Here is a 53231-nt window from a genome sequence, read left to right as displayed (position 1 = left end):
GGTCCCGGCAGCTGGCGACATGGAAGGGTGGCTGGAAGAGGGCAGGTCGGGTGGGAGGTTTATTTTAAGATGAGAGCTATTACAGCTTGTTTGTAGGCTGGGGTGGGGGGTGCTCCCTAGCGGGGAAGAGAGTTAAGATGCAGAAGAGAGGAGACGGTTGCAAGAGCCCACCCTTGGGTGGGTGGCAGGGTTAGAAAGTGGAGTTCTGGGATCCCTGGGTGGCGCAGCGGTTTGGCGCCTGCCTTTGGCCCAGGGTGCGATCCTGGAGACCCGGGATCGAATCCCACGTCGGGCTCCCGGTGCATGGAGCCTGCTTCTCCCTCTGCCTATGTCTCTGCCTCTCTCTCTTTCTCTCTCTGTGACTATCATAAATAAATAAATAAATAAATAAATAAAAATTAAAAAAAAAAAGAAAAAAAAAGAAAGTGGAGTTCTCTTCTGTCGGGTTCTCTTTTCTCAGTGACAAAAGAAACAAGGTCAGGGCTGAGAGGCAGCGGGCAGGAGGGCGCCTTGGTGTTTCCAGGAAGGGGCAGAGATGGGAAGGTCACAAGAGCGGGAGAGCGGATGGGCCAGCGAAACGGGGTCAGGTCGCCAGCACAGGGGCCCACCCAAGGTTTGTGAGGGTCAATCTCGAGCGAGGCTGGCCATCTGGTGTGCTTCGTCTTCAGCCGTGTTCAGCCGAACAGGTGCACACGCAGAGATCGGTGGCCGCAGAGATCGGTGGGCTGGAGTGCGAGGTGCTCGCAGGAGTCTCTGCGGGTCCAGGCTCCAGCGACAGCTGGCCACCCCGAAGCCCCTGCGGTCCTCGAAGCCCTCTCGTGACCCCACATACTGTCCTTCCACAGCCATATCTGCTGGGGACTCAGAACGATCCCCAGGAGCTCACAATGATGTCCACTTTAGAGAAGCCAGCCAACCAGGGGCACCCAGGGGTAAGAGGCAGAGCTGGGATTCTTTTTTAAAGATTTATTTATTTATTTATTTATTTATTTATTTATTTATTTATTTGAGAGAGAGAGAGAGAGAGAGAGAGAGAGGCAGAGACACAGGCAGAGGGAGAAGCAGGCTTCCTGCGGGGAGCCCGATGCAGGATTCGATCCCCCAGGGTCACGACCTGAGCCAAAGGCAGCCGCTCAACCACTGAGCCACCCAGGCGTCCCAGAGCTGGGATTTGAATTCACACGCCTATCGGTGTTCTCCCTTCAGGACAGCAGGGGCGTGCACGCTGTGTTTGAGAAAGTCTTGCATCCCAGAGGGTGACAATAAGCCAGCTTGGCCGTTGGGGGAATTGAGCCTCACTCAGGTGCTCTCAGGTGCCTTGGGAGGGCCAGACTTTGTCACGTTCAGCTGCAGTGACTTGCTGCCACCCACTGGCCACTGGCGGTATTGCACCCAGACGGACCGTGCAGGATTTGCTTAGCCAACTCTCAGCCTCGTCGAAAGGCTCAGGGAGGAGGGGTGGTGCGCACACGTCCCCCACCCGCCCCCGACTTTGACAAATGTCTCTCTCTCTCTGTGTGTCTCTTATTAATATATAAATAAAATCTTTTTTAAATATAAATTTTTTTAAATAAATTAAATTTAATTTAAAAAGGAAGGTTGTATGAAGCAATGGGTAGGTACCCTAATACCCAACTTGAAGCTATGTTTGGACACACACCAGCATCAATGCAAATTGAAATAAGCATCTCTACTTCTGAAGTAATTATCATAAAAACAAAGCTCGAGGGCAATTAATACTATATGTGTTTTATTTTTTTATTTTTTTACTATATGTGTTTTAAATTTTCATTTTAAGAAGCACCTTTAAAAAGTAAACATTCATGATATTATCATTCCATTTTTATTTATTTATTTTTTTTAAATGTTTATTTATTTATGATAGTCACAGAGAGAGAAAGAGAGAGAGGCAGAGACACGGGCAGAGGGAGAAGCAGGCTCCATGCAGGGAGGCTGATGTGGGATTCGATCCCAGGACCCCAGGATCATGCCCTGAGCCAAAGGCAGATGCTTAACCACTGAGCCACCCAGGTGTCCCTCATTCCATTTACAAGATAATTTTTATTTGGCATTTGCTTTGAGCTAACGTTCCCCTTTTTATTTTTTTTTAAGATTTAACTATGTTTTTAAACAGTTAATCTCTGAAATGTTTGGTATAACTCTTTTACAGAAAAATGTTCACTGTTATTATGGTCAATCATTAGTTTTCAAAACACATAAAGTATTAGGAAAAATAGAACAACATAGGATTTAAGCAATTTCTGAAATTTTCCTGGGATTATGATATCACATACCCAAATCCCAAAGATTCATGTCTGTTGGGAATTTGGAAATGCTTTTCAAAGTTCTAACATCTCTCATCTCTGCACGCCATCCCATCCCAAAGCCATTGCTCTAACTGCCAGACTCGTGTCATTTCTCTGCCCTTATGTGTCAGTCCCCTAGGCTCCTTTAACTCACCCCCACCCCCCATGATCCTCAGAAGGATCTTTCTAAAGTGAGAAGGCATGTCATTTCTCTGTAAAATCCTTCCCTTGCTCCCTGGCACCTTCACCGGGGTTTCTTAAAATGAATCCAAGGATGACTCTATAAAAACATCTGGGAGTTTTCTTAAATGTGGCGGTCTGGGGAGCCTCATTCAGGGACATTGAATCAGAATTTCTGGGAGTTGAAGTCTAGGATCTCTGCACATTTAACACATCAAGTTCAACTCTCTTTACAGCCTTCTACCTTTTGTGCTATTATTGTATACTTCACTTCTACATGTGTTATTAACCCCATGGGACATTTCTATTATTGTTTTATAGCCGATTATTTTAGATTTGCCCACATATTTGGTTTTCTTTTTCCAGTGCCCTTCGTTACTCCTGAAGATCTGTGCTTTCATGTGAGATCATTGTACCCCAGTCTGAAGAATGTCCCTTAATATTTCTTGTAGTACAGGTCTGCCAGCAATGCATTTCCTCAGCCCCTTCTTTGTACAAAAATGTCTTCGTTTCATCTTAATTCCTAAAGGATTTCCCCCTACCCCTGGTATAGAATTCTTTATTAACAGTGCGGTTTTTTTTTTTTTTCTTCTTCTTCTAAACTTTAAAAATGTCGTGACATGACTTTCTGGATTCATGGTTCCTGTTGAAATGTGGGCCTCAATCATATTGTCATTGCTTGAAAGATAATATGCCTTCTTTTACCTAACTTTTAAGATTTTCTCTTTGCCTCAGTTTTCAGCTGATAACAATGATACGTCTAGGTGTGGTTTTCTTTGTCTTTATCCTGCTTGGGTTTCACTAGGCTTCTTGAATTTGTGGGTTGATGTCTTTCAACATTTTTAGAAATTTTTAAGTTATGTCACTTCAAATATTCCTTCTACTCCAGTTCTCTTTTCTCACCTTCTAAGATTCCAGTTATGCAGATGTTAGACCTTCTGACTGTGTCCTACTATTTCTTATACTATGTTCCTAATTTTTTATTTTTCTGTGTTTCAGGATGGATATTTTCTACTGAATGGTCTTCAAGTTGTTAACCCTGTCTTTTGTCTTGCTATGCTCTGTCTTCTGTTAAGCACACCCAATAAGTTCTTAATTTCAGGTGTTGTATTTCTCAGTTTTAGAGTATTTGATTATTTTAAAAAATATCTTCCAGTTCTTTATTGACAATCTCCATTTTTTATCCACTTTGTCTATCTTTCCTCTTATGCTCTTCAACATATTATCAAAGATGTTTTAAAGTTCTAGTCTAGGGCAGCCTGGGTGGCTCAGCAGTTTAGCGCCACCTTCAGCCCAGGTCGTGATCCTGGAGACCCAGGATCGAGTCCCACGTCGGCTCCCTGCATGGAGCCTGCTTCTCCCTCTGCCTGTGTCTCTGCCTCTCTCTCTCAATCCTCTCTGTGTGTTCTCATGAATAAATAAATAAAATCTTTAAATAAATAAATAAATAAATAAATAAATAAAGTTCTAGTCTACTAACTCCAGTATGTGGATCATTGTGGTTCTCACACTTATTGTCTATTTTTTCTTTTCATTACCAGTCACATTTTCCTGCCTGTTTGCATGTCTAGTAATCTCTGATATGTAACGTTGTTCAAATTGCGGATTATTCCAATATGATGAACGCCTTATTTTGGTCTTAATTTGCATTTCTCTGATTACTAGTGAGAGTGAGGACTTTTTCATGGCTATTTTGTCATTTGATTTTCCTCTTTTGAAAGTGCCTGTTTCAGTATTTTTAAATTTTATGTATTTATTTATTTATTACATTTATTTATATTATGTTTCAGTTTTTTTTAAATTTTTATTTATTTATGATAGTCACAGAGAGAGAGAGAGAGGCAGAGACATAGGCAGAGGGAGAAGCAGGCTCCATGCACCGGGAGCCCGACGTGGGATTCGATCCCGGGTCTCCAGGATCACGCCCTGGGCCAAAGGCAGGCGCCAAACCACTGCGCCACCCAGGGATCCCTGTTTCAGTATTTTTAAAAAATATTTATTTGTTTGAGAGAGAGAGACAGACAGACAGAAATAGCAACAGAGATAGCGAGAGAGCTCGAGTGGGGAGGAAAAGGAGAAGCAGGCTCCTGCTGAGTAGGGAGCCGATATATGAGGCTCAATCCCAGGATTCTAGGATCATGACCTGAGCCAAAGACAGACACTCAACTAACTGAGCCACCCAGGCATCCCGCCTGTTTCAGTATTTTTAGCCATCATTTGATTAGGTTGTATTTTTCTTATTGATTTTAGGTGTATATAAACTGATATATGTTCCTGATGCCTTGATTCATTTATCATCATACAGCTGTCCTCTACTCCTGACAGTTATTGTCTTAAAGTCCACTTTGTCTGACATTAATATATGTGTGTATATTTTTAGTAGGCCTCACCCAAAGGAGACTTCTGCTTTCCTTTCCTAATTTGGAAATTATACTGTTTTTATTCTTTTATTGGTTATCTTAGAGGTTATAAGCTGCACACTTTGCTCATTCAAGTCTAGAGTTAACACATTTACTCCAAGACAAAAAAAAAAACTTAAAATAATTTAATCACACATACTTGCCTCCTGACTTGTCATTTTTGTCATGAATTTTAATTCTATAATGTTATTCTACTTTAAACACCACAAGACATTATCATTGTTTTATCCAGTCATGGTTCATTTAGATTTGCCTACATATTTGCCATTTCATTATTCTTCATTCTTTCTCACCTTTTTTATCTTCCATCTGGATTCCTTTTCATTCTACCTGAAGTCAGCCAGTGGCATAATTCTTCAGTTTCTCTTTGTCTGAAGATGTCTTGATCTCATCTTCATTCATAAAGGATTTTTTCCCGGGTGTGGAATCCTAAGCTGGTTGTTGTTTTCTTTTAAAATATTGAAGATGATCCTTCTGCCGTTTTCCTTCTTCTACTGTTGATCTTGAGAAGTCAGCTCTTAGTCCACCTTGGCCTTTGAAGATAATCTATCTTTTTCTTCCCTGATAGCTTTTTAGATTTTATCTTTATCTTTGGCATTCTACTGTTTCACCATAATATGTTAGGTGTAAAAATTTTTTTGAATTAATAGATTTATTTAAAGAGCAGTTTTAGGTTCATAGCACAATTAAATGAAAGATACTGAGAGTTCCCACATGTCATTTCCTTTTGCCACCAAACACAGCCTCCTCCACCATCAACATTCACGTTGAGTGCAGTGCATTTGTAACAATGAATCAACACTGACATATCATTATCAACCAAAGTCCATAATTTACATTAAGGTTCAGTCTGTATTTTCCATTCTATGGGTTTTGACAAATGTATAGTGACATGTATACGACATTATAGTGTCATACAAAATAATTTTACTGCCCTAAAAATCTCCTGTGCTCCACCTAAACATCCTCCTTCCCCTGAACCCCTTGGAAACCACTGATTGTTTTATTGTGTTTACAGTTGTGCCTTTGCAGAATGTCACAGAGTTGGAATCATACAGTGTATAATCTTTCTATGTGTAAATTTTTTAAAAATCCTACTTGGGATTTGTTGGGCTTTTTGGATCTTACACGAAGTCTGGGGCTCTGTACCCCCTTACTGAGACTTGGTTTCTCCATACATGATGAAGAAGTCAGGCCACTTAGCCTCTGAGGGCCTGTTGGACTCAGACATTCTCAGACTAGGATTCCATGGTTTTTCAAACCTCTGAGATGCCAATCAGGGGCCTCACCACCTTCAGTTCCCAGATTCCCTCCCCTCCACCTGACAGGCTAGTCATGGAGAATTCCCAGATCGGCCACAATATCTGCCACAAGGGGGCAGTGGTGTGCAGAGATTGTGCAGGTTCCGAGATGAGGGCAGAGCCAAGGGCTTCTTTCTCTTTGGAGGTCTTTGCTTATGACTGCCTGAGTAAAGGGAAGATGATTAAGCCTCGGATTCAAAGACCCGTGTCCCTTCTCCTTCATTTCATTTATCAAACTCTGGCTGATGCATGGAGATAAGTCATACCCTGTCCTTAACCTTGAGGACCTCATGGTTCACTAAATCGTTCTCTCCAGCCTACACTTCAGGCTGATTTCCCATCTCCCTGTCTTTGCTCCTGCTGTGCCCCTCCCCTATCACCACCATCCATTTCCCCTCCTTCTTAAGGTTTGGGTCAGAGGCCAACTTTTCCTTGGAGGATCCCAAATACCCCCGTCAGAATTCTCCTCCTCCCCTGTGCCCTTAGCCTTGTTCTATATCTGGATTGTGTTCTGGCCATGTGCTTGTCTCACTCTCCAGATTGGAAGCTCTTCAGGCAGGACAGGGCCCCCCCAACTCTGGGTCCCCAGTGCCAACCCTAGGACACAATGAGTGCTGGAGGAAGGGAAGTGAGAAGCTCTGCAGGCTGGGATTTCTGGCAAAGCTGAAGGAGTCAGAGCCCAACACCTAGAGGGCTCCACCATGCAGCTTCTCTCTCTACCCCAGGCCTCAAGCCCTTTGGGATCCAGCTTTGTACTCACTGTTGAGGAGATGACAAGAAAAGCTGCCAGTTCCAAGGACCAATGGATCAAAAAATGAAATCATAAAAGTGCCAGAAGAAAACATAGGAGGGCTTCTGATTGACTTTATGGTTAGAAAGACCTTTCTATGACTCAAAACCAGGAGCTATACTGAAAAGGAACTATAAATGGCTTTTAAGCTTTTGAAGAAATCCTCAGCCTTATTCATAAGAAGAGACCACAAATTTAAAATACACTTAGGTTCCATTTTTCACCTATCAAATGGACAGAAACCCAGAAGTTGAATAACCTTGTTTAGGTGACACTGGAAAAGAAGGCAAGGTCATCATCACTGGGGATGGGGAGACCTCTCAGCACAACCCCTGTGGGGGACAAAATGGCAATATCTATAAAAATTACAAATACACCTACATTGGGCAGAATTCTAAGGTGACTCTCATTGGCTTTTACCTTTGTGTGATCTATTGGAATATAGGCGGAATCTGTGAATATGAGAAAATGCGAACTCAAGAATTTTGTTTCATTATGTGGCAAAGAGATTTTTGCAGATGTAAGTAAGGTCCTAAATCAGTTGGTTTTAAGGTAGAGATTACATTGAGTGGGCTGGACCAGATCAGGTGAGCCCTTTAAAAGCAGAAAATTTTCCCTGGCTGGTCTCAGAAGGAGAATTCAAAAATTCAGAGATTTTTGAAGCATGAAAAGAATTTGTCATGCCATATGGGGAAAGCCATGTGGCAAAGAAAGTAGATGTCATCTAGGAGCTGAGGGAAGCCCCCAGATGATGGCCCCCAAAACCCAGAGATCTTAGTTCCACAACTCCACAGGAACCAAACTCTGCCAATGACAGAAAGGAGCTTGGATACAGGTTTTCCCCCAGAGCCTCCAAACAATGAGAACTAAGCCTTGCCAGCACCTTGATTTTACCCTGAGCAGAGCACCCCACCTCACCAGGCTGGACTTCTGACCAACAGACTGTGAGCTAACCAATAGGTGATGTTTTAAGCTGCCGAATTTGTGGTAATTTGTTACACAGTCATAGAAAACGAATACAATACCCCCAAGCCAGCAATCCGTTTTAGGAAATTTATTCTGCACTTATACTTGCATGCATATGAAACAAAATATGTACGTGATTATTGCGGCAATTGTTGTTACATCAGAAAAAAAAACCCAAGAAACAAAAAACCCAACCCCCTAGAAACAAGTCTAGGGTCCATCAATAGGGAATTTGTGAAATGAACTGTTTCAGTCTCTACAGTAGCATTACGTGCAATGGTATGAAAGAACGAAGAGGCTCCGTTTGCTGATAGAATTTTCCAAGACGCGTGACAAGCTAAAAAAAGGTACAGCACTGTGTATGTAGTTTGTTGCCTTTTATGTAAAAAGGGCATTATGAACATATACTCATTTTTAGACTCGCATAAAGAAACTCCAAAAAGTACATGAGGTGCTAATAAAAAGTGGTGTCCTATAGGGGGTGGGGGCAGGGAGTCAGAATAGGGCAGATGAAGCTCATGGGTCAGGGTGAGACTTTTTACTCATGCTTTTTAAATCTATGTTTTGAACTTTGAAAATGTATTAATGAAAAAAAAAGAAATAAAAGTAATTATTTTTAAATGAATCAATGTGGGGGGCGCCTGGGTGGCTCGGTCGGTTAAGCATCTGACTCTTGATTTCAGCTCAGATTGTGATCTCAGGATGGTGAGATCCAGCCCTGAGTTGGGCTCTGTACTCAGCAGGGCCTCTGTGCCCCACCCCATCCCCAAATAATAAATAACAAATCTTTTTTTAAAAATGTAAAATGAATCAAGGGGGCACAGTCCTCCCTGCTTCTTTCTGGGCCTCAGTCTGCTCCCTCACCTTGCCCCGACAAGTTGATCCGATTCTGGGGAACGTCCTCTACGGAACTCTTGACTCTAGACATTTCCTCCTCATTCTCCCTTGTGTCTCAGGAGAATTCAATAACTGTATCTGAGCAAGTCATCTCTCTGGAACTTGGTTTTCTGATCTGTGAAATGGAGATAATAGCTCTATTGCGTTGGTGGGCAGCTTAATGAGATCATTCAAGTCCAGTGACCAGCCCTTAGAAGGAGCCCAGCCCATGGCAGGTACTCATGGCATCCGTGTCATCTGGGATGTAGGAAAGGCCCCTCCCTGCGGAGGTAGTTTATTAAGCACACACTAGATGGACAAAAAATGATAGTGTCCTTCACTTCCTACCCTCACACTGCATGACTGTGGTTGGATTCCTCCCCTTTGCTATGAGATTCCTCAGAATCCTAGATTCTGCAGTTTCAAGCTTCTGCAGTTTCAGATGAGAGGAATGCTCACCTTTGTGAGCACTGGCACGACCACTAACTTTTGGTGTGTCACTGGAAACTCCTAAGGGTCTCCCTCATCTCATCCTGCTGTTCACTGAGCTACCAGCCTTGATGGAGTTGCTTGCCCTCCCTGCACCAGAGAGAGAGGGCTCTTGGTTCTGGCAACCTTCCAGATCTCCATGGGCTTAGCTGCACTTCTTGTCCTTGGGTTCCAGGAGATTCCTTGAGATCCCGGAATAAGAGATCTGTCTTTTGTCTAATTCCTGTGAGATAGGTTCCTGATAGTTGCACCTTGACCTGACATAAGAAATGCATTCGTTTTAGGAGATGTTGGCTGTGTGTCTGACTGGAAAGCCGGTCTTAGTCCATCTCAGGTGTGAACCTACTGCCATGGCCCCCTGCCTGCGTGTCACTGCTTGCTCCTCGGAGTAGAGAACCCGTGTGTGAGCAAGCCCGGGTGTGTAGATCCCACACCTGTCCTAACCCCGTGTGACTGATTTAATCTGGTTTAAGTACAAGTCCGCCTCAGAGGTTTGAGTGGGTTTACACTGGCGTCACCTCGTTTTAACTGGTTTGACTCACTTTATGTCAGTTTAAATACATTTGTGTCTACTTGGCTCTTTGGAACTCATTTACGGCTCTTTTGATTTGGGTTCGTTTAATAATAGCAGACACTGATCTTGCACTGGTGACGTGTCAGCATTGTCGATTCCCAGTGCTTTATGTACATAAAGTCATATAATCCTCACACCTGCCCCACAGGTGGAGACTATGTCTTCATTTTACACACGGAGAAACTGAGGCACAGAGGGCTTAAGACCCTGGCCCCAGGTTTCATGGTTATTGAGAGGCAGAGCCAAGATTTGAACGTGTTCCATCTGGCCCCCAAGTCTGTGCTCTGAACCTCGGTGTTAAGCTCTAGCACTGCAGAGGAGTGTTTGAACCACTTCAAGAGGAGCTGATTTGAATCTGGCCAGTTGGTTCTGTTTTTGCCAACATAAGCTGCTTTGTCCTGGCTCGATCTGCCTCCAGCCCTGCATTTGGCACATCCTAGTTGACACACAGATCTCAGGCCCCTCAGATCCTCCAAATGGAAGACCACCATATTAATTTTCTAGGCCTGCTGTAGCAAACTGCCACAAATTTGAAAACAACAGATATTTATTTTCCAACAGTTCTGGAGGTGTTGGCAGGGCCCGTCTCCATCCGGAGGCTGTCAGGGAAAAGTGGCTCCTTGCCTCCTCTAGCTTCTGGTGGTCCTTGGTCATATCACTCCAATCTCTGCATCTGTGGTCACATTGCCTCCCTCCTCTTCTGGGTCTCCTGTGTGTCTCTTGTAGGGACACTGGCCAGTGGATATAGGGCCCACCCAGATATCAAGGATGATCTCATCTCAAGATGATTGCATCTGCGAGGAGTCTTTTTTCCAAATAAAGTAACATTCATAGGTCCCAGGGATTAGGACATGGACATATATCTTTCTCAGGGCCTCAGTGAACCCATCATGACCACTAAGGTCACACCAGAGTATTTCCCCTTAGGGACCCAGCTCTTAACAGTAACCCTTCCCATTAGATTGGAATTCACTCATCTGTTGGGGTTTTATCATTTTCTGCTCAGGAATGGAGAGGCAAAGTGTAAAAAGTGCTGGCCGCCATGGAAGAGCCTCTTAGACTTTTCAAGACTCATTTATTAACATTCCCGGGTGAGAAGATCAGGACTTCCCGGAAACATCAAGTGAAGTGTGGATGAGTTTCTGTAAATAGGCATTCAAAGATTGGACCAGACTTCTGAGATGTTCACTGGTGGTCTCACCAAGCTTACTAAGCCTGGGGGAGCCTTCTTTACTGAAAGTGATGCTGAGCTGAAGGAGGGAAGATCATGAAGAGATGAAGGGGTGCTTTAACCCCAGAAAATCTCATACTCCTGGCCCAGGTTTGCAAGAAGTTAACAATTTAGCTGTGGGTGAAGATGGCGCAGTGGTGTCATTACTCAGCACATAGACTTTGCAAGGAAGTGGCATCCAGGGGCCTTTTGTTCGCAACAGGGCCCCAACACCAGTGATGCAGAAATATTACACAAAAGGAAAGTTGCGTTTCTCTGTTCTGGATTTTCCCACTTGAACTGACAACTAAAAACCACAAACACTACCAGGTATTAGAGTCAGGTTAGCCCTTGAACACATTTGGCCTCGACAAAGGCATGTGTCCAGACTTTCAGGGCTTGGGCTCAAGGTCCTGTTCTGTCCCTAACAGCTGTGTGGGGAAGCCAGAAAGTCTTTCTGAGTCTTGACTTTCCCATCTGTAAATTGAGATAATTGGATTACCTGGGGAAAGGCTTACGCTTGGCACATGCCGTGTATGGCAGAGAACAGAGTGGCGGTCCAGGGTCATCACAAGTTCATGGGCAGCAACTCCAAAGGGCCACTCGGCACTGCTGGAAATCCTACTCTGTTTCTCCAATGGCCTTGGTAGTGGTAACGACTTCACACCTCACCCTTGATCCTCCATCCCTCCTTTGTACCTGTCTGGCTTTGGCAGTGACCTGCTCCGACTCCATTGGAAAAATGTAAACCATCAGAGGAGGCTCCCCGGTCTTTGTATGTATGGCTAAATCTACAAACCCATCTCCCCTTCTCTTCCACCTCTAGGGTCATTGTCCCTGCTCCTCTCACAGTGGTTCTGTCTTCCTGTGCTCTGGGTCCCCTCCCCTCTTACTTTTTTTTTTTTTTTTTCTCCCTCCCTCTTACTTTATCAAGCACTTTGCTCCTGAGTAATCCTTCCAATGGTCCTGCCCTCCTAGCGGTCATTGCCATCAGCGCAGACACGGTTTGTATCCTCCATAGTTGGATGAAACCCTCCCTTGACCCTCCTACTCCCTTCCAGCCACCACTCCAGTTCTCTGCTTCCCTTTGCATGAAAACTTTCTGAAGAATTGCCTATGGTTGTTCTCTCCAATTCACAGGCTCCCGTTTGCTGTTTCACTCATTCCAATCCAGCTTCCAGCCTCCTTCTTCTACTAAGACTGCTCTCAGCGAAGTCGCCTGATGTCCCTGTGGCCAAATCCACTGGACCTTTCTCTGTGTTCAGCTCATTCGACTGTTGGGTAGCCCTGCACACAGGTCAACTCCCCTCTGTCTTTTTTTTTTTTTTTTAAGATTTTATTTATTCATTCATGAGAGACACACAGAGAGAGAGGCAGAGGCACAGGCAGAGGGAGAAGCAGGCTCAAGGCAGGGAGCCTGATGCGGGAATCAATCCTGGGACTCCAGGATCACACCCTGGGCCAAAGGCAGGCACTAAACTGCTGAGCCACCCAGGGATCCCTCCCCCTCTGTCTTGAAATGGTCTCTCCCATTGGCTGCCTGGTCTCACATCCCTGGCTTTCCTCCTCCCTCCCTGGCCACATCTGTTCAGCCTCCCGTACCATTCTTTCCTCTCTGCCCAGCTTCTGATATAGGAGCATCCCCAGGCTCAGTCAGTCCTTTCCCTCTTTTCCAGTCTGAACTGGAAACCAGTATAGGTCACACAGTAGCCTATAAGTCCAAATGCCCTGAGGCTGCCTAGACTTGGGGGAGGGGGGCAGTGTCTGACTCTCAATGCAGAGGCAGAGCATCTGTGGCCGTCTTCAACCCACCGGGCTGGAAGCCCAGAAGACCTGCTCGATTTCCCCTGTCTCCCAGCCCTACATCTGCTCCTTCAGCAAGTCCTGTCAACACCACCCCCCGCCCCCTGCCAGAATGGGTCTCAAATAGGTCCACTTCTCTTGTCTCCATGGCCACCAGCCTCGTTCAAGCCCCAGAGCCTCTGGCCTGGGTCCCACTGTTGCCTCCACCCTGGTCTCAGAATCCACTTCCAGCTTATGGTCAGCTGTTCTCGCCAGAGGGGCCAGAGTGGGCTTTTTTTTTTTTTTTAAGATTTTATTTATTTATTTATTTATTTATTTATTTATTTATTTATTTTATTCATGAAAGACACACAGAGAGAGAGAGAGAGAGAGGCAGAGACACAGGCAGAGAGAGAAGCAGGCTCCATGCAGGGAGGCTGATGCGGGACTCGATCCCAGGTCCCCAGGATCAGGCCCTAGGCCGAAGGCAGACGCTCAACCGCTGAGCCACCCAGGCGTCCCCCAGAGTGGGCTTTAGCTTGTGCGCATCACGTTAGTTCACTCCCACACTTACATCTCTTCAGTCATCCAAAGACAGTTCAAGCTCCTCACTCCAGCCTGGGTCCCTCCCAGCCTCCAAGCCCTGCTTGGTCACCACAGTGTGGCTACTCTGGGCTTCCTTATGTTTCTCGAACAGACCACCTCGGGCCAGGCTTCAGGGCTCTTGCTCACACTCATGGACTTCCTGGAACACCCTCCCCAGGCTCCAGATCTGCTGGCTCCTTCTCAGCCTTCAGGTCTCAGCTCAAATGTTGTCTCCTCCCCAAGACTCCGGTGACCACCACATGACTCCAGGGTCCTATGCCAGGTGCATGGAGGAGAGCACTTCACTCTGTGGATGACCCATGGAGATGTTTGTGTGCTTTTTATTTGTCCATCCTCCTGTTAGATCGAAGACTTCACCACAGAAGGATCTGGGTCTGTTTGGCTCAACCCTGAAGGGTCAGCACTTGGCACCGAGCCCGGCACGTAGTAAATGCTCAACAAATAAATACTCACTGAATGAATGAGAAAATCAGACAGGAAAGCATGCCACAGCGTGGTACGACACACTTCCACATGGCCCCGAATCTTATCTGGAAAGCTGCAGCATGCTATGGCCACACACCCTTCTGCCTGTCACACAGCCCCGAAGGCGGTGCTTTTCATTACACCGTCCAACAGGCCCCGGGGAGCCCAACATGTCACGACATGGCCCAACACTCGCAGCATGAGGCCTCGCCGGGACCGCCCAAGTATCACCGCTCTAAGCTCCAGACACGTCTAGCTGACCATAGTGGGCCACAAGGGACACCCCCCCAGCCTCAGCTGGAGTGTCATTTGGGACCCAAACATCTGAGCCCCAGACCCCAAGTGGTGGGCCCTTGGCCACAGCCCTGGGTCCAGCAGAGAACAATGGGTCTTTGTCTTCCCAGGAGGCCCTGCTCAGCCTCCAGAGGAGAATGGCCCATTCTGAGCACCCAGGGCAGCTGTGTGATGGTGGCAGCGGGTTGGGGGGGTGGTAGTGGTGGCGAGTAGCCCTGGACTGCAGGGAGGAAAAGAGGCCTGGCCTTTGCTCTGCTGTGTGACCTTGGGCATGTCCCTGTCCCTTTTTACTTGTACCTTCCTTTGTGGAAAGAGAAGAGCATGAAAGGGCCTCTAAGGAGCATCCGGGTACAGATGGGAAATCAAGACCCAGAGAGTCACAGGTACCTAGTAGATAGGCGGATGCGGACAATGAGGGTCACACAGCTCTCCATGCACACACATAAGCCAACAAACACACAAATACTGGCGAAGAATACACTGCCAACCAATAACCCAGACATGACCGACACAGAGGCAACATCCAGACAGACACTCAGGCACACTGCACACACGGAACAGAGACAAGCAGACGCAGACAGACACACCCAAGCAGAAACACCCCACAAACACAACTTCTCAGATACGCACACATACACACACACACACACACACACACACAACAGACTCACACGGGTGGCATACAGGGAGTGATATGGGGCAAAGGATGAGCCAGATGTCCTAGGGCCACATCCCAGCCCCCAGCCCTAGAACCAAACAGAAACTGACCCACAGAAGTGGGTGCTCTGGGTATGAGCTCTTCGGAAGGCAGTCTCCATCTCCTCCCCTGAGGATGTGATGTGAACCAATACTGAGAGCCTGCCTTGCGCCTGATGAATGGAGGTTAGACTCCACCAGGGACTTCCCAACTGGGAGGGTGTCGAAACCTGTAGTGGGTGACTAAGGGTGGCTAGAGGGAAAGGCACCAAGTGGTAGCTGGTAGGGCGCCTGCATTCTGGCTGAGTAACCTCAGGCAAGTCTGTTCTTCTGAGCATCAAGTTCCCACTAGGCTCTGTCCTCCAGGGTCCCTGCAGGGAGCAGCTGGCCAGCTCCTGGTGTGTTCCTGCTAGCGCTGGAGCCCTAGGACATTACTTGGCCCCGCCCTGCCCCGGCTGTGCCCTGTAACAGGGTGACTCCCTGCCCAGTGCCCCCTGGCAGGGGGTAACCCAGTCACAGATGCCTGTTGTCTTGTTCCCACCGCCCCGCCCCCCAAACCGTTCCCTAGGAGCTGGCCAGCTGAGGACATCCCTCGGCTGGGGGAGGGGTGGAGAAGTGGTCAGAGAGAGGGCAAAGGGAATCCCCAAGCCTAATGGATGCTTCCCCTTGGGGCGGATGTAGGGTGCCGGTCTGGGGACCGGAGAACAGGAGAACGTGTCCAGGTGTCAAATTTCATCCTCCCTGCTGTTAGAGTCCCAGAGCCAAAGACCCAACCTGCTGGAAGAGAGACTTGCGCAATGGTGAGGTAAAAGGTGACAGCGGGCCTGGCGGGACAGAAGTCCCATTGTTTGGGGCCCAGGCTGGCCTGCGCTAAGGGTTTATGCCCTGGGCAGGAAGGGGGGCTCTGTGGGGGGGGGACCAGCTGCCAGGGCTCTTGCCCCTTGGGCCCTGGAGGGGAACAGGTGCCAAGCAGGATGCCCTCGGGGTTGACAGAAGGGAGCAATGCTTGGCAAGGTGCCTGGGGAGGGCAGCCCTGAAGACCAGTGAGTTGCGAGTTACTGCGGGGCAGGGAGGTGGCCCCCACGCCACACCCACCCCACCCCCTCAAAGGATGAGCCGCCAAGGCCTCTGCAGGGACCTCAACCATCCTCCAGATTCCAATCATTCCCAAGAACGGAGGCGGCTTGGGGCGGCCCCAAGCCTGGGGGGCACTGTGACGGGAGCCGGGGGTGGGCATAACTGTTTTTATTACTGATTGGAGAGGTTCTGAGAGATTTGGGCTGCCCACACCCTCCCCACCGTCTCCCAAATCTCGGAGCTCCGCTGCTCCCTCTCCCCCCTTCTCAGCTGAAGCCCCCTGGGAAGTTCTTACCGATGTCAGACCTCAGTCCTTTCAGCTGCACTTGGAGTTCCGCGCCCTGAGGGAACGGCTGTCCGCAGACACCCAGCGAGGCAAATCACGTGCTCACGTCCCTCCTCGGGTCCCAGCTCCCGGGTGAGGGGCTACTCCAGGTGTGAGCCACGGGGCCCCTCCTCCTGCAGCCCTGCCCGGCGGGGGGCGGCGCTGCGGGCTGGGCGGTACAAAAGGCGGTCCCGCCCTGCACTCACTTGACTTTTGAGTGTCCCGTGGTCGCAGGAGCCGGCAGGCGGAGGCGCGTGGGGCAGCCTGGGCACAGCCCGTCCCCAGGTAGGGACCCTCCCCTGCGCGGAGGGAGGGGGACAGTCAGAAGGAAGGAACAGAGAGGAGGGGGCGGGCGGGGGGAGCATGAGGGCTGGCCGAGAGGGAGTGGACCGGGCAGAGGGACACGGAGGAGCACAAGCCAGGGGCACCCAAGTTAGGAATGGCGCTTGAAAGAGGCGCAGAGGGACCCAGATAGCAGAGAAGACCTCAGTCCAGGCCATGGGTGCTGAGCCAGGGGGGCACCCAGAATGCCACAGTCCCCACGGCCCGTCCTTGAAAGTCCCCAGGCAGGTCAGGGAGGGACTCCATTTCTCGCTCAATCCCCTTCCTGTCCAGGGACGGGGCGCGGGAATCGGGGTCTCTGACCCTGCCCACCCCCCTTGGACTCCCAGCCCCAGGAAGCTGGGAGATGAGGCCTGGGGTGCCGGGGAGTCTCTGCTGCCCACCCCCTCTGACCCCTGACGTCTGCGCTCCCGGGCCCAGGAGGCACCATGTGGCGATGTCCACTGGGGCTGCTGCTGTTGCTGCTGCTGGCTGGCGAGTCGGCCCTGGGTGCGCGCCGGGGTCGCGGGCGCCGGGAGCTAGCGCCGGGCCTGCACCTGCGGGGCATCCGGGATGCGGGCGGCCGGTACTGCCAGGAGCAGGACCTGTGCTGCCGCGGCCGCGCCGATGACTGCGCCCTGCCCTACCTGGGTGCTACCTGTTACTGTGACCTCTTCTGCAACCGCACCGTCTCCGACTGCTGCCCTGACTTCTGGGACTTCTGCCTCGGCGTGCCACCCCCTTTTCCCCCCATCCAAGGTGGGCACCAGACGGCCAGGAGGGGTGGGTCGCTTTGTCAACCCGGACTCAGCAGGGCTCAGGAGCAAGGCTGATGCATTGACATTTCCAAGGGAGACTTTGTAGACTCTGAGAGAGGCCCTGCCCCCCTGTCTGTGCCTCTGGGAAGTCCTGCTCTGGTCTAACTTGAATCCCTCCAGCAAGATTGAGAAAAGAGAAGACCCTGGGTCGGTGGGATTCCCAGCTGGCTCAGGAGGAAGGCACCCTTCTGCCCTTTCTCCCAGTCCAGTCTCCTTGCCAGACAGGGAAGGTGCTGGCCCCGCCCGCTGACTCACCTGGAGGCTAATAAAGGCTTCAGGGGTTGGTCAGGCTCTTCTTAGCCATTCCTCTGCCTTTGCTCAGGATTCTCTACTGGAGGTGGCTGGTCACACCTGGGAGATGAGGATGAATCTGTTCCTGCCTTCAGCCCATGTCACCATCTTTTCCCCAGCCCTTGTCCCTGTCACATAGAGGAATCATTTGAATCCCTTCCCGCGGTTCTGTGGGCCTGCGGGTTAGAGACTGGATACCTGGGTTGTCACCTCAAAGGGCCGTGTTATCTTAGGGGAGTCACTTGCCTTCTCTGGGCCTCGGCTTCCCCAGGCCCCTCTCACTCCTCATCTCCAAGTTTCAAGTCATTTAAATGGCAAGGGATCCAAGGAATGTTGTGGCTGGCATCCAGGTGGAGCAGGAGGGATCCAAGTTGGGGTCAGTGAAGAACTTCCCAGGGAGCAGTTGGTATGTGACCCTGCAGGAGAGGTCTTAAGAAGTGATAGTTTGACTTTAGTTTCAGTGAGGGCTGGGACATGCGTGCATGCATGTGCGTGCGTGTGCACACTGTGTGTGTGTGTGTGTGTGTGTAGGAGGATTCAGGACACCTGACTTCTGAGGACCTGGCCATCTCAGCCTATCGTCTCTGGTCCTGGTCCCACTTCTCTTCTCCTCTTCCCTCCCACCAGGATGTACACATGGGAGTCGCATCTATCCAGTCTTGGGAACCTACTGGGACAACTGTAACCGTTGGTGAGTGTTTGGATGTACAGAGGTGGCTTGCCTTGCGGTCTCTGTGGCCTACAGACTTGGCTCCAATTCTATCCCTGTCACTTACTTGCTGAGCCTCAGTTTCCTTGTCTGTAACATGGAGATTTTCACACTGACCATGTCAGCTTAGAAAACAACATTCTACAAGCATTCCCCGGGAGCATTCAGCCAAGGATGCCTGGCCCCAGGTGTGGCCCCTGACCTGGGAGAGGTTCCCTGTCCCTCCTCCTGGCTCAGGCTGGGCTACTGCCCCTCCCAACCTTTCTCCATGTCACAGGAGAATCCGGAGAAGGGGGCGCCAGGAAGGAAACCTCTGACTACAGCATCCGCTGCCCTGAACGGGATGAGGGTCAGGGATGGCTGGGCTGGAGGCCAGCCAACCTGCAGCAGGGCCTTCCCTGGAATGTGGTCTCTCTCCCTCCCTCCCCTTCCCCACCGTTCCCAGTGGGAGGATGAAGGGTCAGAGGGACCCCCCCCCTACTCTAGTCGGAGTCCTGCGATGGGAAGCAGAGAGGGGTTGAGAAGGGAGCCTCAAACGCCTGATGGGAATAATGGGGACCCTGTGGCTTTGAGGAGGCAGCCCTGCACCCACTCCACCCTGTGCCCTCTTTGCCTGGGACTGAGAGGCCCGAGGGAGGAGGAAACTTTTTGGAATGCATTACACATAAGCTGTTTCCATTGCCTCACTCGGGTGAGGGGTGCTGGGTCACAGTGAGAGTGGGGACTCATGAGGTTCTGTGTGCGACTGGCTGAGAGAATGTGTGTCTGGTGTGAGTGTGTGCGAATCATGCAGGTGCCGAGAGGATGTGTTTGTGTGTGTATGGTGTGAGTGTGTGTGTGAACCACGTGTGTGTGTTCCGAAAGACTGAGCGTGCCTGCATGATCTTGATCCTGCTAGTTCCTGATAAGATGCCTCTGGGCTTTGACGGGTTAACCTCTTTCCCACTCCTATCCCTGGGGCCTGGCCGCCCTGGGCCCCTCTGGAATGCTGGAACCTGCTGCTACCAGCCCAGTCTAGACCTGCTTGGGGAGCCCTGAGGGCAAAGGGGGAGGTGGCAGGAAAGGAGTGACCAGCCCACTGCCCCCGCGTTGGGTGGCCCTGTTCCTTGTGCTTGACACCTGAGTGAGGGTGTGGAGCAATGTCTGTGGGCCTTCCAGGCTGTGCGAGACCTCGAGGAATGCTTCGAGAGTCAGAGAAGGAAGGGGAACGTGAGGAGAGCCTCCCCTCCCACGCAGCCTCCTCTAGCCCGCCCCGAAAGTGCCCCCGCCCACTCCGGGGGCTGAAGAGCCCAGCCATACTGGGTTTGTTCCCCTTGAGGCTCCTTAAAAGGCAACAGGGGAAGGAGGCAGTTTAGCATCTTGTAATAGCAGAGTTATGAGCTTGTAAAAGCATCGTGGAATTCACAGTATTCCCTGCTCGTCGACACCTATTTATTAAAGACCTACTATGTGCCAGGCACTGTCCTGGGCCGGGTTGATGCAGCCAAGTGGGGCAGATGGTTCTGGTCTACACGCAAAGAAACGTATTACAGCCTGTGACAGGTGTGGACGGGGAAAGGAAACAATGGGGGATCCCGGTTTAGAGTGGAGTAGGGGCTTAGGAAGGCCACTCAGGAAGGGAGATAGTTATGCTGATACCAGGGAGGTGGCCAGGCAGGGAGGGAAGGTGAGGGAGCAGCTCGTGGTAAGGCCAGGAGGTGGGAAAGATCTCGCTGCAGCTGGAGCTGTGAAGTGGGAACAGAGGCCCCGAGGACGTGCAGGGCCACGTCCATGGATCTCATAGCCGTGCTGGGGGTTCTGTTCTAAGTGCCATGGGAAGCCACTTACAGGCAAACAATCTGATCTATGTCCTTGAGAGATCTCTCTGGCTTCAGAGCAGGTAGGGGATAGACTGAGGGGTATGTGGGGGGTTGAGAGGCAGGGAGCCTGGGTAGGAAGCCATGGCCATGGTCCAGGTGACAGGTGATAGGGACTGGAGGACGGTGGTGGCAGTGGAGGGGTGAGCGGCAGGTGAATCCAGAGCCTTCCATGATGTGCCATCCCAGGATCTGCTGATGGCGGGCATGGGAAATGGGGGTACTCCACGGACCTCAACAAGCTCTGCTTTGAACACGTGGGTAGCTAAGGTGCTGTGTCCTGAGTTGAGGATGTTAGGGACAGAGCAGCTTTGGGGGAAGGCAGTTTGGGCCATTTTAAGTTTCAGATACACCCAGAGGCGATGTGAGGAGGCTGGGTGGATAGGAGTCTGATGGGCCAGGCCCTATGCTAACTGCTTTACAGGATTTACAAAAGCCTGGCATTAAATCCCTGGAAGTGGGGATGATTCACTTCCTCATTTTACGGACAAGAACTCTGAGGGAGTTTGAGTAACTTACCTGAAGTCACATGACTAGTCATTTCAGCCCATGCTCTTAGCCCCTTCACTACCATGTCTCACTCATTCAACCAACAGATACTTCTTGGGTGGCTCCTATGTACCAGGTTTAGTTTTCTAAGCACTGAAGATACCAAACAAACCCTGCCCTCCAGAACCTTAGTGTCTACGAGGAAGCAGGTATGAAGAACACAAATAGCTAAATACACAGTGTGCCAGGTGGTGATGACATGCTAAGGAGAAAATAAAACAGGAAGCAGGAGAGGAAGGCGGCCAGGGCAGGCCTCCCTGAGAAAGTGACATCTGAAGAAAGACTTGGACATGGGCGCCTGGGTGGCTCCGTCGGTTGAGTGTCTGCCTTTGGCTCAGGTCATGATCTCGGGGTCCTGGCATCAAGTCCCAAGTCAGGCTCCTTGCTCAGCGGGGAGTCTGCTTCTCCCTCTCCTTCTGCCTCTGCCTGCCACTTCCCCTGCTCATACTCTCTCTCTCTGTCTGTCAAATGAATAAATAAAATCTTCCCAGAAAGAAAGACAGACAGATTTGGACAAAGTGAGGGCAAGCCTTGGGGATATGGGAAGAAAAGCAGCTCAAAGGCCCTGGGGCACGGAGCGCAGATGTTGTGAACAGTCAGGGGACCAGTCTGGCAGGGGCCTAAGGAGCCAGGACTTGGAGGAGGGGTCACAGAGAGGACAGGAGGACAGATTGTGCAGGGCCTCGTTAGCAAGGCAAGGACTTTGGCTCTTATTCTGTGATGTGAAGCCAAGGGAAGGTTTTGGGCTGGAGGATGGCATGATATGACTTGGGTTGAACAGGGTCATCTGGCAGCTGTGTTAAAAATATACCGAAGTGGGGGTGCAGGGAGAACAATGGGAAAGCTTCAGCAGAATCCAGGGGAAAGGTGATGGCTGCGGGAGGAATGAGATGGGGTTTGGATTTTGAATGTTTAAAGGCAAAGCCAGCAAGGATCTGCCAATGAATCCAATCAGCACCCGAGGGAAGGAGTAAAGGGTGACTCCCAGGCTCTTTCCATGGACTATAGGAAAAGCAGGCATGGGAGTAGGGATCAGAAATTCAGTCTGGGATGTGTGAAGTCTGAGCGGCCATTGGACATCCCCAGTGGTGACACTGGGTAGCAGCAAGATTCTTGGATCTGGAGAGATCCAGGCAGCAGAAATAAACTGGAGAACTGTGAACTTGAGGTTGACATTGAAAGCCACCAGGCTGAACGGGATCATCCAGGGGTTGTCTCATAATTCTTAGCATAGAATGTCAGGCCTGTGCTGACTTCTGCGGCCCCTTCCCTTCAGAGGATGCCCCCCCTCCATCTCTTCCTTCCTTCTGCTCTCCTAGCACCTGCCAGGAGCAAGGACGGTGGGAGTGTGACCAGGAGCCATGCCTGGTGGACCAAGACATGATCAACGCCATTAATCAGGGCAACTACGGGTGAGAGGCCCTGGAAATGTCCCCACTGGGCACAGACACACCTACATTCCCCTGAGAGGCATGTGCTGTCAGGCACATCCTCACTTGGATCCTGGTCATCACGTGGACACTTAGCCAGTACGCGTCTCTCCCGCCCATATGCACATAGCTCCAGGGCCCCAGCCTTGGCAGGTCTGTGACTTCCATCCCTTCTCTTGCAGATGGCGGGCTGGGAACCACAGTGCCTTCTGGGGCATGACCCTGGATGAAGGCATTCGCTACCGCCTGGGTACCATCCGTCCTTCTTCCTCTGTCACCAATATGAATGAGATTCATGTAAGTCCATCCTTGCCCACCATCCTGCCCTCTCCCCGTGGCTTGGGACCCCAGGAACCCTGACACACTGCCTCCCAATCCTCCAAGGGCCGGGGCCTAACCCTCTCCAATAGGCTGTGTGTTCCTGGACAAATCACTCCCCTTCTCTGCGTCTTAGGTTCTTGCCCATAACAAGATGTGCTGTGCACGAAGAGTTGATGCTCAGATTCTGAGTTTTGTGGTCTCAGCACGAGCCCCTTGGTGGCCTCCTCAGCCTGGGAAAAATGTTATTCCTTCCAGTAAAGCTGGGTCAGGGCCCAAGGGGCCAGGAGGTCACCTTGGTATTTTGGGAAGAGAAGGACAGATAGTCCTCTGGCTTTGGCTAAAGAGCCGGAATTCTCGGAAACAAATACTGACTTGGTGGAACCCCAAGGGAGTAGGGGGCTTCTCCCTTCCTACCACTGGGACCCTCTATGGGGAGAAACAGGAACCAGACCTGGAATAGTCAAAGGGTGAGGAGGGAGAACTTCAGCAGGTCAGGGCAGGGGCATAGGCTGCACGATCTGTCCGTCAGTGGTGGGCAGGGAGGAGGCAGCCGTTGGCCAGAACGGCCCTCCCTGCAGAGGGACTTGGGCTCAAGGCTGGGGTGACCAGACCCTGCCCCTGCCCTCACTCCCCTGGGCCTCTGCTATTTTCTGCCTCTTGCTGTTTGTCTTGGCGGCCTGCCCGGTCACAGGACCTTACTCCTTCTTCCCTCCCCAGCCCTGTAGGGCCTGAAGCCCAAGGTCCTGGTAGGAAGAAGGAAGTGTCAGATCAGAAGGTGCAGAGGAAGAATGAGGCAGGAGTTGAGAATGGAAAGTGGGTGACCCTGGCTTGACCACTTCCCTGCCAGCTTTATTTGTACAACAGGACTAGTCACCCTCACCTGACGCTGGGGAGGCACTAAATGATGCTTGGGTCTTCCCCATGAGTCAGTGTGGAGATTGCTGGGATCCCTCAGCAGCAGGAATGCTTCAGAACAAGCTGTGGAAGGCCCCAGACTCTTGGTGGCCCTTCAAAGCCAACGGGCCCCTGGGGGGTAGGCCAGGGCAGAGCAGGAGGCAGATGGAGTGGCTTTTGCTTTGCAGACAGTGCTACGTCCAGGGGAGGTGCTGCCCACAGCCTTCGAGGCCGCTGAGAAGTGGCCCAACCTGATCCATGAGCCTCTTGACCAGGGCAATTGTGCAGGTTCCTGGGCCTTCTCCACAGCAGGTATGTCCCGACGGCAGAGGCTGGCGCAGCGGGAAATGAGGGCTAAGGCCTGACTCCCCTGACGGCCCTTCCTCCTCCCCCCAACAGCCGTGGCGTCCGATCGTGTCTCAATCCATTCTCTGGGGCATATGACGCCTGTCCTGTCGCCCCAGAACCTGCTGTCTTGTGACACACACAACCAGCAGGGCTGCCGTGGTGGGCGTCTCGACGGTGCCTGGTGGTTCCTGCGACGGCGAGGGTGAGCGGCAGAGGGTGTGGGCAGGGAAGGGGACGTGAGGCCTGGGCTTTAGGAAGGGCCCCGGGCCGGGCTTCTCGTGCTCACCTGGCCTCGCTCCCTCCCGCTTCTCCAGGGTCGTGTCTGACCACTGCTACCCGTTCGTGGGCCGTGAGCAGGACTTGGCTGGCCCGGCGCCCCGCTGTATGATGCACAGCCGGGCCATGGGTCGGGGCAAGCGCCAGGCCACTGCCCGATGCCCCAGCAGCCATGTCCATGCCAATGACATCTACCAGGTCACTCCTGCCTACCGCCTCGGCACCAACGTAAGTTTGTGCTTGGTTGACGGGGCAGAGGGAGGGGAGCTGGAAAGTTGGCCAGAGGTTAGAACCTCACCCTTGATGCATACTCTCATCCTCACTCCCAACCCTCCAGGAGAAGGAGATCATGAAGGAGCTGATGGAGAATGGCCCTGTCCAAGGTAAATGCCTCTCATCCCGCCCCCTGGTTCCAGAAGCTTGTGTCTGCCTGAGACTGGGCACAGCACAGCAGCACAAGTAGTCTGTATAGCATTGAGCAGCCATTCCACTGGGGCTGGGAGTTAGGGGGACCTTGTCTGCTCCCCACGGGCAGCAGCCTGTGGGCGATACTTAGAGTCTTGGTATGGGTCTGGGCATGTATCTCCAGACTCGGGCATCTCCAGACCTGTGCTGTTGGGCTGAGCCGGCCCTACTCCGACCTCTGCCCACAGCTCTCATGGAGGTGCACGAGGACTTCTTCCTGTACCAGGGCGGCATCTACAGCCACACACCAGTGAGCCTGGGGAGGCCCGAGCGATACCGCCGGCATGGGACCCACTCGGTCAAGATCACAGGGTGAGGGGCTCGAGGGGGCCAGGGGGTGGGGGCAGCAGGGCTTGCACTCAGGGCTCTGAGCCTGCCTTGAATCCCCACCATCTCTCTGCAAAGCCCTATTTCCAAGAAGAGGAAACCAAGACATAAAAGGAAGAGGGACTTCCCAGGGTCACACCCAGAGGTGGGGGCCCTTTTAAGGTTTTCTAGGAACTCTTCCTTCCTGACACACTGGGATAAAATAACTCCTGTGAAATGCAGACACGGATTCCAGGGGTGGCTCGGGCCCTCCCCATCTCAGCACCTACCACAAAGCTGCCTGCCTCACTGACTCCCACACCCAGCATTCAGTTCCCCACCTGATATAAACACCCAGAGATGTTCCAGTCACTGATTTTCAATGGTCCAACCAATGCAATGTCCTTTGTGGTAGGAATTTGGGGCCTCCAAAGCACCCATGTTCTTGGAGTCTTCCATGTGGTTCTTAGCCCCGACCCCTCCCTGGCTCCCCCAGGGAGGATGGAAGGCAGGCAGATGTGTGAGGTCCCAGAGAACTGGTCCCCAGGCTGTGGGGCCCTGCAGGAGGGAAGCCCAAGTTCTCCTCCTTTCTGCTCATCCCCCTTCCATTATGCCGGTGATGCCCTCCCCCACAGGGTGGAGAGGGCACAGACTCCCGGAGCTGGAGACCTAGGGGGGTAGAGAGGGAGCAGAGTCTGGAAGGGGAAGGCCCCCGGGTTCCAGCCCCTGAAAGCAGGTGGAATCAGCTCTTTTCTCCCTCCGTGGCTCTGCCCCCACCCCTGCCTCTAGGTGGGGAGAGGAGACGCTACCGGATGGAAGGACGCTCAAATACTGGGTGAGTCCCCGAGCGGGGTGCCTGCGGCCGCTGCCTCCCCCCCTCCCCGGTGCCCTCCTCACCGCCCCTTCTCCTCCTCCTCCTCCTCACTCTCCTCCTCCTCCTCCTCCTCCTCCTCCTCCTCCTCCTCGTTCCCAGACGGCGGCCAACTCGTGGGGCCCAGCCTGGGGCGAGAGGGGCCACTTTCGCATCGTGCGCGGCGCCAACGAGTGCGACATCGAGAGCTTCGTGCTGGGCGTCTGGGGCCGCGTGGGCATGGAGGACATGGGGCACCGCTGAGACCCTGGCAGGCGCCGGGCCAGCCGGCGGACGAGCCCCTGGGGGGCGGCAGCGCCCCGCCCCGCCCCTCCCGACGCAGCTCCGGCGCAGGCGGGCGCCTGGGGTCTAATCCCCGCGGGTTCCGCTGACACAGCGCCCGGCCTGGGAGCCGCGGGCAGGCGAGGCTGGCGGAGCCCCCAGACCTCCCAGCGGGGACGGGGCAGGGCCTGGCCCGGGAGGAGCGGGCCTGCAGACCCTGGGCCCCCGGCACGCCCCGCTCAAGACCACTGAAGCCAGGACACCCCCAAGTCTGCAGCCCCACCACCCTGTCCCACCCCACCCCTGTACTATTATTCTCCAAAGATATTTATTTTTCTTTTCACTGTTTTAAAAATAAAAAGAGTACTGATAACTGTGGTACCTCGGGACCTGGGGAGTGGAGAGCCGGGCCCGAGATGCTGTGGCATATGGCGAGACCGTAGAAAGGACCGCCTGGGGCCTTGCTGGTTGGCAGGGGTGGGCAGACTAGAAATCTTAGCCTCCATTCAGCCCTAATTGTCAGTGGCCGTGGGCGCTGACCCACTCGGAGGTGGGGCACGGATGGATGGCATGGCCTTTGGCCCCCAGAGAGACATGGGCCCGTGGGAACCACCTTTCAGACGCTGAGTCAGCGCTGCCTGGTGGGGGAAGCCTGACCCACCAATCAGCAGAACTGGCGCCGGTGCCCAGCAGGCAAGGGGGGCACAGCCCCACAGAGGCTGGAGCCTCTGTCTCTGCAGATCAGCCTCTCCAAGCCACCCAGGCGAAGCTCACCTCCCCCCACCCCACCCCACCCTACCCCACCCACCCGGTGCCTAGGCCATACTGGACCTGCCTCTCTGAGCCCTCTCCCTAGTCCCAGGCTCCCAGTGCCAGCAAAATAAGCCAAGTCCTCAGCCCACCCTTCAAGGCCATCAGGACCCACCCCATCAGCCTCCTCACCAGAGCTTCTTCACCCAGTGTGTAGGCAACTGCGGAGTCCTCACTGCTCCCCAACTGTCAGGCACACATGCGGACTGACAGGCATTTGCACATGCGTTCCCCAGTCTAGATGCCCTTCCATTCCACCCACCCCTTGTCCCATGTCACTTCAAAGCCAACTCCAGGATTCCTTCATGCAGATAGGACCTGAGGGGGCTGCTGATGTGCCAGGTGTTGTGCAAGGGCCCCATGCTTTCCCAAACCCGGCGCCCCGCCTCCCTCCTGGACTCATCTGGCCCTGCCCTTTCACCCAGTGGTTCACGATTCTGAGTGTCTGCCTTCTTCCCCGGGGTGGAAGCCCCTCGAGGGCAGGGACTGGGTCTGGTTCATCGGGGGTCCCTGTCCCCACACCTGGCACGGCGTTACCGGTTGTGCAATGGTGAGTGACTGTGCCCCGTTCTCCGGGCGGCTCCCGAGACCCCCGCCCAGCCCAGCCCTCCAGGCGCTGGCGTCCCTTCCTCTCCGGGAGCCCAGGGGGGCCGCGCCTGGGGCCCGGGGCTCCCCGGGGAGCAGCCGCGACCCCCGCCCCCCGCCCCACGGACGCAGGGCAGGGGGAGCTCGCGGGGCGGGGGGCGGCGGGAGGTGCTCCTCCGGGGCAGGCAGGCAGCCCCTCGGGGCCGGCATCACCTGAAAGGAATGCGGGGCTCCCGATAAGCGGCCGCCTTTGTCTCATTTCCTGTTTGCCAGGACGTCCCGAGCCCGCTCCCCTGGCCGGCCCGCCCGTCCCCCAGGAGCCAAGGCCGGCGGGGGCCCCGGGGACAGGGGCGCGCGGGTCCCGGGCCGGGGGGGGGGGGGGGGGGGGAGCGGGGGGGGGGCTCCCGCCCTCCTGCCCCTCGGTGCGGCCTGGGCCGCGGGCCGCGCCGGCTGCTTCCACCCGCTGGAAAAACCCTCGTCCCGCCTGGAATTTTCTACAAGGACCTTTGGCAGAGGCCGTGCGGGGTGGGGAAGGGAGGGGAACTGGGGCGCGGCTCTGTCAACCCTGCCGGGAGGCGCGGCCCGAGGAGGGCCCAGCCCTTCCTCAGTTGGGCCGCCACCCCGAGGAGCCCCAAGCCCGCCCTGGGGCGGGGGCTGGGCTGGCCAGAGCCTCGGGGACCTCCCTCAGCCCGGCTGGATCGCTGCTGTTGGGGGCAGCAAGGGAGGCGCGCCTCGCGGCCCACGGGGCAATCTCATCCCTGTCCCCGCTGTGCGTCCTGGGGCCCAGGGCTCCCTCTCTCTGGGCCAGGGGCTTGGGTCTTAAGGCGGACCTGGGTTTGACCCCTGCTCAGTTGGTTACGCTGGCCATGCTGGCCGTGCGGAATCCTGGTCCCAGAGCCTCTGTTTTCCTCTTTAATGGGGTTGGTAATTTTCCTCGCCTGGGGGTGTTGGGAGGATTGTGGGAGACAAAGCATCCCAAGCATCGAGCACAATGTTTGGAACATATTAAGAGCTCAATAAATGGTAACGGCTATAATCATTTTAGGGGCGTTGGACTTGATAATGCAAAGGATTGTCATAATGAGCTAAACACTTATGGAGCGTTTCAACCACAGCCTTCTGCTAGCACTCTTGACTGCTTCACATATATGATCTCATTTAATACTAGAAACGGACAAATTCCTCTTCCCTTATTTTGCAGATAAGGAACAGGAGCCTAGAAGAGTCTGAAGGTTGGTTGATGCAGGATTCAAACCCAGGCAGTCTGAATCCTCACACTAATCAGTATTGGATTAACCATAGTGGGTGATCCATAGTGATAGTCCAGTGTCGCTTCCCAAGTCCTTTCCCTGTTTGAAAAACTCATTCATCCTTAAAAACTCAGCTCAGATATTCCTCCTCTGAAAAGGCTTTCCTGGACCCCATCTTCTGGTCCACCAGGAACTCTAACATACCTCCTTGACAGAGACAGAGTACCTGCGGACAACCTTTGCTCCCACAAAGGGATGAGGCAGGAAATTTTTTTCTCAGCCCCATCCTTTCCTATCCACCTGAGGTTCTGCTTGGGCATTCCTTGTGGTCTCCTGTGGGGCTCTGTGGGGTCCGAGGCACCTGACTCTCGTCTTCCCGGAGCTGCTGGGTTACATCGCTTCTCAAGTACTGATGCCTCACATCTTCCTGGTATCTTGCCAAACCCCCATCCTTGCCTGGTGCCTATTAAGGGAAAGGGATTTGTGCTTTACTGAGCCTGCAGTGGGCCAGGACTTGGGCTGGGCACTTCACACGCTTTAGCTCATTTGATGCTATGCACATCCCCGTGAGAAAGTATATCTTTAGAAACCAATGCCAACCCGAGAGGTGACTTTCAGAAGCTCAGGGAGAGGCGAACTTCTAGATTGTAAGCAGAGCTAGTGGCCCAAGCACAGCCAGACCAGGGACCCAAATACTTCTGGGACTACTGACTATCCCATTCTTTCCCCGCCTTTGTCTCGACAGACTAACTGCCATGAGGAAGGACACAGGCATTTTCTCAGTTTTAATTCAAAACAAAACAGAACAGATCAGGAAAGGCTTCTGATTGTCCCGGCTGGAGTCAGGTGCCCACCTGTGGGCCAATCACCTAGGGCCAGGGGACAGGATCATAGGAGCAGGGACTATCCTTGCTGAAACAGTGTTTGGAGGAGGAACAGATCCCCAAAAAAGGAGAGGGCTATTGTTCCAGAGGAAGGGAGCAAAGCTGAGCAGATGGCAGAACAGTGTCCCCCACAGCTAGGGACTACTGCTACTGCCATTTGACAGACAAGGAAGTTGAGAGTCAGGGAGGGGAGGTGACTTGTTAGGTAGCACAGCTGCGAACCAGTCCAGCTGGACACAGACCACACTGCCTTCCTATGAATTTGTAGAACAAGTTAGAGAGATACCCTTTGTAGGTCAAAGATTCCTAACACCACCCCTCCTCCCGCCTTCTCCCTCGTTGCTGAGCCCTGGGAGGAGGATAACTTCTAGAATTCCACCCACTTGATGAAAATTCTGTGGCTATGACACTAACCTGGGAGGCAGTCTCTTTCCAAAGTGAAGCAAGGCCGAGTCCAATTAGGCCCTCAAGAGTAGGATCCTTGAGATGGGCGATGAGATGGTTAACAGCATATGTCACTTTATAGGGGAGAGAGATGGGTGCCACGTGAGCCATACTAGACATATGCACAATTGGTAAGGACCGTTATTATCCCGCACTTACAGGGAGGAAAATGAGGCCCAGGGACTCACTGCTAGGAAGTGGTAGAGAACTTCAGTTGTCAGGCTCCAGAGCCTGGGTTTTCCCTACACTCTGTCCTGTGCGCAAGCAGCCCCTCTTCATCCTGTACCCAAAGCAGGCTCTGTGACCTCCAACTCTGCACACATGACCGGACCTGAAGTTTGGGGCTTACAGAAGTTAGTGGTCAGGGACACACCTGGCAGGAGGAGGAGTGAAGTGGGTTATGAACACTCAGGTCAACTTGGCCTGGGACTGCAGGGAGGGATCGGCGTCTGTGCAGTGGGAGCTGGATCACGGCTCATCCTGGCAAAGTCAAATTCAAAAGCCTTCTCTGAGAAGCCTTCCTGACTCTGTACTGTCATTGTCATCGTGTTCAGTGCTCTGGGTTCCCACCCCAACCCCACTTTCTCCATCCGCCACAGTATCCCTTCCTGACTGTAGGCTTCTCAAGAACAGGGCTGTGCCTTGCCCCTTCTGCTCTCAGGATCACCCCAAAGACTACTGGGCCCAGAAAAAATATAGGAGCTGTTTGTTGGCAGAGTGGAGGAATCAGTGAATGAATGGATGGACACTGGCAGGGCCCAGAGGCCTGGTCACCCTTGGCAGCAGGGCCCCCTAGTGGCTGAATCCACCAGGCACCCTGTGCAGCCCAGAGAGCGGGAAGAGGAGGGACCCAAGCCGACTCCTGGAACCGAGCAGCTGCTGTGTACTGCGTATTTTACATATATTCTCTCATAACTGCTCTGTGCTGCCTGGAGACTGGCCCAAGGGGACAGAGAAGCAAAGGGCAGAACTGGGAATAGATCTCAGCCTGTTGGCCTTCTGGCCCTCTCACCCAGATGTTGTGCCCCTGCCTGGCCAGGAGGGCTTTGGCTCTGAGGTTTGTTTCCCTCACCCACCATCCTGCCTCCCTGCCTCCACTCAGGCCTCCCTGTCTCCCCAAACACACACCTCCCTTGGAAAGCCTCTAACTCAGAGCCAGACAGACCCAGGCTCGAATTCCAGCTCCCCTGGACTCCCCGAAATTCACTTTCCTCTCTGAACCTCAGTTTCTCAGTCTGTAAAATGGGAACAGTGATCTGTGCTATCTCTGTGAGCCCTACATTGAGAATTTCCCTAATAATGAGGAAATGAGAGAAACAAGCTGGGCCCACTGAGAGTCGGACAGAAGAAATTGGTATGTGAGGAATGAGAGCAAAGATGTCCAAAGTCTTAATTTTTAAAGATTGATTGATTGATTGATGATAGACACTGAGAGAGAGAGAGGCAGAGACACAGGCAGAGGGAGAAACAGGCTCCACGCTGGGAGCCCGATGCGGGATTTGATCCCAGGACCCCAGTACCGCGTCCTGGGCCAAAGGCAGGCGCCAAACTGCTGAGCCACCCAGGGATCCCCCCAAAGTCCCCTTAAAGGGACCAGGCTAATGCGGTCCTGCAGAAGCCAACAGACATTAGGTGAAAGTATTGACCCATCTAAAGTAGTAAAGCATCCTCAGACAAAAGTGAGTTCCCATGACCCCAAGATACGGAGTTTATCCAGGGAAAGGCAGCTCTGGCCATAGGACCAAGAGTCACACTGAGCATGTGTTGAAATGGACAAGGTGGGTATTACTGATGAGCTTTGGGTAGTTCCTTTCCCCATGGCAGGACAATGCTCTGGAGACCTGAAGTGGTGGCTGTCTTATCCTGGGGCCATTAACTCAGAGTATCAGCCTCAGTTGTCTTTGAAAACAGGCAGATCTAAGAGTCAGCCAGGAGTCGGAGAATAGGGAGTGGTGGGGCCTGTGCACGCTTGCCCTATAGGTATTCACAATCAATGACTTAAGACGATGCAGCCTGCATCACTCAGGGTCCCAACAGGAAACAGATGGCATCTTCTAATTAGGGGAATTAGGGCAGAGTTTATTTCCAAAAAAGACTAATGACAAAGCAGGGTGTGGGGGAGTCACAGGAGAGAATGCAAGATCCTAAGGGAGCAGCAGCAGCAGCAAAGCTTCACCTCTAAGCCTGCAGGGTCAAAGGGAGGCAGAGGTGACCAGTACTCAGATGGAAAGAGCTGCTAGAGCAATGGTGACCTCAAGAAGAAGGAGCTGAGAAATAAATACCTCAACCCCTCTCTTTTCCCTCTGTCTCATCTCCTGCTGAGGTCCCCATTTACTGAAACCCCACAGGAACCCCCGAGGGGCTGTGGACTTTTAAGTGAACAAAAATACACTCTCTTATTTAAAGCACTGTTTTTAAAGTCTTTGTAAAATCAGCCCGATCCTAACCAATACAATCATAAAAGAAAACATCTGCCAAGAAGAGATAATAGTCATGAATTTGTATGTCTCATGAACTTATATTTATTTTGGTGAGACATATAGAGCAAATCTGGCAGATCTCCTGTAAGGAGAAAGTCATGAATCTATAAACAAAATGGGAAACGTTGATTAAACTTTCCTAAAACCAGTGGCTCAAGAAGCAAAACATTAGTAAGGATAGGGAAGTTTGAACAATATAATTAAGGAACTTCATCTACTAGATAAACATAAACTTCACAGCTCCCCCCTCCTCCCACAGAATACCTATTGTTTTCAAGCTCAAATGGAAAACTAAAAAAATATACCACATAGGTGGCATCCAGAAAAGTCTACAGTTTTTTCAAAGAATCAATATCACTGCTGTGTTCTCTAATCCCAATATAATAAAATTAGAAACCAACAATAAAACATTGGCCAAGGAAATCCAGTATGTTTGTAACTTAAATTCTTATTTCTAAATAATTCATGAGATAAGGAGAACATTATAATGGAAATTGCAAGATATTTAAAACTGAATAACAATAAAGCTAAAGGAAAATTAAAAGCTAAGGGAAAATTCTAGCCTGAAATGCATTTATTAAAAACAGGAAGGATTGGCAACAATGAAATAAGTGTCTGACTCCAGACCTTAGGAAAAGACCATCAGAAAATTCAGAGAGCAGAAAAAAGGAAATAATAAAGCAGGAAGGAACTCTATGGAAACCAAAAAAAAAGTTGGACTTTCTTTAAAAAGCTTAGTAAATTCATTTAAAAGCCTCAATAAAATAAACAAATTATTAGCACAATCTGTACAGTGTCAGGAACAAAAGGTAGGATTGGACTGGAGATGCACCCAAGTTTAAAAAAAAATCACTTAAGGGGCACCTAGGTGGCTTAGTTGGTTAAGTGTCTGCTTTTGGCTCAGATCATAATCCCCAGGTCCTGGGATCGAGTCCTACATCAGGCTCTGCACTCAGCGGGGAGTCTGCTTCTGCTTCTCCCTCTCCCTCTCCCCCAAACCCTCACTCGTGCTCTCTCTCAAATAAATAAATAAAATCTTTGAATAACAAAAATAAAAGTAAATTTTAAATCAGTTAAAACACCATAGAGATCTTTGGTTCTGGCAAGACGTCAAAGGAAGATAATAGGAAAAACCCAGGAAATGAACCCAAAAGGAAGAAGTAGCTTGCAAGAAGTGGAGAGAAGAAGAATGATTAAGCTTGGGAAATTCAAATGACCATGGACTTTATAAGAACAATTTTACAGACTGATTTAAGGAATAAAATAAACAAGGTAAGACTAAAAACTTAGGGAATAATCAAATTATAGGCAGGAAGCTATGATCAGAGTTTAAAAGTATTCTAAGGTCCTTGGTTGTCCTAGAGGAGGATATTGATTAACTTTAGACTCTGTGAAGTGGATGTGTGCATGTTAAAAATTTAAGGATGACTAATGAAAAAACAGAAATAGAATGTATTCTAAACCTGCAGAGAGGAAACAAAGGGAATGAAGACATTCCAATCCGTCCACCTCCAGCAGGAAATGACAAATAAAAGAAGCAAAGGAAAAGCGTGGTGTGGCTGCCGGTTTCCAAGATGGGCCCAATGATCTCTGCCTCCTGGGACCTATGCCCATGTGAAGTCCCCGCCCAAAATGTGTGGGTGGAGCTTTAGTGACTTGTTCCTGTGCCAAAGAACATGGTACAAGTGATGGTATGTCACTTCCAAGCAGGACTGGCTTTCGGGGAATACAACCCATGCCTTCACAAAGGGGCACTGTCCCCAGAAGGGCTCCATGCTTGGGTTAGTGCTCTGCTTTCGCTAATTGGAAATTCCTATTAATTTTGGGGGGTGCCTGGGTGGCTCAGTCGCTTACGCTTCTGCCTCCTGAAGTTGAACCCTGTCCCCCATCTTGGGCTCCCTGCTCAGCAGGCAGTTTCCTTCTCCCTCTCCCTCTGCCCATTCCCCTGCTCATGTACACTCTCTCTCTCAAATAAATAAATAAAATCTAAAAAAAAAAAAAAAAAGAGAGAGAGAGAGAGAGATTCCTCAAATTTTTTTTTAATAAGGGACACCATGAATTATGGAGCCAGCTTTGCTTCCAAGGCCAGGTTATAAATAGGGTTGCCAGAGAAAAATCAAGACCAGTCAAATTTAAATTTTGAATAAGCAATGAATAAGTTCTTAGTGTAAATATATCCTGTGCAAATACTGAAGTATTATCTGAAATTTAAATTTAACTGGGCATCTTGTATTTTTATTGGCTAAATCTGGCAACCCTAATAGAAAAGACCCATGGCTTTCATTCTGAATGCTCTCTCTGTGTGTGCTATCTCTCTCAGATCACTCACTCGGGGGAGGCTATGTCACAGGCATGGAGAAGTTCATGGGGTGAGGAGCTGAAGCCTCCTGCCCCTAGCCGTGGGAATGGACTTGGAAGTAGATCCTCAACAGACCCTTCAGATGGCTGCAGCTCCACTGCACCCTCTCAGACAGCCTGTGCCAGAATTGCCTGGCTACACCATTCCCTGATTCCTGTCCCGAAGAAATTAGGTGACATAATACATGTTTGTTGTTTTGAAATGCTCAGTTTGGGGGTAATTTGCTACATAGCAATAGGTAACTATTGATGATACACGTGGTAAGTGGAAAACACAAAAGAGGATTTAGGAATAAAATTTTAAATGAAAAAAAAATTTTAATGCTGCTAATCACAACCAATGTAAAGGGACTGGTTTCACCAGTTGCTAGATTATCAGAGGGAAAGAAAACACATAATCGAGCTGTCCACTCACTGTTCATGAGAGACATATCTAAACGCTATGGGGATGCCTGGGTGGCTCAGCGGTTGAGCGCTGCCTTCAGCCCAGGGCATGATCCTGGAGACCCAGGATCGAGTCCCACATTGGGCTCCCTGCATGGAGCTGGCTTCTCCCTCTGCCTGTGTCTCTGCCTCTCTCTCTCTCTCTGTATCTCTCATGAATAAATAAATGAAATCTTAAGAAAAAGATAAATAAAATAGAACAAAGCTATGGAAATACTGAAAGCAGAGATATGAAGAAAGACCCCCCAGGTATAACAGACACCATCATGGTCTGACCAATGGTGTGCTGGAAACCTTTTGCACTTTGCTTCTGAAGTCCAATTTTTTTTTTCTGGGACTTGGCAGAAATCTGTTATCCAGGAGGAGTGTCTGTACCCCACCCCCAGTTTATTTCTTGTGATGTCAAAGTACTGGCCGCAAAGGATGAATCATGATTTGCTCTAAGCCAATCGTAGAGCCTCTTTTCTCTCTGTCAACGATTAGGGAAAAGATGCTCATATGTCCTGGTTCTGGAAACTGGGATGTAAAGGGAAATCTGGGAAGTGCTTTTTTTATTTCCCTTCTGCCTGGTGCATGAACACAATGCCTCAAATGTAGCAGACTTTTGGCAATCTTGACATAACCGTGAGCACAAAAGCCACCAAGCTAATGCTGATGGAGAAGAGACACACAGCAGGCCTGGGTACTGATGGTATCACAGAGCAACTAAGATAATGCCGGCAATGGCCTGACTTTGGGATTTTTGTTACTTAAAGAAAACATACCCCAGTTTGTTTCAGCCACCGTAGTTAGGTTTTGTTACTTGAAGCTGAAAGCATTTCTAATAAGCCCAGCAGGCAAATACTAAGCCAAAGGGAGCTAGCAGAGCTTTATAAATATCAGACAAAATGTACTTTAAGTCAAAAGGCATAATTATGGATAAGAGAGTCATTACATATGATTTAACATTTAAGAAAAATATTACCAGGAAGATATAATTCTGAACCTCTTTGAACCTAGCCCCTGCCTAACTAGCCCTCAGTTATATGAAGCAGAGTCAGCAAACTTCTCCTATAAAAGGACAGATAGGGGGCACCTGGGTGGCTCAGTTGGTTAAGTATTTGCCTTGTGCTCAGGTCCTGATCCCATAGTCCTGGGACGCAGGGTCTTGGGATGGCGCCTGAGTAGCTCCCTGCTCAGGAGAGAGCCTGCTTCTCCCTCTGCTGCTTTCCCTGCTTGTGCTCTCTATCAAATACATAAATAGAATCTTAAAAAAAAAAGTATAAAAGGACAGATAGTAAATATTTTAGACATTGAAGACAGCCTCTGTCTCAACTACTTAACTTTGTCATTGTAGTAAGAAAAAAGTCATAGAGAATGCATAAACAAAAGACCATGGCTGTGTTCCAATAAAACTTTATTTACAAAAACAAGGAGTGGGCCAAATTTGGTTCACAGACCACAGTCTGATGACTCCTGATAGGAAATGAAATTTGAGACAATTTCAAAGAGACATGGTTGGATCTATAATCCTCCTGAGGATCTTATCTTTCCTTTCTCCATAGTTACTAAATCAAGTGGCCATATGATTAGTACATATGTAGAATATTTGAATAACACGATTAAGAAGCTTGATCAAACAGAAAAATTGGCATTCTTTTCATCCAGTATGAGAACATTTACAGAAATTGTTCCCATAGTAGGTCATGAAGCAAGTCTGCCAAGGAGTGAACTGATATCACATAGGCCATTTTCTATGACCACAATCCATTGAAATGAGAAAACTAACAAAAAAGGTAAACTTATGTTTGAAAACTATTTAAAAAAATTTTTTTAAAGATTTTATTTATTCATTCATGAGAGACATACAGAGAGAGGCAGAGACACAGGCAGAGGGAGAAGCAGGCTCCATGCAGGGAGCCCGACGTGGGACTCGATCCAGGGACTACAGGATCACGCACTGAACTGAAGGCAGACGCTCAACCGCTGAGCCACCCAGGTGTCCCTATGTTTGAAAATTAAAATCAAACTTCTAAATACTTAATGGAACAAAGAAAAAAATACAAAACACGAGAGCTGTCTGATAAAGTGTTACGTCTTGAAATTTAAGTGCAGATAAAACAATCTTTGAAGGGATGTGCATCCTCTTAAATGCCTATATTAAAAATTGCACCTTAATAAAGATTGCACATGTGACTTGAACATTCAACTTAGGACACCAGAGAAAGACCACATAATAATGCCGCCCTGCCCAAGAGCAGAAAATAATAAAGATAAGAGAAAAAAAATCAATAAAACAGAAAACAAAGAACCAACACAAATGATCGATAAAGAAAATGACTAATAAAACAGACACATTAAGAAAAAAATAGTTGGGATCCCTGGGTGGCACAGTGGTTTGGCGCCTGCCTTTGGCCCAGGGCCCGATCCTGGAGACCCGGGATCGAATCCCACGTCGGGCTCCCGGTGCATGGAGCCTGCTTCTCCCTCTGCCTGTGTCTCTGCCTCTCTCTCTCTCTGTGACTATCATAAATAAATAAAAAAAAAAAAAAAAAAAAAGATTTAAAAGAAAAAAATAGTTGTTCGGGGTGCCTGGGTGGCTGAGTTGGTTAAGTGGTTGTCTTAGGCTCAGGTCATAATCTCAGGGTCCTGGGAATGAGTCCACATTGGGTCCCCTGCTCAGTGGGGAGTCTGCTTCTCCCTCTCCCTCTGCCAGCCACTCCCTCTGCTTGTGCTCACGCTCTCTCTCTCTCAAATAAATACAATCTTTAAAAAAAATAGTTGTTCAGATTGTTCTTTTAAATCTCTCCTAAATGTGTAGTGATCATATCCTTTCATTCTTAATATTTACTTGTTTGAGGCGCCTGGGTGGCTCAGTGATTGAGCGTCTGCCTTTGGCTCAGGTAGTGACCCCAGGGTCCTGGGATTGAGTTCCGCATCAGGCTCCCTACGGGAAGCCTGCTTCTCCCTCTGCCTGTGTCTCTGCCTCTCTATCTGTGCCTCTCATGAATAAATAAAATCTTTAAAAAGAATCTTTACTTGTTTTCTGTCTTTTCTTTTTTATATGTAAATTAATCTTTTCAAATAACTCACTTTTGGCTTCGTTAATCCTCTCGGTTGTATCTTTGTTTACTGTTTTATTAAGTTTTGCTCTTACTTCATCATTTCTTCATCCTGCTTATTCTCTGCTTCATCCTGATTTATTCTCTGGTTCTTTTTTCTTTTCCTTTTTCTTTCTTTCTTTCTTTCTTTTTTTTTTTTATTAAAGCTTTTATTTATTTACTCTTGAGAGACACAGAGAAAGGCAGAGGCACAGACAGAGGGAGAAACAGGCTCCCTGTGGGGATCATGACCTGAGCCAAAGACAGATGCTCAACCACTGAGCCACCCAGGCATCCCTCTTCTTTATTTTCTAAATGAGAACAAGTGAGAACAGCATCCCTGTCAGTAATCACCCCCATCGTCCCAAAGGAAGCCATCATTCTGACTCCTGTCACTGTGGATTAATTTTGTCTGCTTTTAAGTTTCATGCAAACAGAATTACAGAGTATTTACTCTTTCCCTTCTTTCGCTCAACATTCTGTCTGTGAGGTTCCTCTAGTTATTGCCAGTTAAAATAGGGTATGTATGTGCTTGTGTAGAATGTGTTTTGGTGTGTAGCCTCCCATTGTATGAATATACTACAACTTATTCATGCATTCAGCTGTTGATGAACATTTAGGTTGTCTCCAGAGGTATGTTTTATTTATTTTTTATTTATTTTATTTTATTTTATTATTTATTTATTTATTCATGAGAAACAGAGAGAGAGGCAGAGACACAGGCTCCATGCAGGAAGCCTGATGTGGGACTCGATCCTAGACCCTGGGATCACACCCTGAGCCAAAGGCAGACGCTCAACCACTGGGCCACCCAGGTGTCCCCAGAGGTATGTTTTTAAATCTCCAAACATATGGGAGTAAGTTCTTCTTTTTTTTTTAAATTAATTAATTTATTTATTTTAAGTTCTTCTTTTTTAAAAAGATATTACTTATTTATTTGAGAGAGAGAGAGTGGAGAGAGGATAAGCAGGCAGGAGAGGGAGAAGCAGGCTCCCCGTGGGCAGGGAGCCCAAAGCGGAATTCGATCTCAGGACCTTGAGGATCATGACCTGACCCAAAGGCAGATGCTTAACCAACTGAGCCACCCAGGTGTCCCTACCACATTAACTTTTGCTTTCCATTTGTCCCATCTTTGCTCTGCTTTTCGGTTTCTATCCTTGCCTTTTTATTTTTTTTTTTAAGATTTTATTTATTCATGAGAGACAGAGAGAGAGAAAGGCACAGATACAGGCTGAAGGAGGAGCAGGCCTCATGCCGGGAGCCCGGCGTGGGACTTGATCCCGGGTCTCCAGGATCACACCCTGGGCCAAAGGCTGCGCTAAACCGCTGAGCCACCCTGGCTGCCCATATCCTTGCCTTTTTAAAAGTAGACTGTTTCTTATTCCACTTTTTCTGCCTCCTGGTATAGAAGTCATTGACCCTGTTCCTATTCTTAGAGTAACTCCTTTAAAATCTTACCTTGCACCTTAGCAAAGCTTATCAGTATTACTCAGTATCTCAACGCTCCTGCCAAGCAGTAAGAGTTTGTTTAGAATTTCCTACGTGTTTACCATGGCTTTTTCTCAACACTCCTTTGATCATTTTTCTGCTTTCCAAAGTGCATGCTTGGAAGTTCTTTTATTTTTTATTTATTTATTTAAAGTTTTTTTTTTTTTAAGATTTTATTTATTCATTCATGAGAGACACAGGGAGAGAGAGAGAGAGGCAGAGACACAGGCAGAGGGAGAAGCAGGCTCCATGCAGGGAGCCCAACGTGGGACTCGATCCTGGGACTCCAGGATCACACCCTGGGCTGAAGGCAGGGGCTAAACCACTGAGCCACCCAGGGATCCCCTATTTATTTTAAGATTTTATTTTTTTTTTATTTGAGAGAGAGAGAGTGAGAGAGCACGCATGAGTGGGGCGGTGGCAGGGGAGGGGAGACAGAGGGAAAGGGAGAGGCTGACTCCCTACTGAGCAAGGAGCCTGATGTAAGGCTCAATCCCAGGACCTCAGGATCAGGGACCTGAGTCGAAGGCAGACACTTAACCAACTGAACCACCTGGGCGCCTCTTGGAAGTTCTTTTAATATAGGTGCTGGAGGTGATTTAAACACATTTTTTTTTTTAAATTTTGAGATAGTTGTATCCGAGTGCTGGGGAGAGTGGTGTACCTGAAACCATTTGAACTTACTTGCAGGGTCCCTGTTCAACCTAGGAACCTCAGGTTGGTCTCCCTATCCTGCTCTTGCCTCATCAGCTTCCCCCACCCCTCCAGTTGTGGTTCTGAACCTGCAGGTACCTTATGGATAGGACTACTCTAAATGTATACCCCTCATAGCTCTGGGTTGGCCTCATGATTTTGTTTTGTCTCTTTAGAGATTTAATTTCCTAGAAAACTAGCAATAAAATAAAAAATTATGTTTTGTTTTTTTCCCCCTCCAGCATCTGGCTCTCTGGGAGAGGGAGGCTTTTCAGAGTGCCTAGTCTGCCCTGCTGCCCCACATGGTCTGTCCTTCCCATGAAAGCTTTTTTTTTTTTTTAAAGATTTTATTTATTTATTCATGAGAGACACAGAAAGAGAGAGAGAGAGGCGGAGACACAGGCAGAGGGAGAAGCAGACTCCATGCAGGGAGCCTGATGTGGGACCCGATCTCCGGTCCCCAGGATCACACCCTGAGCCTGAGCCAAAGGCAGACACTCAACAGCTGAGCCACCCAGGCATCCCCCCATGCAAGCTTTTATAACTTTGCTCCGCTCGTACACATCCTTGAGCAGTCCATAGTAGTTTTTTGTTTTGAAGGTTCACATAATGCATCACATACCACATGTCTCTCTGCCTTTACTGTACGACTTTACGTGTGAGGTTTGTCTGTGTTAACAAATAGCACCTCACTTAGACTCAGGCAGCTGGGACCCAAGACCCCCACCCTGGCCCTCCTCCATGGGGTAAGGAGTCCATACCCACTCACAATCCTTCTCTCCTTCTTCTAAACCATGAATCCTAGAATTCCTCTACCCCCAAGGCCCAGAGACTATTTCCAAGGCCAGGGCAGTGATTTCTCTAGAGTTTTCTTCATCAGATGACCACACAGCCATACACACTCTAATCCTAAGAGGTGGCCAGGGTGGCTGGTTGTGGGAGGGTGGGGTTAGTAGACAGAGTTCAGACAAATAGGCTGAAGTATCTACATGAGTGTGTGTATACGTGTGTGCCGTTCCTCACTATGTGGAATGGAACCAGAGTGGGAAGAAAATAGAAGTGGGCCCTCAGCCCCCAGATTACCCTTGCCTTGGGCCTCGTAAATGTTAGGGGTAGCCTGTCAATTAATATGTGTCCCTCCAGTGCATTCATCTTAACTGTGTCCTTTGTAGCTTTAACAAGATTAACTTGTACATTATTCTGTTGTTTCCAACTTTTTCACTCTACATGGTGTTGTAATGAACATTCTTGTACCTGTCAAGAGTTAGGATTTATTTCCAGAATTGAATTGCTAGGTTGGAGAGTATGCATGCACATGCTAGACTTTACTAGATATTGCCAAATTGCTTTTCAAAGTGTTTATAATTTAAACTCTCTTTAGGATTAACAAGAGTGCCTGTTGTCCCACATATTCCTCAACACATAATATAGTCGGACAGGATATGTTAGTGCTGCCAACTTGAGATGCAAAATTCTATCTCACTGTTGTTTTAATTTGCATTCCAATAATTACAAGTAGGGTTAAACATCATTTCACATATGGTTGTTTTGTTTACCTATTTATAGCTTATGCTTTTTTTTTTTTAAGATTTTATTTATTTATTCATGAGAGACACAGAGAAAGAGGCAAAGACATGGGCAGAGGGAGAAGCAGCTCCCTGCAGGGAGCCCTATGTGGGACTTGATCCAGGACCCTGGGTCACACCTTGAGTGGAAGGCAGATGCTCAACCACTGAGCCACCCAGGCATCCCAAGCATATACTTTTTTTTCTGTTGTTTGGGATCTTCTTATTGATCTGTAGGTCGTCCTTGTGCGGCGTGGATACTAATGCTTTGTCTGTTGTATTCATTATACGTGTGCCTTGGATTTTGTAATATTTTTGCTGTACAATACTTTGGAATTTTAATGTAGTCAAATCTATCAGTATTTTCTTTATTGCTTGTCCTTCTTAAACTTGGTTAAGAAGTCTTCATATTGTGGGCAGCCTGGGCCTAGGGTGTGATCCTGGGGACCCAGGATCGAGTCCCATGTCGGGCTCCCTGCGTGGAGCCTGCTTCTCCCTCTGCCTGTCTCTCTCTCTCATGAATAAATAAATAAAATCTTAAAAAAAAGAAAAATCTTTGTATTGTGAGGTCTAGAAAATATATATATATATATTTTTAAAGATTTTATTTATTTATTCATGAGAGACAGAGAGAGAGAGGCAAAGACACAGGCAGAGGGAGAAGCAGGCTCCATGCAGGGAGCCCGATGTGGGACTTGATCCCGGGTCTCCAGGATCACGCCCTGCCCCAAAGGCAGGCACTAAACTGCTGAGCCACCCAGGGATCCCCTAGAAAATATTTTTATTAAAAATTTTTAAGGGATCCCTAGAAGGCTCAGCGATTTGGAGCCTGTCTTCAGCCCAGGGTGTAATCCTGGAGTCCCAGGATCGAGTCCTGCATCAGGCTCCCTGCATGGAGCCTGCTTCTCCCTCTGCCTGTGTCTCTGCCTCTCTCTCTCTCTCTCTGTGTGTGTGTGTGTCTCTCATGAATAAATAAAATCTTTAAAAATAAATAAATAGAAGTTTTAAGCTTTCTCATCTTTAGTATCCTTTTGCACTAACTTTAGCAATCAGGGTGATATAGGAGTGCAGTTCTCTTTTTTTTCCACATGGAAAACCTATTTTTGCACCATTTGTTGGAAGGAACTGATTTAACTATCTGTTGTTGTTTTTTTTCTTAAGTAATCTCGACAACCAACATGGGGCTTGAACTCATGACCCTGAGATCAAGAGTTGTGTGCTCTGCCAACAGAGGCAGCCCGGTGCCTTATAAAAGGAACTGGCTATAGAGAGGGATGCTATCTTCCATAAACTGGACAATAAGCAAATCTGCCTTCTGCTCTGGAGGGAAATATTTATTCTATGATCTGAAGATGGATGACATACAAACATCCTTGAAGAGATTGTCCAAAAAAAAAAAAAAAAAAAGATAATCTCAAATAAAAGGGTAGAGTCTCTGCAAAGCATCCAGAAATGCAATTGACCCATGGAAAATTACTTCTCAACATGAATCCTCTCAATAATTTTAATACCTTGCCTGTAGAACCTCTTCAATTTTTTTAGGTAGACAATTACATGTTGTAACATGTAAATTACATGTTACAAATATATGATGACCATTCTGTTTCTTCCTTTCCAAAGGTTTGTACCATTTATTCCCTTTGTTTTCCTTAGTGCACAGGCTAAGACATCCAGGATAGCTTTGAACAGCAACAGAGGTAATGAATATCCTTTTTAGGTTTCTCACTCTAAAGGAAATTCTTTACATTTTTATCATAAAGTGGTGCCTTTACTGCAGGTTTTAGAAAGATACCCTTTACCGACGTATCACATTAAGGAAGTTCCCTCCTATTCCTAGTTTGCCAAGAATTTTTATAAACTGCTTAATTTTATCAAATGCACTTTCTCCATCTGTTTTATGTGATTGTAGGATATTTGTGTCTTTTAATCTGTTAATGTTGAGACTTAAAATAATAAGGGCCCCTGGGTGGCTCAGTTGGTTAAGCATCCAGCTGTTGGTTTCCTCTGGGGTCATGATCTCAAGATGGGGGGATAGAGCCCTGCTCAGTGCAGAGTCTGTTTGAGATTCTCGCTCCCTCTTCTTCTGCCCCTCCCCCTGTTCACTTTCTCTCTCTCTCTAAAATAAATAAATAAGCAAATCTTTTAAAATGATAATTTTTTTAAAGGATTTTATTTATTTATTTTAGAGAGAGAACATGTGTGAACGGAGGGAAGGAGTAGAGGGGAAGGGTGAAGGAAGAGTGAAGAGAAATCCAAGCAGACTCCATGCTGACTGTCCCACCTTGGGCTTGATCTCACCAACCTGAGACCATGACCTGAGCTGAAACCAAGTCTAATGCTTCACGGACTGAGCCACTCAGGTGGCTGAGACTTAAAATGACGATTTTTGGGCAGCCCAGGTGGCTCAGCGGTTTAGCGCCGCCTTCAGCCCAGGGTGTGATCCTGGAGACCTAGGATGGAGTCCCACGTCGGGCTCCCTGCATGGAGCCTGCTTCTCCCTCTGCCTGTGTCTCTGCCTCTCTCTCTCTCTCTCTCTCTCTCTCTGTGTCTATGAATAAATAAAATCTTTTAAAAATAATAATAATTTTCTAGTGTTGAAATAGTCTTGCATTTCTGTAATAAACCCAACTTGGTCGTTATGCATTTTTAAATATGTTGCTGTATGTAATTTGACAACTTTCTATTTAGGATATTTGAATCTATGTCCATAATTGAGATTGACCTCAAATCTTCTTGTCTCAAACTTCCTTGTCCAGATTGAATATTTACTACCCACATAAAATGCAATGGGTAGTTTTCCCTCTTTTTCTACTTTATGGAGGAATTTGGATAAGATATGGACTGTCTGCTCTCTGAACACATACCTGAGCCCAAGATGCTTGATTGTTATAGTCACATGCCACCCCGAGGGGACAGGAGAGGCAGGGCTGGAACTGAGAGCCCCCCTCTGGGGGAGGAGGGCCCAACCATCTGCTTCCAGTCAGTGATGGAGGTTCAGTTGGCGGGTCCCACAGCTCCCACTCTAAGCTGAGGCCTTTGCAGTCATCACTTTACATCACCAATAATAATTACTCTTTTATTTTATTCCCAGCATGTCAGAATCAGGCCAAGGAGGAGAGGGGCTATTGAAAGGAGACTCCCTTGGAGGCCCACACTGGGAGAAAGCTCAAGCAGTTGATTGGCCGGTAATCAACACAGTAATTAATTTGAGAAGTATTTTGCGAAGTATGGCACATGCACCATTGCTGTGGATGTTATTTGGTAGTAAATAAATAAACTTCTGTATCTTAATAGTTATGTATATAGATCAGAAAATAAAACACATCATGACAAACAACAGAAGGTACAACTGTAACATCAAACTTGCAATTTGATAGCTATAGGGTAGGACTAGCATTGTTTAAATGCTAGTTTAATTTAAACAAGAATAATACCATAAGTCAATATTCTTCCTGTTGTAGGCTCCACTGACTGGTGTCCAGATGGGGGAGTTCATGAAACCCCCAGAAGGTGGTGGTGGTGCAGGTCCTGGCCAGACACTACAGCAGTCATTGTGAAGAACATTGACGATGGCACCTCAGACCATCCCTACAGCCAAGCTCTGGTGGCTGCAATTGACTGCTATTCCCACGAAGTGACAGCTGCCATGGGTAAGAAGAAAATCACCAAGAGGTCAAAGATCAAATCTTTTGTGAAAGTTTATAACTACAGTCACTTCATGCTCACAAGGTACTCTATGGATATCCCCTTGGACACAACTGTCATCAATAAGGATGTCTCCGGAGACCCTGCTCCTAAACACAAGGCCTGGCAAGAAGCCAAGGTCAAGTTCAAGGAGAGTAGGAGACTGGCAAGAACAAATGGTTCTTATAGAAGCTGTGGTTTTTGATCTGTCTTGTTTCAGTCATTAAAAATACATTTAAAAAGGGTAAATATTAATACAGGTAGTAACAAGATATGGCAAAAATTGAGATGGTGGTATGAGAATAACCAGTTAGGAAATAATTCAAGGAAAGGCCTGTTTAATGAATAACCAGCCAGCATCCACCACTAACAATCCCCAGCAAACAAGAACAATACAGAGAAGGGAGATTAAAAAGCAAGAGGGGTACCTAGGTGTCGCAGTCGGTTAAGCGGTTAAGCTTCTGACTCTTGATTTTGGCTCAGGTCATGATCTCAGGATTGTGAGATCAAGGCCCACATTGTGCTCCATGCTGGGTGCAGAGTCTGCTTGTCTCCCTTTCTTTCTGCCCCTCCCCTGCTCTAATAATTTTTAAAAAGGTGAGAAAGAACCACTTTCTAAAGAATTTGAGTGATCTTTTTCTTTTTAAAGATTTTATTTATTTATTTGAGAGTAGGAGAGTGAGAGAGCACTGGCAAGGGGAAAAGAAGGCTCCCTGCTGAGTGGGGAGCCCAACATGGGGTTTAATCCCAGGAGCCGGGGATCATGACCTGAGACGAAAGCAAACACTTAACCAACTGAGCCACCCGGGTGCTCTGGAGTGATCTTTTTCAAAAGGACCAGAATTTCTACTCAGGGCATTGGTGTCTAGAGGAAATCACTCCTTATGTTGGCCCAGGGCGGAAACCTGGGTGTCTACTTGCCCATCTGGCCACTTTCCGCATGCCCTAAAATGAAGTCTGCAGATTGGTCTCCCCAACTCAGGAAGAATAAGAACAAATTAAAAGCATTTTCAGACATGCAAAGATTCAGAAGGCTTTCCTTCCATGCATCCCCTTTAAAAATGTTATTTGAAGATATACTCCAGCAAAACAGAGACAAAACCCAAGAAAGAGAGACCAGATTCACCCAACAGAAGAACTGACCCACAAGTGTAATGAATAGAAATGCCAGAGGTCCATAAAGCCATCAGTCAAAATTAGAACAGGAAGTCAGAGGGTTTGGAGAAAAGTGTCTTCAAGAAGAAAATGGGCTTCATTCAACAAATAATGTAATTAAGAAACTGGGAGATTTTAATGACCTAATTAAAAAGACATATGTTTCTTTTCTCAAGAAGAAAAGAGTAAAGCAATGAGAAACTCCAGGAGAGCAAGAACTTGTATGAGAAGGCCTTGGTCCAAATATGAAGTGAATTAAAACATAACATGACTTTGAATGTTGAGGGAGTGTAGGAAAATACATTTGCACTTAAAGCCGGGAGCATTTCCCTTCAGGCAGCATTGAAAATCATAAGATTATAGTTCCTTCTCTACGGGTCCCTGGATGCTAGTTAGCTCTGTGGAGAATAATGTTTACATAATCATAATATGTTTAAAAAACACTTCATTTATTTTCAATTTTTGAAATTCAGAGATGGACAACACACAAACACCAGAACATTTTCACTGTGGAGACAGAACTAGATTCACATGTAGTGGTTTAGCAAGAAGATTTAGGAGGGGGGAGGGCACGTATGATAAAGGATGTCTCATCTTACACAGCAGGAGTCAGGAGCTATTTCATAAAATTAATGGCATGAGAAAGAAGAGCTGGCAATGGGTATCTAACCAAACTCTGGAGGGAAGGTACCTTTGCTAAACTTCTCATCTTTCACAGTTGGGCACGGTGCCAGACACTGTTAGCTCAGGAGCCACCTGCCCTCCCACCAGGTACATGGCTACCCAGAGAGACAGCCTATCCCTCAGGCTCCCTTGCAGCTACATGGGATCAGCTGGTCCACTTCAGGCCAAGCAGCCTGGCGCTAGAACCTGTGCTCATGACCAGGATACTCTTCCACCCAAGCAGAATTCTGGCTTCCTGATGATTGCAGAGCCACCTGGCCAGCTCTGGATGGCCTGTGGAGAAAAGGAAACTTCCATCTTCTAAGACATTGTCATTTGGGAGTCTTTGTTGCAGTAGCTATATTCTAATACAGAAGTCCATAGCTCCTCTACGTAATTTAAAAGAATGATTTTACTCTATTTTGTTATGAGTGGTTTGAATCTATTATAAGAAAAAAATGTACTTTTTATTCATCTCAAATGTGTTTTAATTGGAGGGCATGGACGCCAATCAGTCCATATCACAACCTTGCTTAAACCCATCAGGGACCCCACTGCCTTTGGGATGGAGTCCAAGCTCCTCAGCCTAGATTCAGGCCAGCCCTTCACCTGCCTTTCTATTTCTTACTGCTCTTCTTCACAGGAGAACCCTTGGGCCCCACTAATTATTTACTGTGGACCCAGAACGGACCTTTGGCCATGCCCACTCCTCACCTTTGCTCATGTCAACCCCTCTGCCTGGAGTCCCAATTTTTCTTCCTCTCCCACCTCTGCCCAAGATCTCCCACTCAAAGCTCATCTTCGAACTCCTATTCATCCCTCAAAGCCCAGCCCAAGTTGCCTCTGGAACATTTTTCTGTTTATCTTGGTCTTTCTCTGTCCTGTTAAAGATTTTCCTCAAATGTCTGGTGATTCAGATCATAGTTAAATGAAACGAAACAAAAGTACCCAGTCTCAATGGGTTAAGCGTCTGTCTTTGCCTCAGGACATGATCCTGGGATCCTGGGATTGAGCCCTGCCCCTCGGTGGGTTGGTCCCTGCTCAGCGGGGAGTCTGCTTCCCCCCCTCCCTCTGCTGCTCCCCCTGCTTGTGCTCTCTCTGTCAAATAAATAAATAAAATATTTAAAAAACAAAAAAAGCCCTACCCAATCTAGACACACACACACACACACACACGCACGCACGCACACACACACACACCTCTCCTAGAAGGATCAGGCTTCTTCTTTTCCTCCCCCTTGTGTGTTCCTTTGCCAAAATAACCACACCAGCACACGTTTATTGTGGTCATTTTTTATAACTAATATTATTTGTAATTTTAAGATTTAAGCCCGTTAGTAGCCTCCTGCATGGATATGTGACTCAAACCAAAACCAGTACCAGATGACAAGACAAGCATAAGGATGTCTGACAAAGCCCTGATTTTTCCCATGATGACCATTCTGACTTTTCTTAAATATTAAATTATTGCTAAGGATGAGTGTGTATGAGGATGTGAGTGTCCGACTTGCTGGTGCCCGGCGACCGCCGCTCCACACCGCTGCCTGTGCGCAGTGAACCCTTACACAAGTCTCTACGGCAAAGGTTCCTGTTGCTCTCAACTCAGAACCAGTGAGATGAGGCCCAGAGAGGTTGTATTCATTTCTCGTGGCTACTATACAGATTACTGTGAATTTAGGGCCTGAAAACCACGCAATTTTTTTTCTTGCCACATTTTAGGTGAGGAGCCCAAAATGAGACCAGTGGGGGCTAAAATCAAGGAATCGATAGGGTGAATTCCTTCTAGAGCCTCTAGGGGAGAATCTGTTCTTCCCCTTTGCCAGCTTCCAGAGACCGCCCGCCCTCCTGGGCTGTGGCCTCTCCCGGCACTGGCATCATCACTCCCACTGCTGCTCTGCCGCCACACCTGCTCTTTTTGTCCCTCCTGTCTCTTTATTACAAGGTCCCCTGTGATTATACCAGGCCCACCTGGATAACCCAGGCTAATTTCCCCATCTCAAGCTCCCGAATTTAGTCCCCTCTGCAAAGTCCCTTTTGCCATGTAACATGTCACAGTTCCCGGGCTTAGAATGTGGACTTCTTTGAGGGCCACCACCCAGCCTGTCACAGAAGTGAAGTGCCTAGTCCCAGATCACACAGTAGTAAGCGGCAGAGCTGGGAGTCTGACTCAGGTCTCTCTGGCCCCAAAGCCTGTGCTTCTAACCACATTTCAACATGAGACTCAACAGACTGGGAGGGGGGCAGTTATGTCTGGGTTCCCATGCACCAGCACTGTCCATCCCGGTCCTATCCCGTCCCCCACTCCCGACTCCACGAGCTCCCACTCTAATGCATATGACACCCACCCCCACCCTTTGGTTCACATGCGGGTCTCCCCAGACTAACCAGCAGGGCCCCCATCTTGGCAGCTTACTTGCTGTCTATGTTTGTTGAGTGACTATATGAGGGAGGGAGCAGAGACCACCATCTCCAGCCCATTCCCTTTTGCCTCTGCCCCGGCTTGAAGGTGCTCAGTAGCCTGTGAAATCACCAAGGATGCCTGGCTCTGGGCCCTGGACCCCCTGCTCTCTCAGGAGATGTCCTTCCCCTCGAGCCACCCACACCCCGAAGGAGGGTCAGCTCTTCTTGAGCAGAAGAGTCATAAATGCTGAGCACCTGGCCTGGAAACAGAGGACACGAGGTCCCCGGTCCCTCCCACGGGCAAGGCACTTTGCTAGGAGCTCCCAGAGGCCAGTGCCTTTGGGCCCAAGGACCAAACACCACAGCCTCTTCAGTGGCCTGCCAGACTCAGCCCTCAGAATCCCCCATTCGGGGCCTGCAGTCCAGCCCTTCTGCACACCTCTGCTTGCCTGCAGAGTTCTGTTCTTCTAAAAGGCACCTCTGCCCTGCTCAGAGTGTTCCCATGCACAGCCCAGGCCTGTGGCAGCATTAGCAAGTCGAAAACCCAATTATATTTTGATTATTCTAGTCCTAGCCTGACAGAGGTTACTGTAAGTCACACCAGGATTGGGCAGGAGGGGGAGACAGCACCTAGGGCCAGTGCCCGGGGATAGCACTTAAAGATGGATGTGACAGGGACCTGTGGCTCAGAGGTTCGGGATTAGATCAACCAGGCGGGGGGGGGGGGGGGGGGGGGGGGGGGCGCTGGCTGGTTCCAGGAAAGAGGTCATGTGGCCACCAGTTGACAGACAGCTCAGGCAAAGCAAAGGCTTCAGGGTGGCCCTCCCCGGGCAGAAGAGGTGCCAGGGCTGAGTGCCCAGCCTGGAGATGGAGGATGTGAGGTTCCTGGTTGCCTCTCCTGGGCACTGGTGCTTTGCCAGGAGCTCCCAGAGACCACTGCTGTTGGGCTCCAGGACCAACCACCGCGGCCCCTTGTCAGTCTTCCAGAGCATCACTGGCCCCCTCCTGGGATCGCAGGATTTTCTCTGAGCTTCTACCCAGGCCAAACAACTGGGCTCTCCCACCCTCAGACCAGGGCTGACGGAGCCAGACTCACGACCAGAGGGCTCTGGGAGCCCAAAGCCTCCGGCCTGGCCAGGGTCTGCTAGGAAGAAATAGCTGTTGCCTCTGGGTAGAAAGAACCACTCCTGATCCTTTGTCCTGGAGAGCAGCCATCTCTGGGGGTACCAAAGGATGGAGAATTGGTCACTGGGATCCCTCTTAAGGGGAGATGGGACTGGCTCTGCGAAACCGAATCCTCAGCTGTGACTCCTTCCCCGTACAGACGCGTGCACCCCATATAGAATGGTTTGGGGGACCCAGGGTGTCTGGGAGGCCCTGGACTATGGCATCCTGAGCTCTGGGCTGGGCTCTAAGCCCTAGGCTGTGCTGGGCTCCGCTGGTGCCCTCCATCCACGCAGACACACATTGGTCTATACCTGTCGCATTACCAGCTGCACCTCGTTTGCTGCAGCTGTCACTTGAGTGTCCCTGCACGATGCGCCTCCCATCCCACCCTGTGCTGCAGTCCCCTCCCTGGCCTTTACATAGCAGACAGGCACAGCTCTAGCTGGGGGGTGAGCGTGGGGGATTAGATGAGTCATCGCCGTGGGGGCAGACATACCAAGTCCCATAGTTGCGGAGCTGCGGACACAAAGACATGCCCACACTCACATTCCCACACTCACAGGGGCACATGCCGGGAGGCCGATGCTTGTCAGAGCCAAAACCACACGCTCAGACACAGACAGACAGACAGACAGACACCCCCTACACACACACACACACACACATACACACACTCCTTGTGTACACAAACACCAATACACACATCCCACTCTGGGTGACCCTCAGTCATCAACCCAGAGCCTGTTCTCTGCTCACATGCACACTCAGAGACACAAGCACACACAGTCACACATTAGATTCTCCAGACACACACTCACAGCCCTTCTAAATAAGAAAAACATACGTGCATCACACATGCACATGCCCTCACACACAGGCACATGCATGCACGCGTGCACACATACCAGGCGCTCCTCTCTCGAGTCCCCTCACTCATTCCCCTACCTCCACCAGCACCCCCGGCAGACAGGACAGAGCACTAGAACCACAAGGATGCTGTGACCCCGTTGTCCATCCTGCCCAGGGACAGAGTCGTGCCCTAGGGTCAACTTCGGTTCTGGAAAGGCGAAGTCACCGACCTGTCCGCTGTGTTGCCTCAGCTCTCACACACTCTGTGCCTAATGGCCCATCTCTAGCTCCTCTGAGAAAGGAGGAGCCGCAGGGAAGATGGAGGTTACATCTCGGGAATAGCCTCCATCGAGGGAAGGAGTACGAGTCTCCGAGGCTGAGAGAGGACGGTGGGATCTGATGTGCTAGGGAGGTCCTGTCCTGAGGCAGGGCACGGTCCGGGTGCCTGCCTGATGCCCAGGGGATTGCCCGTCACCTGCCTGCGGTTCCTGGCAGGTCCACCCTCCATACCTTTACACCTGCTGTTGCCTCCACCTGGAACCCTCTCGGTGGTTACCATAATCCCCCTTGCAAGGCCACTTTTCAGGTTCCCGAGTTCCTGCCCTGGGAAGTCTGTCCTGAGGTCCTGGCTGAATCAATCTGTCCTTCTGGGCCGCTTCGCAGCTCTCCTCATGCTGCCGTAGCTCACTTGCTGGCCTGGGAGCCTCCTGCCCCCACCCAGCCTGGGACTGCGTGAGGACAGGGCGCCTCCGTCTGGTAAGGAGGTGGGTAAACCTGGAGGGGATCACAGGTCCGGATCCCAGCTCTGCCTCTGCTGTGTGGCCTTGGGCAAGTTACTGAATCATGTGAGTTCAGTGTTCTCATCTGGAAAATGGGGCAATAGCAACCACCTGCCTGGACTGACAGGAAGGTTAGGTGAGATCATGGGGTGGGTAGGGGGCTCTATTATTCTAGCTCATTGCCGGACACACAGCTTAGTCAATGCTTGTGGAATTAGCCCCTCTGGGTCCCCTCTTCCTGCCCCCACTCACTATCCATCTTGGGAGGTGGGGGGCAGGTATGAAGGAAAGGATTGGGGGCCGATAGAAGGGGGGCTGGGAGATGGGCAGACCGGGGCTCCCTCCCGGCCCCTCTGGGAGCTGGCTGCACCTGCCAGGGC

General features: G+C 49.5%; 1 protein-coding gene and 1 long non-coding RNA gene across 2 annotated transcripts; both read left to right on the top strand.

Annotated features, from left to right (window-relative positions):
- Window positions 1-16487: 16487 nt before the first annotated feature.
- On the top strand, window positions 16488-26446 carry TINAGL1 (tubulointerstitial nephritis antigen like 1). Its single transcript, XM_038531310.1, has 12 exons — window positions 16488-16642; window positions 17120-17437; window positions 18415-18478; window positions 22221-22313; window positions 22514-22628; window positions 23735-23858; window positions 23946-24096; window positions 24209-24398; window positions 24508-24553; window positions 24824-24947; window positions 25731-25776; window positions 25915-26446. Exons 2-12 carry the CDS (start codon window positions 17128-17130, stop codon window positions 26053-26055), a joined length of 1404 nt encoding a protein of 467 aa, XP_038387238.1. The 5' UTR covers window positions 16488-16642; window positions 17120-17127; the 3' UTR covers window positions 26056-26446.
- A 513-nt stretch (window positions 26447-26959) lies between these two features.
- On the top strand, window positions 26960-48603 carry LOC106557744. Its single transcript, XR_005355070.1, has 3 exons — window positions 26960-27433; window positions 45246-45339; window positions 45616-48603. It is a non-coding gene; the product is annotated as an uncharacterized LOC106557744 (long non-coding RNA).
- The last annotated feature ends 4628 nt before the right edge of the window (window positions 48604-53231 follow it).

Source organism: Canis lupus, chromosome 2 (genome assembly GCF_011100685.1).
Source record: "Canis lupus familiaris isolate Mischka breed German Shepherd chromosome 2, alternate assembly UU_Cfam_GSD_1.0, whole genome shotgun sequence".
NCBI lineage: Eukaryota > Metazoa > Chordata > Mammalia > Carnivora > Canidae > Canis > Canis lupus.
The sequence above is the reverse complement of the archived record's forward strand: the minus strand, read 5'-3'. Positions and strand labels throughout refer to the sequence as shown.

Coding starts and splice junctions, on each gene's coding strand:
- TINAGL1 (XM_038531310.1), top strand. CDS start 17,128: ATGTGGCGATGTCCACTGGGGCTGCTGCTGTTGCTGCTGCTGGCTGGC. Junction 24,399..24,507: donor CCTACCGCCTCGGCACCAAC/GTAAGTTTGTGC, acceptor CCAACCCTCCAG/GAGAAGGAGATCATGAAGGA. Junction 24,554..24,823: donor GGAGAATGGCCCTGTCCAAG/GTAAATGCCTCT, acceptor CTCTGCCCACAG/CTCTCATGGAGGTGCACGAG.